The following is a 71312-nucleotide window of genomic DNA, read 5'->3' as shown; positions in this document are numbered from 1 at the left end:
AACAACCCTGGTGAAACCTTTGGATTGATGATCTCTTCAAGCCACAACAAATCTTGATACTTTAGCTCAAACTGTTGCATAATAACAATGCAAGGTTAGTTTTCAGAAGACCAATTTATCTGAGGATCATAAACACAAAGAAACCACATCAAATAAATCAAAAAGTACCCACAAATGAGTGTAACGAGTCTTGAGCTGCAAATTATCACAACTTGAAATTTGTTGGAAAAACTTGCAAGATCAATAAATAAAAGATATCTTGAGAGTTTTCACTTACCTCTGCGATGGCATCTGAGCTACGGCATGACCCATTGTCCTTAACAGAGACCATGTTTTCCTGGGTTTCATCATCAAAAGCAAGATTATTTTGACTGCTATACTTGTAACAAAAGCAGTCATCTGGGTTATAAGGAGTCAAATCCCAGGACTCGGAGATATTGGGAGCTGACTCATTCGTGCCAGATTGGTGATGCACCCCCCAATGACCGCTGTTTAAGTCATTGGTGAAAGGGTAAGAGATGCAAGAAGAACCTAAATCTGCTTGCATATGCGAGTGTAATGGGCATAACATGTTGCAACCTAGTGGCTGTGGTGTGACAGGGAACATATTCAAGCCTGCCTCCACCTGCAAATCACCCTGATGTTAGAAACATAAATGAATAAGATAGGTACTTAACTAGATAATTACCCTTGGAAGAGAGATGCAATTGTTTTATGCTTGAATTTAATCCTTTCTCACCTCATCAGATGTTATTTCTGCCACTTCTTTTGAAACATTAGTGTTATAGCCATTGTACTTAATAGGTGGTATAGTGCTAGATGTTATTGCATCAGAATTTTCTGCAGGACAACATCTGGGATAATTGTCTGCTTCACTGCCTAATTCTGGAGACACTGAAGCTGGTACTAGCATAGACTGTGCTTCTTCAAGAGAAGCTTTAACGGAGGTAGTAAATGAAACAGCAGGTGTAACAAAGGTTGAAGTTGATGGGGAGGAAAAGTTGCAATCTAATGGCTCTGGTGGATGCGGATAGAACATTTTGAGCGCTTCCTCCATTTCCAGCTCAAACTGATAGAAGAAATATGAATAACCAAGATAAGTGTATAATCAGTTATCTGCACTTCCAATTCCCACAATTTTATAATAATAACAACTGTTCTAACCCTTGTAGCTCAACTAGTTGGCATCTCCAAATGTTCAAATACCCCTCCCCAATGTAGCTATCAAATTATTATTAAAAAAAAAAAAAAAACTGTTTAAAGCTGAAAGTAAAATCTTTTCTCACTTCTGTAGCTTCTACTTCTGCCACTTGATTTTCCGCAGTGTACGCATTATAACCATTGTTACATGCAAGGGGTGGAACAATGTAAAATCTTGTTCTGCCATTAGTAGGATGCTTTTCAGCTTGCTCCAGCAATGCTTGAGATGCTGGAGCCAATGTTGGTTCAGACTGTGTTTCTTCATAAGAAGATTTATTACTAATAAAAGTTGAAACATCAGGAGTGATGGAGAGTAAACTTGATGGAGAGTCATCTGGAGGCGTGAAACAGAACTCATTCAAATTTTCCTCCACATTGAAATCAACCTGATGGAAGAAATATGAGTGCACAAGACAAGTACTTAATTAATTTACTATACTTTTAATTCCAACCCCCCCCCCCCCCACAAAAAAAATTTAAAAAAAAAAAAAAAACCATAGATAGTGTTTAATGCTGAAACTAAGTCCTATCACCTCAGAGTTGAAGTCGTCATTTTTGAATTGAACAGGTGCGGTATCATCAAACATCATTTCATCAGCATTAAAATCAAATGCAGATGGAGAGAACATATTCAAATATTTCTTCACATTGCAATCATCCTGATCGAAGAAACATGAGTGCACAAGATAAGTACTTGATTAATTTAATTTACTATACTTCTAAATTCGAAAAAAAAAAAAAAAAAAAAGTGTCTATTGCTGAAACTAGGTCCTATCACCTCAGAAGATGTCATTTCTGCCCTCTGTTTTTCTGCAACATAAGCATTTTGGTAGTTGTAGTTGTCATTTTTAAATTGAACAGGTTCTGTCGCATCAGATATCATTTCGTCCACATTAAAACCATCCTGATAGAAGAAACATTAGTGCACAAGACAAGTACTTGATTAATTTAATTTACTATACTTCTCAATTCGCCAAAAAGAAGAAGAAGAAGAAGAAGCAGTGTCTAATGCTGAAACTAGGTCCTATCACCTCAGAAGATGTCATTTCTGCCTCCTGTTTTTCTGCAACATAAGCATTATGGTAGTTGTAGTTGTCAGTTTTACATTTAACAGGTGCTGTAGCATCAGACAACATGTCATCAGAAATTTTAACATAACAAGATTGATTACTTGTTTGATGAGTTTCAGCTTGCACTTCCAATGCTGGAGATACAGGAGCCAGCGATGACTTAGACTTTGTTTCTTCAATACAAAATGTGGTATCAAGTGAAACAGCAGGTCCGCCTTTGGTATTCTTTTCTCGATCAACGAATAAACGAATAAGGACCCAGGCCTTCTGCATAATGTTAAGCACCCAAGTGAATCGAACATCATTGCCTAATATAAACTACAAATTGAATTACCACAAAAATACAAATAACAGTGTGTAAAAATCTATCAAAATGTTATAACTAACAACAATGAAATAGAGGAGGTTGTCCTACAAAGCCATTTGATGTATAATAGTTATCAGTTTAAGGAAGCACCATTAGTAAAGCAAACTCACAATGAAGGCATCTACATAAATTTTGTTGTGAGTCAAGGGAGAAAATAGCTTAAAATTTTCTTCATTGATTCTAGAATCCTACAGTGATTAAAAATGTTATTGTAATTTGAGGCTGGTGGAAGTGCTTTCACACAAACAATTAAAAAAAAATATCTATATACAATAACAAATTTAAATGGTTCGGTCAACTCCATGCCCAAAGGTCACATCCCCAAGCAACAATGCCAATCAATATCAGCAATATGAATTAGAACCACATTCAACCAAACCTCACAAATTGATTAGCACACTTTCACAAGCATCAAACACAAACACAGATGTCACAAACTTCAATTACACCCAATACAAACTCTTAATTCCAACTAACAAACTCATAAACAAGATACTCACAATCTCAAAACCTTAATACACCCAATGTTGCTCTTACATTAAGAAGACAAACAAATTTTCAATTCATAGATGTATCTTCCAACTCAAAAGAAACCATCAAAATAGTTTTAAAAAAAAAAAAAAAAAAAAAAAAAAGAGTAAAAAACCCATTCCATGTTCTGCTAAGAGCCTCCTCCTCTCCTCAATGAGGGTAACTCTTGAGCTAAAACCACCAATCCCTAGCAACATTGTCTATATATAAGATTTCAGTATCTATCCCTTGATGGATTAAGAAATATCAAATTACTTATTAAATAAAAAATGGATTTTCATTCCACCGAGAAAATTCAAACCTAGTCAAAATAGGAATTTGAGACAATGGTTAACAAGAATAATGAATTATACCAATTCCTAAGTAAAAAGAGACAAATCCTACATTAGTACAAAGAGAAATCAGGAGACATGATAGTCCTATATATAGAGTAGTAATGTAACTTTTGGGTTGTGTGTGATGATTCTAAAGAGATGTAACAAGATTCGATAATCCTATAAATAGAGTGGTCATATTACTTTTGTGTTGTGTGTGAGAATCATAACATAATGCTTTGCCAGTGCATTAATGGTGAGAACAGCTTTACTGTATTAAGGATTTGGGTAGTTTATGTTTATGTTTATGGTTGTAATTGATATTATTAATAATAGATTTTGGTAGGCATTTTCTATCACAATAAATTTATAAATTACTTATCTTACGGTCCTTGCTATTTTATTATCTTATGTGTTGTTCACAATAAATTTGAATTAAAAGAATCATCCAAAAAAAAATTTAGATAAAAACAAAAAGCCAAAATAGATGCAGATTGCTTGGTAACACATTATCATACTTTTTTAAAGTACAATTTAAACGTTAATTTTTTCTAGGTATAGTTTTTTCAAAAGATCCATTTTCAAAAGGCTTAAAAATGAGCTGTACCAAACAGAGCACTTAGTCATCTTTCTTTTAGCAAAGCACGCAAAGTGTGCATTTAGCCTTTAATGCTAATAGTGCCTTTGATACTATGTTAAATAAATTGCAGATGAGTGCAGAAGCGAAAGCATAAAAGGGAACACGAGAATTATGTGGTTCAGCCACCACAGAGGAAACCCTTAAAGGCTCAGAAAACTGACTCAGGGTTTTGAGGAATTGGCCCTTAGATTTATTCCAATCAGCAGAAGTTTGGCAAGTTATCAAAGTTACACAACCATCTTTGTATTCTGAAGTTATAAGAGAATCATATAAACCAACAACCTAACCTTTTCAAGTAAGGATAACTCGATTTATTCACCAATTAAACATATCAAGTGATCATTATTCAGCAAGAATGTCAACCCTCACTAAAAATTAACAAAATTTAACAGCTTCCACAATCTTTGCTGATTGAATCAATCCTCTTTTAATGAAGGTAAAAATGATTTTGGAGGCAAAACAATCTTTATTCAACAGAAAAAAAAAATAAATAAATAAATGAAAAAATCACTGGAGCAATCAAGAAAAAAATCTCAGGCTAATTTCACATCAATAAACAAACTAAATAGCAAAAGCCAACCTGACCGGGGTGTTTTCCATCAAACTCTTTCTGGGTGGTTCGGTACTCATACATTTTCCACTCAGTCCTTTCTCCGTTAGGGGAGCGCCCTATATGGTAGCCCAGTGACTTTTTCATTGCAATCACTTCCCCTCCAGACTTGATTTTCCGATCCTTACCAGTTGATTTCCAGTACCCTTTCTCGGTTGACCTGTTCATCCCATTCCCATTCTTATGCTTCAGGCTCTGTGGAGTGATGAAGTACCACACTTTGTCCTTTGTAGGTATCCTAGCAAAACCTACAATCCAAGTAACCAGACTAAGCACAAAATTTTGACACCCAAAAAATGAAAAAAAATTCAACCGAGCACCTATTTAACACGGGCATATTATGCTACTAGTAAGTAAACTACTAACAAAATAAAAGTTACAAAGACCAAGAAGTCACATAATGAAGAAGATTTAACAAAAAAATTTACAAAGAGTGATGCAGAATTATGTTATCAAAGTCAGCAAAAAGGGGAAAAAAATAAATAAATAAGTACTACTAAATTCAACATAACAAATTAATATGGTAGTTCAACACAACTTCATTTCCAGATCTAAAATGAGAAAATCAAATGATCTATCATATTGAGTAAGTGCTAAATCATTCTCTGAATTCGAAAAAAGAAATGAAAGTACTAATTTAAATTCAATCAACTACTTCTTTTTTTTTTTTGGTTAAGGTAATGTTTTAAAGAAGAAAAACAACTATACAAGAGCAGAGGAACATACCCCCCAAGAATTCATCAGTCTTTATACAAAAGAAACTGCAAGCTAGATACAACATGAAACCAGACAACACCAAGACCAGAAAACAGCACACACACAAAGGTTAGAACTTAGGAATTGTATAAAATCTATAACAAACTAAAGTAACAAACTTGTCCAGCAAAAATCTATAACAAACTAATAATACAAGAAACAAAAAAAAAAAAAAAGTTCCTACCTTTAACAACAAAAGCAATAAATTTTCCAAGAATATGAAGGTGGGTGTGTGATAATAAGAATTAAGAAAATTACTTGGCAAATCCCAGGGCTCATATTTATAAATATCAATTTCGGGTATACGCCAAGTATTTTTGTTATCTTTCCCAGTTATCTTCAGCTTCAGGTAGTCTTCAATGAGCTCATCGTCTGTGGGACTAAATCTGTACCCAGGTAGTGAGTACAAATCTGGGTCATCCATAATTCACTCACTCTCTCTCTCTCTCTCACTCTCTCTCTCTCTCTCTCTCTCTAGCTTTACTGAGAAACTAGCTAAAGAAAGAAAATGAGAGCAGTTGGTCTTGGTCTTCTTGTCTTTATACTACTTCAGCAGTAAAGCTTTTCCCCCCCAAACTATACAGTTAACCAAGTGGGTCTTTTTAACAGTGTCTTAAGGAGAATTTAAAAATGATTTTATCCTTCTTCTTTCTTTTTTTTCTTTTTTTTTTTCTAAATTAAAAAAAAAAAAAATTAGGACTAGAATATTTTTTCCACAACTCTGTGCTGTATGCGCCATAACCTTTCCCTTTGAAATTGGCTTTAAGATCTCATGATATATAGATACATACTTGAATAAATCTGAACACTCCCGTTTGTAAAAAAAAAAAAAAATAATAATAATAAATAAAGTTAATTATAACTCACTTTTTAATAAGTCTATTTTAACTAAAGTGTTTATAATATATAACATATTTTATTTTTAAGAAATATTACGTTTATAAAAAATAAAAATATCTAGTAATGAGCACTCTGTTCTGATGACTTGAACCTTAGTTCTTAACTCCCACCCCAATAAGAACTTTGTACTTGTAAAAAAAGAACTAACTTAGTGGTTTTTACAAGCTCATGATATATAGTCAAATATTTGAATAAATTTAGACACCCTTACTTTTAAAAATAAAAAAATAAATTAAGTTACCAGTAACTCACTTTTTAACAAGTTTATTTTAACAAAAGTGTTTATAATATGTATTATATTCTATTTTTTGAAAAATATTACGTTAAAAAAAAAAAAAAGATATTTACTAGTGAGCACTTTATCCTAAAGGCTTAAATTTCAGCTCTTACATTTTTCATCCCATAAAAACTTTGTATTGATAGGTTACAATAGCTACTAAATTACGCCGTACTGTGAGATTTATTCTTACTGTTATTTACTATCACTGTACAAAGGACACGTGTCTTTGTTATAGTGGAATAACAAGACGTCAGCACCATATGTGTTACAACCTGCCAGTACCGCGCGCTTTTTCGTATTTGTATTTGTCTTTCTTGTTTCGTCGTTTTGGTACTATTTAAAAATGAAATTAGACCGTATGAATAACTTTTTCATTAGTGTCAAAAACATAATCTTCTTATTTTCATGAGTGCATAATATTCAATTAAATGATTTTGTTATTGTACAAAAGTATGATTCTAAATTTCTAATCAAGTAGGCAATTACAATAGCCAAATCCTATATTAAACAAGCCTCCAATGGTATGAGTGCACAAATTAGCTAACAATGTTTTATACGACATCATGTGAGTTTTAACTTTTAAGTTCTAACAATCATTGGAGGGTTTTTGGTCAACACCACATTGATGTTCCTTCTAATGAGTGTTTGATCCTTTATTTATTATTATTATTATTTCTTTTTTTTTTGGTGCAAGTTTTTCAAGCTCTTGAGTGAATGTGAATCAAGTAGTCCATTGAGATCATGAGCACCATCATTAATCCAAACTTACTTTAACTGGATAAAATTTGACATTTTTTTTATAAATAGTTTCAACTTATGATATCCACTCTTAATAATAATTTTTTATCATCAAACCAAGATACTAATCAGTTTTTTGTGTAGGTGGGGATGAAACCGCAGATTTCTTATTCAATCATAAGAGACTTTATCAATTGAGCTAACTGAAACCTGCAAATTTGACTTATTTTTACTTGACCAAAATATGTTGTACTAAATTGACACTAAAAATGGAGAAAAAAAAATTGAAAAGATAACTATATATATAATACATCCAATAATAACTAAGAATATGTTCAGTAAAATAGATTGGCTATCCTATAAAAACAACTTATTGCTAAAATAATTAAAACACCCTTCAAAATAATCTTTGACCATTGATGAAAGTTAGTACAATAAAGATTTTCATATCATTTTCAGGAACTAGTAGGATATTTGTTTTGCTCGAATAATATTATAAACACAAACTATTTTATAACATTTTTGTGAAAATTAGAACTAGTAAGAATTTGCTACTTCAATAGTTTCTAAAAATATTGTAAAATAGTTTGTGACTATAACATTACTAGTTTTGCTTTGGTTTGCTGTGCAATTTTCATAATTTGAGGATATTCATTAGTCTAATTAATGTCTTAAGGGCTTGTTTGGATTGAGGGAGGAAAGAGGGGGAGTAGAGTAGAATTAGATTTTTAAAAAAAACTAATTTTGAGTAAAATTTACTCTACTTCCCTTCCTTTCCCTCAATTCAAATAGACCATAAATGTATATTTGAAACCATAATTAGTAATTCCCTTAATTCATTCTCTAGTTGAATATTTTGTTACAGCAAACCCCTTCCTTTCTCTCAATTCAAATGGACCATAAATGTATATTTGAAACCATAATCAGTAATTCCCTTAATCCATCCTCTTGTTGAATATTTTGTTACAGCAAAAAAAGGAAAAAGAGAAAAAGAAAAAAGGAAAAAAGAGTTGAATAGTTTGTCATCATTGCTACTCTGTTCCCCTCATCGGTGAACATCATAGTGTGAACCCAACAAAGTGGTGCATATAGGGTTCGAGTAGATGTAGAATCTTTTGAACTAAATAGAACACGTAATAATAAAAGAATCTAGTCATAAATTATTCAATACAGGTACGAGAGAATATCTTAAGGTGCAAGGAAGGAGTTCAACCATGTGGAATGGAATTGGACGAACTATTTGATGAGAAGTGAGAACATTCTGGAATTCTTTTAATAATAAATTGCATCATTTTTTTTTTTTTTTTGATGAACATAAATTGCATCATATTATAGACTAGTGGGAATGAGAAATTGATGAGAAGATTTTGGATAATTGGAACTAGGGAAATCGAGTTATGAGATATTGGTGATGAGAACTTTTTGGAATTCATGACATGATTGAACTTTGTAGTGGATGACATTATGAGATTATCAATGACATTGTTCTGGAATTCCAAACTCTTTTCTTTTTTTCTTTTTCTTTTTTCCCTCAAAAAGTTCTTAACTTAATTGCATTTTACACTAAAAGTATAATATATAGATGGGAATTTAGTTTATAAAATCTCTTCTTTTTTTCTTTTCTTTTTTTAAAAAAAATTGGTTCTTTTTTATAAGGATAAACTGCAAATTACACACTTAAATTTTGGGAGTATTTGAATTTTACACTATGAAGTTTCAAAATTTAGAATTTTACTCTCTGAAGTTTGGGAGTGTTTGAATTTTATACTCTAAAATTTTAGAATTAGAATTAGAATTTTACCTCCTAAATTTTAGGGATATTTGAATTTTACTACATAAAGTTTGGGGCTATGAATTTTTACACTCTAAAGTTTCAGAAATTGGGATGTAAAATTCAAACACTCCAAAATTTTAGAGGGTAAAATTCAAATTCTGAAATGTCAAGGTGTGAAATCTAAATGCCCCCAAACTTTAAGGGGTAAATTCCAAATTTTGAAACTCAAAGGTATAAAATTCAAATACTCTCAAACTTTAGAGGTGTAATTTGCAATTTACCTTCTTTATAATTTGATAATTGTAATTTTTTTTTTGAAAATGTGATAATTGTAATTGAAGACAAAAGATTTGACTCTGAATATCTTCATAAAAAATAACAAGAAGCATTAAGTTATAAATCGATTAAATAACAAAACTATTAAGTATCCATTTGGATACTGATGAAAGTATTAGCATTTGCGTTTTAGCCTTTTTTTTGGGGGGGTGGGGGGGAGAAGAGCGTTAACTGAGTTCTAGTGGGTCCCATGCATTGTTCACGGGACCTACAACCCTATTTTTTTCAACAAAACTTTCATTAAAAATGAGTTTTACGGCACTATTTACACATTTAAAAATTATTTTGTTACAGTATTTTCAGTTTTCAATTTTCAACAAAATAAGTGGCATTCAAACAGACCTTAAGAGTTAAAAGTAAAAGGACAAAACTTCGGTATAGTACTTTAAGTATTGTTTCTTAGGTTTCTCTCTTAAAATTCAATCATATGACTACTTAACTTAAAAATACACTAGGTTCTTATGAAAAAAAATTCACATGATAAAATTAAAAAAAAAAAAGAACTTAAAAAACAAAACCTAAGTATTATATCTTAGTCTTATTCCAAGTTAAAACCTGTTAAAAAAAATTTGTTTAAAATATACTACAAATTGGGAATTTGGGATGGACCCGCTTGACTTGACTAAAAAAAAAAAAAAAAAGGAAAAAGGATTGGGTAAGGTATCTGTTTTTGGCTTTTTGCATGTACTAACAAAACGCGTTAAATGCACAGATGAACTCAACGATTGGCCGATTGGGAGAGGGGTCCCATTGGGACTTGGGACCACTAAAAGTCCAACACTTTGGTAATAAGTTAGTTGACCATCCAATTAGCCACCACTTTTTTTTATAAAAATACAATCATTTTGATGTTTTTTCCTACTCATCACTTTGCACTACATGGCTTTATTTGGATGAGCCTTGAAATTTGTGTATTATTTTGTTTTGAAAATAAATTTTGTGAAGCAGTGAATAATTGTGTGGATATAAATCATAGGATTAGAGGGGGTTTGATGAAAATAGTGTTTTATGATCATAGTGTATGATAATTTTAGAAGATTGGTATCAGACTCTCCATGTTTTATGGTGTCAGTGTTAGGTCGTTAAAAAGTAATATATTTATTAAATATTTAGCTGAAGTAAAAATGTTAAGATAGATAAATAAAATTTACCTAGAAGTAGCCTTTATTGATAAAAAAAATTATCATGTTCATAAAAGTGTGATTAATGCACTAACGAGAAAAAATATTGAATTAATTCAAACTAAGGGACCCAAAAAAAAGGGAGATAAGATATATTAATAGAGAGAGTAATTCTTTAACTTCAATTCATAACATGTTAATGTGTACGAAAGGCATTTTCAATCACATTAGGCTCGATATCTAGAATAATAAAAGGTAGAAAAATACCAAAAATAATATTAGTATAAGGGACATGATAATTAAAGAAGTATCATGAAGTATGAATTCAAAGAAAATTAAATGGTAGTAAAACATGTGACTGCCTCTAACTAGTGTCTATATAGGATATATATAACTAAACCCAAATTTTCAAGGCTAATTTGGTTGTTTGAAGTTTTTTTTATTTTATTTTAAGTCATGAATTTTGTTACATTGTTTTTTTAATTTAGCTTCGTAACTTTTTTTTTTCCAGATATCTTTTTAATTTCTTAAGTAAAAGTATTAACCCTTTTTAGGTTGGTAATTTAATAATTTTAACATAATTACGCCAAATGCCTTAATTTTTGCACTTTCAGGCTCAATTTTGTCCCCAACCCCCCCACGCATGTGGCCCATTTAATGCTAATTCAGCTTTCACTTTGATCTATATTCACAAGTCCTAGAGGTCAATTCACACACCCCCATCCAGAAACACCATTGTCATATCCACAAACCATCCAACAAACTGCAACATGAACAAAAAACCATTTCTAGAACTATAAAACTACCAGTTTACTTAGCCAGACAGTATGTACACATTTTTTCAAAGTACGACTTCATAAAGAAAAACAAACAAGTCTGTGTAATCATATGCAGCAAAACTTAATTATAAAGAATACAAAACTGTAAATGAAAGCATTTATACATAAACAGATAGACATAGTCTGGGCTTTTTTTTTTTTTTTGATAGCTGGGTACATATAATTACATAATATAGTCATTAGCAACGACAAACCTAAGAAATCTATCCTATCAAGTCTAACCCCACTCCCCAAAAAAAGACAAAAATTTTGGTGTCAACTACATGCCCAAAAAGTTCTCAAAATAGCTAAGTAGGATCCTCACTGTTTCATGATGAAGACTAAAAATTTCACAAATCTAAAGGTGTACATGGTGATAAGTCACTAAATTTTTTTTAATAATCTCAATAAGAAATGATTATTAAATTTAAATGATGTAGCACCATGTACACCTCTAAATTTTAAATGAGGTAGGTCAGTTAAAAATGCTAAATCTTCACCATGAAAGAGCTCTCTCAGTTTCAAAAATAAATGTACAATATCCTAATATCCAACTGAAATCATAATTTAACACATCTCCATATGCTAGCAAAGCTTATGAACAAGACTGCAACCAGCACTACCCTGAGCAGAATAGCAAGTGACCAGTTTGAGTGGCGAACAGGAGAAGCCTTTGGAAACAAAGAAGCTGCGAGAAAGCCTGTCAAATTTCTACGGCTGTTGAACCTCAGGATTGGCCTCGGACTGGTAGTTAGCTCTTGAGAGGTTTTATAGTTTTCGATGGAATTAGAAAGGATATTTTGGGGTTCACTAAAAGCACTAGTAGTAGCAGAAGCACTGTGATCACCAGCAACAGCATGCTTTTCTGAAGTATTTTCCTCCTGTACATCAGCATTTTAATAAACTTCATAATCTGTGCATATATGTCATCAGAATATCACATTAGGTTCACAAAACAAACTTCTTACATCTGTATCAACTAGTTTTAATTCATGGTCTCCTGTCGTGTATCTCCAATCTTCTGGCACCAAGTTTGAGGTAAGTGGCTGCACTTGAAGTTTACACTGCAAACGTGTTCTTCTTGGAGCACTGCCCTGTGCCATAAGAGTTTCCAATGCCTGGTTGGATTTTCTGTGAGCAATGCCTTATCGTGATTCCAGTTCTAACCTCACCACTTGAGGCTGCAGTCAAATGATTGCTCGATTCCTTGAGACTATAATCATACATTTGTTCAAAAGCACCACTAGATGAGATGGGGTTCTGCAAAGGAGCCTTTCTATCAATGATGTCTTCAGACTTCAGAGAACCTTGAAAATGCCGTACACCATTACAATGCAATGTTAGCTATATAAAGACCAATTTAGATAAAGATCAGAGAAAAATAAACCATGTCAAATAAATTCAAACGTATCCAAAGAAGGCCATAGCAACTCACAAACTGACACTACACAAATTATATTAGCAAAACTTCCTAGTCCAATTAATAAAAAGTATCTTGAGTGCTGTATTGACCGCCTCAGCATCTGACACACTGCATGATCCTTTGTCCTTAACAGATACCACATTCAAGGCCTGACTTTCATAAGCCAGATTCTTTTGATTTCCAAATCCAACATATGAGTACTCATCTGGATCGCGTATAACCCAATCCAGGAACGCAGCTATATCATCTTGTTCATTCGAGCCATATTGGGATGTCACCCCACCTTTACCACTGTTGAGGTCATTGGGGACATACAAATGTCCTAGCTCCTGTATTTGCGCGTGTGATGGGGAGAAAAGTATCCAATCTTGTGGTTCGAATTGTGGGTCAAAGAACATGCCCAAGTCATCCCCCAGCGTTGGATCATTCTGATGTAAGAAACATGAACAAACAACAGAAAACTTAATTAGTTAACTATATCTCATTTCCACAAAAACATTCAAGTTTTTCAAGCTGCAACTTGATATCAATTTCTTTCTCACCTCAGGTAACTCTCCCCCTTGATTTTCAGTAACAACGCTGTTGCCTTTGTTACAGTTGACTGGAGCTACAGTGTCAGACGTTGATGCATCAGAATTTTCAGAAGGAAAGCATTCAACCCTTGTGGGATCATTTCCAGCTTGCCCTCCCAATGATGGAGACACTGGATCCAGTTCTAACTGTGTATCTTTAGGTGAAACAGCCGCTTCATCATGGTTTGAAACTTCAATGCTCAGATCTTGTTTCTTGAATAAGCAGCAGATGACAAAGGCACGCTGCATGAATTTAATCAATCTAGTGAGTTTGGGGAATGCCACATCAATGTCTGAGCAGAAGTAAAAAGTTAGGTAAACCACAAATTTGCATAAATAATATGTGAATGTGTGGCAGAAAACTTTAAAATAATTACGATAATAGAATGTAGTAGGTTGTTCTATAGAGCCAAAAGGTGTATCTAGGTGTTTAAGGAAGCCCCTTTAGTAAAGCTCACAGACAATGAAGGCATCTATTTACTATTGAATCCAAGAAATCATTCATGAAATTAAGGATAAAGAGATAAACACACACAAAGAATAGAAATGGATAAAGAAAAGAAACCAGTCCATGCTTCTGATTTGTCATTTGTTTGGCCATATACATGAAGCCTGAGATAACTAGTCATGTGTTGCCTTTCAATACCTGTTTTTCATATTTAAGGTCTGGTGATTTATCCAAGTTACACGAGTAATTATTCTTCTGAAATCATATGAAGAACAATGCACTCAAATCAATTTTTATTTGACATACAGACCAACAGCCTTCCTCTTAAAAAGTACAAACAACTTGCTCAAATCACCCATCATATTTACCCCATCTGTAAATTAACAAATTTAACTGTTTCCACAATCCTAGCTAATCAAGTAGTCCTTGTTTAAATTATACATAAAGTGATGTTAGCCATCCATAGTTCACAAATTTAAATGATTTTAGCCGCAAATTGGTCTTAAATCAAAAGAAAAAGTGACTTCAACAAAATTCAGTTAAGCCTTTCCTCGTAAGGAATTCTCAAATCAATAACCAACTCATTTGGCAAACTAAACAGCAAAATCACCATTGTGAATGAGTTAATTAAAACAAAAACAGTTTCAAAACATACTCCATCGTTACATATATGAACATTAGGTATTTTGTAATTAATTATGAGCTTTTCTCTATTAGCCTGAGTTAATCTTTCAAATGATTTTTCATAATACTTTAAAGGTATTAGTCCTTCTTGTATACAATTCATGTTAGCACCTTCGTCTATTCAAGCAATTTCTGTCAAAGAAAGCTCTTTATCAATCACTAAAGTAATTTCTGTATGTCATTTTTGAGAAATTACTTTGTCAAATAAACTCAAGAAATTCTATCTATTGTGAGCATCTTTTTCTAATGAAGGGGGGTCTATCATAGGTTAAGACAATTCTTTCAAATTTATTATTTCTATAATATTTTGTTCATCTATGTCTGTCAAATTATCTTTTTTAATTTCTTGTTTTACTATTTTTGCTTTTGTCATTAAGTCTTGTAAAGTTAACTATTTTATATCTACTCCGTCTTGTTTTACTTTTGTCTTTTCTTTCTTAACTTTTTCTCTTTTTTCACATTCTGTAAGATGGTGTCCATATTTCTTACACTTAAAACAAGCAATAGGTATATCTATAGAATCTTTCAATTTTAGTAAATAGTCTTTTTTGTCTTTTAGATGATTAGGTAGGTTGTCTATCAATTTCATTATTATGTCTTTTTGTTTTCCTTTTTCTTTTATTGGTTTTGAGTGGGTTGTTTGATTTTAGTTCTTCGTTTTTTTGTTACTTGGTCTATCTCTTTCTGTTTAACGTCAAACATTTCCATTAATTCATTTATTACATCTTTCTCAAACTCTAATTTTCTAATTTGTTTAACAATTTTATTATGTCTATCACATTGTTTCTTAGTATGTCTATTACATTTATGACAAATAGTATTTATAATATGTCTGTCAATTTTCTCATTATCTGAAGTCTCAGTAATATCTAAAACTGCTACATCTCTTTCTGTCTCTTTTTTCTCTAAGGGTGAATTTAAAATTTCTATCTTTTTGGTTAGTTCTGCTAAACCATTATCTTGGGTGTATGTCATATATCTTTCAATTGATTTTAGTCTTTCATCAATTTCTTCCTTTAAACTATTAATTTTCTTGGAACTATCATTTTTCCATCCTTTGTTGACTAAGCCATCATTCTCTCTCTTTCCTTATCATGTCTCTTTCTTTTTCTTTGTCTCTTTCTATATCTAACTTCTTACGTAGAGTTTCTTTTGAGTTGGTTAGCTTAAGAGTACTATTGCTTTGTTTTTCCATTCTTTCCATCATTTTTTTTTACTATTTCTTTCTTTAACATTCATTTTTCTCTGTCTTCATCAATTATGTATAGCTTCTTCTTTTGTTTTGTTTCTATAGCACTAAGATTCTTTTCTTTAGCTTCTATACGTGTTGTTCTTTCCATAACATCTTCTTCTTGCATTATTTCTATAGAACTTTTTTCTTTCTCTACTTCTATCATTTCTGCCTTCTTTTGCATTACGTGACTATAGTATTTTCTTTCATCAAAGTCTTTCTTGTTGTCTTTATATGCTATAGCTTTAGGTCTTTTAGTTCTCTATCATCTTTTCTACTATCATCTTTTCTACTATTATTTATACTAGTCGCTAACCCGTACGATGCACTGAATAGTTAAATAAAAGGATAATTAACCAACCTTATGTTAAAAGAAAAAACTAAAAGAAATCAGGGAGAGACTGATTTGCCCACCAAGAAAACGAAAAAGGAAGAGAAGAGATTGAGAAAGAAAAAAAAAATTGTTATGTTACGTTAAAAATTAAAAGAAAAAGCTAAAATAATAAGTGAGAGACTGATTTGCCCACCAAAAAAAAGAAAAACAAAGGTGAAATATTTGAAACTAAAGCAACATTAAAGACAATGGGGAAACTATTTGCAAAGAGGATTGCAACCTTTGTAAGTGATATGATTTTGGCATCATTAGTATGTTTACTTGGCTCAAAGCCAAAATTCAAATTCAATTTTGCAAAAAAAAAAAAAAAAAAAAAAAAAAAAAAAAAAAAAAAAAAAAAAAACAACAACACAACAACAACAACAACACTACTACTACTACTACTACTAACTCCACAATCCACTTTTTGCTCTAATTTATTTTGCAAATCAATCAAACACTATCAAGAATTTCAATAAACACTATGCCTCATCTATCTCTATTTTAGGCATTTAATTTACACATAAGCAATAGCAATAACTATCACAGTTGCCAGTGCTATGACAATCTTGATTCAAGCATTCTCCTTCTAGAATCTTATATATTTTCTTTAAACCTCACGTCAACAATTTTAAGTAAGAAAGTTGTCAAAAGTGATTTCAAGTAAAAATCACATTTACACATAATCTAAGCAACCTATCTCAATTTAGGTCTTATAATTAAGCTGAAAACATCTTATAATTTCATCTTAAGCTATAGCATCTTGCTCATTAAAAGGTCGTATCCAATGCACAAAGCTACTGCTCATTAAAATGCATAATGTGTGTAGGTTTTGTCTTTCTTATTTATGTGCTCTTACTATGTAAAAACCCAAAATAAAAAAGATCTTAGACTTGCTTGGATTTTGATATCTTATAATATTGCACGTCATCAAACAACATCAACATAAGATGATGTTAATTCAATAAAGTGAACAAATCTGAAACAAAATGAATGCGTAAAACTCTAAGCATGCAAAAGAAATAAAAGCTTCAAAAGCGGAACTGAAAGCTTTTTGTCATATAAGGAAAATTGAAAATTCTCTTTTTAAATAGCCTACATTCCATACATTTTATAATAATTGAAAGAATAAAAAGAAAAAGGCTATATTAGGCTGATTTAGCTGCATGTTAGAAGGATATTCTTTGTAGTAATATAAGGCTTTACAATTCTGTCAACAGAATTCACATATATATATATATATATCACTTACCAATCAAAATATTTTGAGAGTGACTTTCTTTGAGAAAATGATGTGATATACAGGGAGAAAACTTTAGAACCCAAATGGCACTGGTTTGAAATAGGGAAAAAAAAATGTTCCCAAAGTCAAAGCTAATCTACAAAATCTGTAAAACCCAATCAAACACATTTGATTCAAGCATCTCTTCTAAAACTTTGAAAGGAATTAAGAAACAAAGGGGAAAAAACCAAAGTTCATAGTACTGATAAACTAAAGAAAATAATAATTTGCCATTAAAAAAAAGGGGGTTGGGGGAAACAAAGTTCATAGTTAAAGAAAATAATAATTTGCCATTGAAAAAAAAAACAATTTCATAAGAAGATTTAAATAGCCACAATTTTCATGAATCAAATATTGTCAAAATCATAAATGGATAACAAACCAAATCCAGCTTATCAAATTGTTTGAAGCTTTAGGCGATAAGATTGCAGCCCTGTAATTGATAAATTTTGGTGAGAATCAATTCCTGGATAGCAAATGTTTTGTCATTTGATGGTAGACTTCAACAAATCCAAACATCCAATAAGTGCTATATTTTTGTTTGGTGTTCAAGTCTATTGGACCAACATGTTTGTTCTAGAACAAAGATAATCAAGCAGATTGAGAGCAAGTTCAACAGGTTTTTGGGAAAAGGCATTGATTTCTCAGCTTTTGGTGCTAAGTTTTTTGGGAAGTGTCTAATTAGTTTAATCAATAATTTGACCAGGGTACATAAAAATAGATGATGTATCGACAACATATGTTGAAAGAGACAAATATATTGAGGAATGGAACATTGATCTAAATGTAGAAAGAGGCATTATCAATAGTAGTACCTTCTCCACCAATTCCTCCCACTTGAATCACCTTTGACTAACTTGAAATCCCATCCTTCAAGACTTGAAGTTTCCCATCTTCTGAACCTTGGTTGCTTCAAGAGGATTTTTTTTTTTTTTTTTTTTTTGAAATAGAGCAGTGTGAACGTTATTGACAACTATAATCAAACACATTGTAGGCAGTCCATTAATGAACAATCAAAATTAACAACTATAATTAAACACATTGTAGGCAATCCATTAATCAACAATTGAAACAACGATGTTAGAAGACTACCAGAGGCTTTCTGTGGGTATTTATACTGGGATTTTGGGGCTGTCAAACCCTGTTGGACGACTACCAAAGGTAGTCTGTGGTATTTACATTGGGATTTTGGGGCTGTCAAATATCTGATATTTCCGGCATATTTTTTTCCTGGAGCCTAAGCCACTGTGTTGGAATATTCACAATAGACAGATAACACTATTAAAATAATTTCACCCAAAAAAAAAAAAAAATCTTTTCAAATCAATTTTCAATAACCATGGAGACCCATCAACGCATCCTCAACTGAAAATTATTTTACGATATCCATTTCATTTGATTTACAATTGAGATTCAGAGATACCTGAAGAAGAGATGAAGGAGGGAAGGGAGAGACGTTGGCGTTAGAAAGTTGAAAGTCTGAATTTTTGAAACTATATTTTGAAGAGAAAGAAGTTGGCGGTAGAAAGCTGAAAGTCAGAAGTTTTGAAACCGTCTTTGGAAGAGATAGAGGTTAGCATTAGAAAGCTAAAGGTCTGAAGTTTTGAAACTGTGAAAGACAGGTAGAGCAAAAGGAGGGGAGACAGAAAGATGTTGGCGTTAAAGAGTAAAAACTATTCGACTTGGGTTGAACGTAAGATACATGTAGTTTGGGCTTTATGGTGGACAACACAAACATAAGTTATATATAATTAAAGTGATAAAGATTGGGCTTTATGGTGGAGATAATGCTAGAAATTATTTTCTTTTAAGTAGTATTTTAAAATTAAGGGAAAAGTTTAGAAAAAAAATATTTTGAAATTATAGAAGAAATTTAGGAAATAGAAGGGTAAAGACATAGCGGCTGATGTGGCTCAATATGAGCGAATCAACATTAAATGCTACGCTTCAGCTTTTAGTATTATATAGATGTCAGTTTTCTATTACACTATTTCTTTTATTATACAAATTATTTGTCATGGTTTTTGCTAAAGGTGATCTATATCGAGGTTCAAATTCTCTTTCTGAATTTAAAGCATTCATTCTTTCAAGTAGGTCCAAAAAACTATATTTTTTCTTTCTACTTTAGTATATAGAGTGGATCTTTTAATAGTTTCTAAAGATTCTAATTTTTTATTAATCATGTCTAACAAACAATTATTATGTCTATCAGTCTGTCGGTTGGTTTTATCTCCTGTTAATGTACTCCAATTATTTGTGCTATTATTATAGTTATAATCATCTATATTACTGTTAGAATTAGAATCTGTTTCATCATAATCCATATTACTATTTAACCAATTATTGTCTATATCTCTTATACTATAACCTTCATCATAATCTATATCATCATAGTCCATGTTTCTAATTAGTGTGTGCCTAGCCTAAGTGTGAACAAGCAAACAGATGATAAGCTGATAAACGTATTTATTCTATTTCCAAGCAATTAATAATTACTGGTGGAACTATTACTAACCAATGGTATCCTTGCTATCGAGACCACCTCCTCGGGAAACTCCATTGCGGGACCACCCAAACGCCTATCCATTGGCTAACAAAAAATGGGCTAACAACTCGAAACTATGGTTTGCCAACGAGTCTTGAGGCTGACCAACGTTATCAAGGGGCAAGTAGTGGCTATGTAGTAATAAAAGCTGGTATCCTTGCTATCGGGACCACCTTCTCGGGAAACTCCATTGCGGGACCACCCAAACGCCTATCCATTGGCTAACAAAAAATGGGCTAACCAACTCGAAACTATGGTTTGCCAACGAGTCTTAAGGCTGACCAACGTTATCAATGGGCAAGTAGTAGCTATGTAGTAATAAAAGCTCCTAGTAACTTCTTAATTGCAAAGAAATAAAACTCATACATCTACCATCCATGGCTCTAATACCATTAACTACCCAGGAGAGAGCATAGCAGTAATATGAAACCTAAACAATGATAAAATAGATGATAAAGAAGAAAATAGCAAAATAGATAAATTCAAAATAAGTTAAAACGGAATATAGAATATGAAACAGAAACAGTAAAATATTACTTGAATAAAAACTTCTGTCTTTGATAAAATTTGAAAACAAACTTTTGTCTTTGATACAAGCTTTGAAAATAAAACTGTTTGAAAAGTTACAAGATTACAAAATAAAATATGTCTTTAAAACTAAAAGGTTACAAGATTCTGTTTGAAGGGAAAGGATATAGGATTACAAGAGAGGAAGGATTACAAAAGTCTTTCTAAGGGAGAGAGGGCTATCTTCTTTCTGGGAATTGGAACCTTAAACTTGAGAACTAGAACCTTTGAGAATTTGGACCTCAATTTTTGAACCTGTCTTTTGTCTTCGAAGTCTGTCCTTTTATAGATGAAATAAACCATGGTAAGTCTTCAAAAGTAACCTGAGTTAGTTAACTCAAATTAATCTGTCGGTAGCTTCTGATAAATCTGTCTAGGAATCTGTCAGAGTACTATTCACACGTGCAGGTGAATAGTGTCTTGTTAGGAATGTCTTTCTGATTTTCCTGGATCTGTCTAGATTGTCTATCTGGGGCTATTCACGCATGTTGTTAGATAGTAATCTGCCATAATTACCTTTGAAGGGTCTATCTAAGCGAGCTGTCATTCTGTTTTGTCTGTCATGTCATAGGGATCCTGAGAATCTTGAAATGCTTCTGGGTGAGTCTTATAATTTGGAGAGGAGGATTCCATTATTGTGTCATCTTCATCGTTCGAAATTTGTGATGCAGCTTCAAGTAGCTGTTTCTTAAGCTGTTTTCTGTCTGAGACGGAGGCAAGCTGGCACTGAACTTGACTTTTTTCTAGAAGGAAATTAGAACTTTCTGTCTAGGAAGAAAAGGTCTTTTTCTGTGATTCTTAGCAAATATGATTAAAATTAAACTTATTCCACCATTTTAGTTTAAATTTTCTGGTAAGCATGAGGAAAGGATACTGGGGATGTCTTTCTATCTTGTATTCTCATCTAATGACCCATGGGAGATCTGGAAACCTATAAAAGAACTGCAAAAGATGTGGGAAATTCTTAAGATGTAGTATGTCTGGTTCTTTCTTGAAAGTCTCATAGGCTTTTAAGAGATCAGGAGGGATAATCATAGCTTCAGGACTGTAGGAATTCCACCAGTTAGTGAACTATCTTGGTATCATTATGTCTTTCTTTCTATACATATCAAAACTAAAAAATCAAGTATGTCTGTAAATATTATTTTGTGAGGATTTGTTTTATTACTACTTTAGAGTAGCCAATTCTGTTTGGGTCTTGAGAGCAAGACATATGTGTTATCAAGATTGAGCCTGTATCAACTAAAATAAACTCATAAAATTTCTGGGTCTTTAAAGTTTCTGTCTTAGGGTGTTCCCATCCTGGGGGTATAAGCTGTCTGACTAGGGAAAGGGTATTTGTTATATGCTGATGTTCTAGTTCAATCCATAGAATAACATTCCCGGAATCTTTTGGTAGTTCAATACTGTGGTCTTCTTTAGGGGCTTGGGCTTCTTGAGAGGTAGAGGATCTGTATTTTGGTTGGTTAGAGGGAGAGGCTAAAGGGGGAAAAAAGGATGCAACAATGTTAAATGGTGTTTTAAAGGGAGGAGTTGAGGGCGAGACATAAGTCTGTTTGGTTGTTGGAGTGGGTTTTGGGGAGAGTGGTTCAAAGGGGTTTGGGCTACATGTTAATGGGGATCTCTCTTGGGGTCTGTTCGAAGAGAAAGTAGGTGAAGTGAAAGAGGGACAAGGGAGAAATTTGCTAGGGGGGATCGGAGGAGCAGCATAAAACTGTCTGGTTCTGGGTTTTGGGGAGGGTCTTTTATTCATAGTAGTCTGCAATTGGGTTTTGGGAAAAGGATTATGTCTTGAAATATTATTTTGAAAATAAATATTTTCTTGCAAAGCTTTTTTCAAATTCATTTTTAAAACTCTTTTGCCACTATCTTTCTATGATCCATTGTCCTTAACAGAGACCATGTTTTCTTGGGTTTCATCATCAAAAGCAAGATTATTTTGACTGTTAGAATTGTAACGAAAGCACTCATCTGGGTTATAAGGCATCAAATCCCCGGACTTGGAGATATTGGGAGTGGACTCATTTGTGCCAGATTGGTGATGCACCCCCCAATGACCACTGTTTAAGTCATTGGTGAAAGGGTAAGAGATGCAAGAAGAACCTAAACCTGCTTGCATATGTGAGTGTAATGGGGATAAAATGTTCCAACCTAGTGGCTGTGGTGTGACAGGGAACATATTCAAGCCTGCCTCCACCTGCAAATCAGCCTGATGTTAGAAACATAAATGAATAAGATAGGTACTTAACTAGATAATTACCCTTGGAAGAGAGATGTTATTGTTTTATGCTTTAATTTAATTCCTTTCTCACCTCATCAGATGCTATTTCTGCAACTTCTTCTTTTGAAACGTAAGTGTAATAACCATTGTACTCAATAGGTGGTATAGTGCTAGGCGTTATTCCATCAGAACTTTCTGCAGGACAACATCTGGGATAATTGTCTGCTTCATTGCCTAATTCTGGAGACACTGAAGCTGGTACTAGCATAGACTCTGCTGAAACATAAGGAGTGATGGGGGGTAAACTTGATGGAGAGTCATCTGGAGGCGTAAAACAGAACTTATTCAAATTTTCCTCCACATTGAAATCAACCTGATGGAAGAAATATGAGTGCACAAGATAAGTACTAAATTAATTTACTATACTTTCAATTAACCATAGATAGTGTTTAATGCTGACACTAAGTCCTATCACCTCAGAGTTGAAGTTGTCATTTTTAAATTGAACGGGTGCTGTAGCATCAAACATCATTTTGTCAGCATTAAAATCAAATGCGGATGGAGAGAACATATTCAAATATTTCTCCACATTGCAATCATCCTGATAGAAGAAACATGAGTGCACAAGATAAGTACTTGATTAATTTAATTTACTATACTTCTCAATTTGACAAAAAAAAAAAAGAGAAGAAGTGTCTAACGCTGAAACTAGGTCCTATCACCTCAGAAGATGTCATTTCTGCCTTCAGTTTTTCTGCAACATAAGCATCATGGTAGTTGTAGTTGTCATTTTTAAATTGAACAGGTTCTGTAGCATCAGACATCATTTCGCCCACATTAAAACCATCCTGATAGAAGAAACATTAGTGCACAAGATAAGTACTTGATTAATTTAATTTACCATATTTCTCAATTCGCAAAAAAGAAGAAGAAGAAGTGTCTAATGCTGAAACTAGGTCCTATCACCTCAGAAGATGTCATTTGTGCCTCCTGTTTTTCTGCAACATAAGCATTATGGTAGTTGTAGTTGTCAGTTTTACATTGAACAGGTGCTGTAGCATCAGACAACATTTCTTCAGAAATATTAACATAATAAGATTGATCACTTGTTTCAGCTTGCACTTCCAATGCTAGAGATACAGGTGCCAGCGATGACTTAGACTTTGTTTCTTCAATGCAAAATTTTGTATCAAGTGAAACAGCAGGTCCACCTTTGGTACTCTTTTCTCGATTATCAAATAAACGAACAAGGACCAAGTCCTTCTGCATAATGTTTAGCACCCAAGTGAATCAAACATTGTTGCCTAATATATAATACAAATTGAATTACCACAAAAATGCAAATAACAGTATGTAAATATGTACCAGAAATGTTATAACTAACAACAATGAAATTGAGGAGGTTGTCCTACAAAGCCATTTGATGTATAATAGTTATCAGTTTAAGGAAGCACCATTAGTAAAGCAAACTCATCATGAAGGCATCTACATAAATTTTGTTTTGAGTCAAGGGAGAAAATAGTTTAAAATTTTCTTCATTGATTTTAGAATTTTACAGTGATTAAAAAAGTTGTTGTAATTTGAGGCTGGTGGAAGCTCTTTCACACAAACAATTAAAAAAATATCTATATACAATAACAAATTTAAATGGTTCGGTCAACTCCATGCCCACAGGCCACATCCCCAAGCAACAACGCCAATCAATATCAGCAATATGGATTAGAACCACATTCAACCAAACCTCACAAATTGATTAGCACACTTTCACAAGCATCAAACACAAACACAAATGTCACAAACTCCAATTACACCCAATACAAACTCTTAATTCCAACTAACAAACTCATAAACGAGATACTCACAATCTCAAAACCTTAATACACCCAATGTTGCTCTCACATTAACAAGACAAACAAATTTTCAAATCATAGATGTATCTTTCAACTCAAAAGAAACAACCAAACTAGTTTCCAAAAAAAAAAAGAGAAAAAAACCCACTCTATGTTCTGCTAAGAGCCTCCTCCTCTCCTCAATGAGGGTAACTCTTGAGCTAAGACCACCAATCCCTAGCAACACTATCTATATATAAGATTTCAGTATCTATCCCTTGATTGATGAAGAAATATCAAATTACTTATTAAATAAAAAATAGATTTTCGTTCCACCGAGAAAATTCAAACCTAGTCAAAATAGGAATTTGAGACAATGGTTAACAAGAATAATGAATTACACTAATTCCTAAGTAAAAGGAGACAAATCCCACATTAGTACAAAGAGAAGTCAGGAGACATGATAGTCCAATACATAGAGTAGTAATGTAACTTTTGGGTTGTGTGGGAAAATTATTGAATACTCCGAGAATACCATAAATGTGCAATTCCCCTTCTTACATGAATTGTGGGTCTCATCATAAATTTATTTAGTGTGACCCACAATTATGTGAGAGAGGGGAAGTACGCATTTATGGTATTCCGAGAATACCCAATAATTACCCGCTTGTGTGTGATGATTTTAAAGAAAAGTAACAAGATGCGATAATCCTATAAATAGAGTGGTAATATTACTTGTGTCGTGTGTGAGAATCATAACATAATGCTTTGCTAGTGCATTAATGGTGAGAACACCTTTACTGTATTAAGGATTTGGGTTGTTTATGTTTACGGTTGTGGTTGTAATTCATATTATTAATAATAGATTTTGGTTGGCATTGTCTACCAAAATAAATTTATAATTTATATATATCGTATGGTCCTTGCTATTTTATTATCTTGTGTGTTGTACACAACAAATTTGAATTAAAAGAATCATCCAAAATTGATGCAGATTGTTTGGTTACGCATTATCGCACTTTATTAAAGTACAATTTAAACTTTAATTTTTTTCTAGGTATAGGTTTTCAAAAGCTCCATTTTCAAAAAGCTGAAAAATGAGCTGTACCAGCACTTAGTCATCTTTCTTTTAGCCAAGCACGCAAAGTATGCATTTAGTCTTTAATGTTAAAGATGCTTTTTGAATTTTTTTTTTTTTTTTTTTTTTTTTGAAACAGAGCAGTGTGAACGTTATTGACAACTATAATCAAACACATTGTAGGCAGTCCATTAATGAACAATCAAAATTAACAACTATAATCAAACACATTGTAGGCAATCCATTAATCAACAATTGAAACAACGATGTTAGAAGACTACCAGAGGCTTTCTGTGGGTATTTATATTGGGATTTTGGGGCTGTCAAACCCTGTTGGATGACTACCAAAGGTAGTCTGTGGTATTTACATTGGGATTTTGGGGCTGTCAAATATCTGATATTTCCTGCATATTTTTTTCCTGGAGCCTAAGCCACTGCGTTGGAATATTCACAATAGACAGATAACACTATTAAAATAATTTCACCAAAAAAAAAAAATCTTTTCAAATCAATTTTCAATAACCATGAAGACTCATCAGCGCATCCTCAACTGAAAATTATTTAACAATATCCATTTCATTTGATTTACAATTGAGATTCAGAGATACCTGAAGAAGAGATGAAGGAGGGAAGAGAGAGACGTTGGCGTTAGAAAGTTGAAAGTCTGAATTTTTGAAACTATATTTTGAAGAGAAAGAAGTTGGCAGTAGAAAGCTGAAAGTCAGAAGTTTTGAAACCGTCTTTGGAAGAGATAGAGGTTAGCATTAGAAAGCTAAAGGCCTGAAGTTTTGAAACTGTGAAAGACAGGTAGAGCAAAAGGAGGGGAGACAGAAAGATGTTGGCGTTAAAGAGTAAAAACTATTCGACTTGGGTTGAACGTAAGATACATGTAGTTTGGGCTTTATGGTGGACAACACAAACATAAGTTATATATAATTAAAGTGATAAAGATTGGGCTTTATGATAGAGATAATGCTAGAAATTATTTTCTTTTAAGTAGTATTTTAAAATTAAGGGAAAAATTTAGAAAAAAATATTTTGAAATTATAGAAGAAATTTAGGAAATAGAAGGGTAAAGACATAGCGGCTGATGTGGCTCAATAGGAGCGAATCAACATTAAATGCTACGTTTAACTTTTAGTATTATATAGATGTCAGTTTTCTATTACACTATTTCTTTTATTATTCCAATTATTTGTCATGGTTTTTACTAAAGGTGATCTATATCGAGGTTCAAATTCTCTTTTTGAATTTAAAGCATTCATTCTTTCAAGTAGGTCCAAAAAACTATATTTTTTCTTTCTACTTTAGTATATAGAGTGGATCTTTCAATAGTTTCTAAAGATTCTAATTTTTTATTAATCATGTCTAACAAACAATTATTATGTCTATCAGTCTGTCGGTTGGTTTTATCTCCTGTTAACGTACTCCAATTATTTGTGCTATTATTATAGTTATAATCATCTATATTACTGTCAGAATTAGAATCTGTTTCATCATAATCCATATTACTATTTAACCAATTATTATCTATATCTCTTATACTATAACCTTCATCATAATCTATATCATCATAGTCCATGTTTCTAATTAGTGTGTGCCTAGCCTAAGTGTGAACAAGCAAACAGATGATAAGCTGATAAACGTATTTATTCTATTTCCAAGCAATTAATAATTACTGGTGGAACTATTACTAACCAATGGTATCCTTGCTATCGGGACCACCTCCTCGATAAACTCCATTGTGGGACCACCCAAACGCCTATCCATTGGCTAACAAAAAATGGGCTAACAACTCAAAACTATGGTTTGCCAACGAGTCTTGAGGCTGACCAACGTTATCAAGGGGCAAGTAGTGGCTATGTAGTAATAAAAGCTGGTATCCTTGCTATCGGGACCACCTCCTCGGGAAACTCCATTGCGGGACCACCCAAACGCCTATCCATTGGCTAACAAAAAATGGGCTAACCAACTCGAAACTATGGTTTGCCAACGAGTCTTAAGGCTGACCAACGTTATCAATGGGCAAGTATTGGCTATGTAGTAATAAAAGCTCCTAGTAACTTCTTAACTGCAAAGAAATAAAACTCATACATCTACCATCCATGGCTCTAATACCATTAACTACCCAGGAGAGAGCATAGCAGTAATATGAAACCTAAACAATGATAAAATAGATGATAAAGAAGAAAATAGCAAAATAGATAAATTCAAAATAAGTTAAATATAAAGAATATGAAAACAGAAACAGTAAAATATTACTTGAATAAAAACTTCTGTCTTTGATAAAATTTGAAAACAAACTTCTGTCTTTGATACAAGCTTTGAAAATAAAACTGTTTGAAAAGTTACAAGATTACAAAATAAAATCTGTCTTTGAAACTGAAAGGTTACAAGATTCTATCTGAAGGGAAAGGTTATAGAATTACAAGATTACAAGAGAGGAAGGATTACAAAAGTCTTTCTAAGGGAGAGAGGGCTATCTTCTTTCTGGGAATTGGAACCTTAAACTTGAGAACTGGAACCTTAAAGAATTTGGACCTCAGTTTTTGAACCTGTCTTTTGTCTTCGAAGTCTGTCCTTTTATAGATGAAATAAACCATGGTAAGTCTTCAAAATAACCTGAGTTAGTTAACTCAAATTAATCTGTCGGTAGCTTCTGATAAATCTGTCTAGGAATCTGTCAGAGTACTATTCACACGTGCAGGTGAATAGTGTCTTGATAGGAATGTCTTTCTGATTTTCCTGGATCTGTCTGGATTGTCTATCTGGGGCTATTCACGCATGTTGTTAAATAGTAATCTGCCATAATTATCTTTGAAGGGTCTATCTAAGCGAGCTGTCATTTTGTTTTGTCTGTCATGTCATAGGGATCCTGAGAATCTTGAAATACTTCTAGGTGAGTCTTATAATTTGGAGAGGAGGATTCCATTATTGTGTCATCTTCATCGTTCGAAATTTGTGATGCAACTTCAAGTAGCTGTTTCTTAAGCTGTTTTCTGTCTGAGACGGAGGCAAGCTGGCACTGAACTTGACTTTTTTCTAAAAGGAAATTAGAACTTTCTGTCTAGGAGGAAAAGGTCTTTTTCTGTGATTCTTAGCAAATATGATCAAAATTAAACTTATTCCACCATTTTAGTTTAAATTTTCTGGTAAGCATGAGGAAAGGATACTGGGGATGTCTTTCTATCTTGTATTCCCATCTAATGAACCATGGGAGATCTAGAAACCTGTAAAAGAACTGCAAAAGATGTGGGAAATTCTTAAGATGCAGTATGTCTGGTTCTTTCTTGAAAGGCTCATAGGCTTTTAAGAGATCAGGAGGGATAATCATAGCTTCAGGACTGTAGGAATTCCACCAGTTAGTGAACTATCTTGGTATCATTATGTCTTTCTTTCTATACATATCAAAACTAAAAAATCAGGTATGTCTGTAAATATTATTTTGGAGTAGAAGGAACCTATCCTAGGCCTTTATATAATCATAATAATTATAAAACTGAGGGTCAAAGAGTTAGGAAAAGTTCTTAGTAATCTAGGGTTGTGCTCTCCATTGGGAGGGTGTGAGGATTTGTTTTATTACTACTTTAGAGTAGTCAATTCTGTTTGGGTCTTGAGAGCAAGGCATATGTGTTATCAGGATTGAGCCTGTATCAACTAAAATAAACTCATAAAATTTCTGGGTCTTTAAAGTTTCTGTCTTAGGGTGTTCCCATCCTGGAGGTATAAGCTGTCTAACTAGGGAAAGGGTATTTGTCGTATGCTGATATTCTAGTTCAATCCATAGAATAACATTCCCAGAATCTTTTGGTAGTTCAATACTATGGTCTTCTTTTGGGGCTTGGGCTTCTTGAGAGGTAGAGGATCTGTATTTTGGCTGCTTAGAGGGAGAGGCTAAAGGGGGAAAAAAAGATGCAACTATGTTAAATGGTGTTTTAAAGGGAGGAGTTGAGGGCGAGGCATAAGTCTGTTTGGTTGTTGGAGTGGGTTTTGGGGAGAGTGGTTCAAAGGGGTTTGGGCTACATGTTAATGGGGATCTCTCTTGGGGTCTGTTCGAAGAGAAAGTAGATGAAGTGAAAGAGGGACAAGGGAGAAATTTGCTAGGGGGGATCGGAGGAGCAGTATAAAACTGTCTGGTTCTGGGTTTTGGGGAGGGTCTTTTATTCACAGTAGTCTGCAATTGGGTTTTGGGAAAAGGATTATGTCTTGAAATATTATTTTGAAAATAAATATTTTCTTGCAAAGCTTTTTTCAAATTCATTTTTAAAACTCTCTCGCCACTATCTTTCTATGATCCATTGTCCTTAACAGAGACCATGTTTTCTTGGGTTTCATCATCAAAAGCAAGATTATTTTGACTGTTAGAATTGTAACGAAAGCACTCATCTGGGTTATAAGGCATAAAATCCCCGGACTTGGAGATATTGGGAGTGGACTCATTTGTGCCAGATTGGTGATGCACCCCCCAATGACCACTGTTTAAGTCATTGGTGAAAGGGTAAGAGATGCAAGAAGAACCTAAACCTGCTTGCATATGTGAGTGTAATGGGGAAAAAATGTTCCAACCTAGTGGCTGTGGTGTGACAGGGAACATATTCAAGCCTGCCTCCACCTGCAAATCAGCCTGATGTTAGAAACATAAATGAATAAGATAGGTACTTAACTAGATAATTACCCTTGGAAGAGAGATGTTATTGTTTTATGCTTGAATTTAATTCCTTTCTCACCTCATCAGATGCTATTTCTGCAACTTCTTCTTTTGAAACGTAAGTGTAATAACCATTGTACTCAATAGGTGGTATAGTGCTAGGCGTTATTCCATCAGAACTTTCTGCAGGACAACATCTGGGATAATTGTCTGCTTCACTGCCTAATTCTGGAGACACTGAAGCTGGTACTAGCATAGACTCTGCTGAAACATAAGGAGTGATGGGGGGTAAACTTGATGGAGAGTCATCTGGAGGCGTAAAACAGAACTTATTCAAATTTTCCTCCACATTGAAATCAACCTGATGGAAGAAATATGAGTGCACAAGATAAGTACTAAATTAATTTACTATACTTTCAATTAACCATAGATAGTGTTTAATGCTGACACTAAGTCCTATCACCTCAGAGTTGAAGTTGTCATTTTTAAATTGAACGGGTGCTGTAGCATCAAACACCATTTTGTCAGCATTAAAATCAAATGCGGATGGAGAGAACATATTCAAATATTTCTCCACATTGCAATCATCCTGATAGAAGAAACATGAGTGCACAAGATAAGTACTTGATTAATTTAATTTACTATACTTCTCAATTTGACAAAAAAAAAAAAGAGAAGAAGTGTCTAACGCTGAAACTAGGTCCTATCACCTCAGAAGATGTCATTTCTGCCTTCAGTTTTTCTGCAACATAAGCATCATGGTAGTTGTAGTTGTCATTTTTAAATTGAACAGGTTCTGTAGCATCAAACATCATTTTGCCCACATTAAAACCATCCTGATAGAAGAAACATTAGTGCACAAGATAAGTACTTGATTAATTTAATTTACTATATTTCTCAATTCGCAAAAAAGAGGAAGAAGAAGTGTCTAATGCTGAAACTAGGTCCTATCACCTCAGAAGATGTCATTTGTGCCTCCTGTTTTTCTGCAACATAAGCATTATGGTAGTTGTAGTTGTCAGTTTTACATTGAACAGGTGTTGTAGCATCAGACAACATTTCATCAGAAATATTAACATAATAAGATTGATCACTTGTTTCAGCTTGCACTTCCAATGCTGGAGATACAGGCACCAGCGATGACTTAGACTTTGTTTCCTCAATGCAAAATTTTGTATCAAGTGAAACAGCAGGTCCACCTTTGGTACTCTTTTCTCGATTATCAAATAAACGAACAAGGACCAAGTCCTTCTGCATAATGTTTAGCACCCAAGTGAATCAAACATTGTTGCCTAATATATAATACAAATTGAATTACCACAAAAATGCAAATAACAGTATCTAAATATGTACCAGAAATGTTATAACTAACAACAATGAAATTGAGGACGTTGTCCTACAAATCCATTTGATGTATAATAGTTATCAGTTTAAGGAAGCACCATTAGTAAAGCAAACTCACCATGAAGGCATCTACATAAATTTTGTTTTGAGTCAAGGGAGAAAATAGTTTAAAATTTTCTTCATTGATTTTAGAATTTTACAGTGATTAAAAAAGTTGTTGTAATTTAAGGCTGGTGGAAGCGCTTTCACACAAACAATTAAAAAAATATCTATATACAATAACAAATTTAAATGGTTCGGTCAACTCCATACCCACAGGCCACATCCCCAAGCAACAACGCCAATCAATATCAGCAATATGGATTAGAACCACATTCAACCAAACCTCACAAATTGATTAGCACACTTTCACAAGCATCAAACACAAACACAAATGTCACAAACTCCAATTACACCCAATACAAACTCTTAATTCCAACTAACAAACTCATAAACGAGATACTCACAATCTCAAAATCTTAATACACCCAATGTTGCTCTCACATTAACAAGACAAACAAATTTTCAAATCATAGATGTATCTTTCAACTCAAAAGAAACCACCAAACTAGTTTCCAAAAAAAAAAAAAAAGAGAGAAAAAAACCCACTCCATGTTCTGCTAAGAGCCTCCTCCTCTCCTCAATGAGGGTAACTCTTGAGCTAAGACCACCAATCCCTAGCAACACTGTCTATATATAAGATTTCAGTATCTATCCCTTGATTGATGAAGAAATATCAAATTACTTATTAAATAAAAAATGGATTTTCGTTCCACTGAGAAAATTCAAACCTAGTCAAAATAGGAATTTGAGACAATGGTTAACAAGAATAATGAATTACACTAATTCCTAAGTAAAAGGAGACAAATCCCACATTAGTACAAAGAGAAGTCAGGAGACATGATAGTCCAATATATAGAGTAGTAATGTAACTTTTGGGTTGTGTGGGAAAATTATTGAATACTCCGAGAATACCATAAATGTGCAATTCCCCTTCTTACATGAACTGTGGGTCTCATCATAAATTTATTTAGTGTGACTCACAATTATGTGAGAAAAGGGAAGTATGCATTTATGGTATTCCAAGAGTACCCAATAATTACCCGCTTGTGTGTGATGATTTTAAAGAAAAGTAACAAGATGCGATAATCCTATAAATAGAGTGGTAATATTACTTGTGTCGTGTGTGAGAATCATAACATAATGCTTTGCTAGTGCATTAAAGGTGAGAACACCTTTACTGTATTAAGGATTTGGGTTGTTTATGTTTATGGTTGTGGTTGTAATTCATATTATTAATAATAGATTTTGGTTGGCATTGTCTACCAAAATAAATTTATAATTTATATATATCGTATGGTCCTTGCTATTTTATTATCTTGTGTGTTGTACACAACAAATTTGAATTAAAAGAATCATCCAAAATTGATGCAGATTGTTTGGTTACGCATTATCGCACTTTATTAAAGTACAATTTAAACTTTAATTTTTTTCTAGGTATAGGTTTTCAAAAGCTCCATTTTCAAAAAGCTGAAAAATGAGCTGTACCAGCACTTAGTCATCTTTCTTTTAGCCAAGCACGCAAAGTATGCATTTAGTCTTTAATGTTAAAGATGCTTTTTGATACTAATGTTAAAGAAATTGCAGATGAGTGCAGAAGCAAAAGCATAAAAGAGAACATAAGAATTATGTGGTTCAGCCACCACAGAAGAAACCCTTAATGGCTCAGAAAACTGACTCAGGGTTTAGACGAATTGGCCCTTAGATTTATAACAATCAGCAGAAGTTTGCAAATTATCAAAGTTACACAAGTATCTTCATATCCTGAAGTTATAATAGAATCATATAAGCCAATAGCCTAACCTTTTCAAGCAAGGATAACTCAATTTATTCACCAATTAAACATATCAAGAGATCATTATGCAGCAAAAATGTTATCCCTCACTAAAAATTAACAAAATAATTTAACAGCTTCCATAATCCTTGCTAATTGAATCAATCCTCTTTTAATAAAGGTAAAAATGATTTTGGAGGCAAAACAATCTTCAATCAACAGAAAAAATAAAAGAAAAATTCACTTGAGCAATCAAGAAAATATCTCAGGCCAATTTCACATCAATAAACAAACTAAATATCAAAAGCCAACCTGACCGGGGTGTTTTCCATCAAACTCCTTGGTTGTTCGGTACTCATGAATTACATACTTAGTCCCTTCTCCCTTAGGGGAGCGCCCTAAATGGTAGACCAATGTCTTTTTCATTCCAATCACTTTCCCTCCAGACATGATTTTCCGATCAGTACCGGTTGGTTTCCAGAACCCTTTCTCGGTTGACCTGTTCTTCGAATTCCCTTTCTTATGCCTCAGGCTCTGTTCAGTGAAGTAGTACCACTCTTTATCCTTTGTAGGTATCCTAGCAAAACCTACAATCCAAGAAACCAGACTAAGCGCAAAATTTTGACACCCAAAAAATGAAAAAAAATCAAATGAACCCTATTTAATATGGGCATATTATGCAAATATTATGTTACTGGTAAGTAAACTAGTAACAAAATTTAAGTTACAAAGACCAAGAAGTCACATAATGAAGAAGATTCAACAATTTTTTTTTTTACAAAGAGTGATTCAGAATTTTGTAAACAAAGTGCACAAAATTACAAAATGGGAAAACGATGGTACTACCAAATTCAACATAACAAATTAAAAACTGAGAATGAAGTTACAAATTCCAGGTCTAAAATGAGAAAATCAAATGGTCATATCATATTGAGTAAGTGCCAAATCACTCTAAATTCAATCAACTACTTTTTTTTTTGGTAAGGTAATGTTTTAAAGAAGAAAATCAACTATACAAGAGCAGAGGAACATACACCCAAGAAATCATCAGTCTTTATACAAAAGAAACTGCTAACTAGAGACAACATGAAACCAGACAACACCAAGACCAGAAAACAACACACACACACACACAAAGGTTAGAACCTAGGAATTGAAATATAGATTCAAGTAGCAGACATGATCTATGTAACTATTTATTTTGATCAAAGTAATGTAACAAACTTGTCCAGCAAAAATCTATAACAAGCAACAATCTGTAACAATTAACAAACTAATAATACATGAAACAAAAAAAAAAAAGTTCCTACCTTTGACAACAAAAAAAAGCAATAAATTTTCCAAGAATATGAAGGTGGGTGTGTGATATTAAGAATTAAGAAAATTACTTGGCAAATCCCATGGCTCATATTTACAAATATCAATTACGGGTAGACGCCTAGTATTTTTATTATCATTCCCAGTTATCTTGGGCTTCAGGTAGTCATCAATGAGCTCTTCGTCTGTGGGACTAAATCTGAACCCAGGTAGTGAATGCAAATCTGGGTCATCCATAATTCACACACACACTCTCTCTCTCTTAAGCTTTACTGAGAAACTAGCTAAGAAAGAAAATGAGAGCAGTTGGTCTTGGTCTTCTTGTCTTTATACTACTTCAGCAGTAAAGCTTTTCCCACCCAAACTATACAGTAAACCAAGTTTTTTGAGAGTAAACGGCAGATACAGTTAACCAAGTTGGTCCTTTTAACAGTGTCTTGAGGAGAATTTAAAAATGATTTTATCCTTTTTTTTTTTCTAAATTAAAAAAAAAAAATTAGGACTGGAATATTTTTTCCACAACTCTATGTGACATAATGTGGTGAAGAAAATGCTTGATTCATACGCAATCTACAACTCGATGCGCCAAAACCTTTCCCTTTGATCACTTGAATAAATCTGAACACTCTTGTTTGTAAAAAAAAAAAAAAAAAAAATAAGTTAATTGTAACTCACTTTTTAACAAGTTTATTTTAACTAAAGTGTTTATAACACGCATCATATTCTATTTTTTTAAGAAATATTACGTTCACAAAAAAAAAAGTTTAGTAGTGAACATTTTATCTTGAAGACTTGAATTTCAATTTTTTCCTTTCACCTCTATAAAAATTTTGTACTTGTAAAAGAGAATTGACTTAGTGGTTTTTAAGATCTCGTGATACATAGTCAATACTCGAATAAATCTGGACACTCTCGTTTGTTAAGAAAAAAACTAACTATAACTCACTTTTTAACAAGTTTATTTTAACAAAAGTGTAAAAAATCACTCTATCATGGAGATTTGAACATTAGCTCTTACCCTTCACCTTGACTTTGTACTGGTAGAGCGACTACTCCTTCAAGAGGACACGCTAATGTGAGATTTATTCTTACTATTATTTACTATCACTGTACAAAGGACACGTGTCTTTGTTATAGTGGAATAACAAGACGCTAGCACCATGCGTGTTACAATCTGCCAGTTCTGCGCGCTTTTTCGTATTTGTATTATCTCTCCTGTTTCGTCGTTTTGGTACTATTTAAAAATGAAATTAAACCTCGTATTTAAAAAAAATAAAAAAGAATTGAAATTAAACTAATTTAGACCGTAGGTATAACTTTTTCATTAGTGTCAAAAACATAATCTCATTATTTTCATGAGTGCATAATATTCAATTAAATGATTTTGTTATTGTACAAAACTAAAGTACGATTCTAATTAAGGAGGCAATTACAATAGCCAAATCCTATATTAAACGAAGCCTCCCACTCCCTTCAATTGTATGAGTGCACAAATTAGCTAACACAATGTTCTATACGATATCTTATGAGTTCTAAGTTCTAACTATTATTAGAGGGGTTTTAGTCAACACCACATCGATGTTCCTTTTGATGAGTGTTTGTTCCTTTTTTTTATTTTTTTATTTTTTGTGCCGGTCTTCCAAGCTCCTGTGTGAATGTGAATCAAGTAGTCCATTGAGATCATGAGCACCATCATTAATCCAAACTTACTTTAACTAGATAAATTTTGATTTTTTTTTTTTTAAAGATAGTTTCAACCTATGGCGTCTACTCTCTTTTTATTATCAGACCAAAATACCAATCGATTTTTGGTGTAAATGGAGATGAAACTTTAGATTTCTTATTCAACTATAAGAGACTTTATCAATTGAATTAACTAAAATCCACAAATTTAACTTATTTTCACTCCACCAAAATATGTTGTACTAAATTGATACTAAAAATAAAGATAAAAATTGAAGAGATAACTACATATATATATATATATAATATACATCCAATAATAATTAAGAATATGTTCAGTAAAATAGATTGGCTATCCCATAAAAATAACTTATTGCTAAAATATTTAAAACACCCTTCGGAATAATCTTTGACCATTGATGAAAATTAGTACAATAAACATTTTCATATCATTTTCAGAAATTAGTAGGATATTTGTTTTGCTTGAATAATGTTATAGACACAAATTATTTTTTAATATTTTTACAAATTATTAAATTTTTTTTTTAAAATAATTATTAATAAGTAAAAAAAGAATAGAATATTTTGTCATCGTTACTACTTTGTTCCTTCGTGGGGTGAACATCATAGTGTGAAGTGCGAACCCAACAAAGTGGTGCATATAGGGTTTGCGTAGACGTGGAATCTTTTGTACTAAATAGAACACGTAATAGTAAAAGAATCTAGTCATAAATTATTCAATACAGGTACGAGAGAATATATATAAGTGGGACCCATGCTGTCTATCTTAAGGTGCAAGGAAGGAGTTCAACCGTGTGGAATGGAATTGGATGAACTATTTGATGAGAAGTGAGACATTCTGGAATTCTTTTAATAATAAATTGCATCATATTATAGACTAGTGGGAATGAGAAATTGATGAGAAGATTTTGAATAATTGGAGCTAGTGAAATCGAGTTATGAGATGTTGATTATGAGAACTTTTTGGAATTCATGACATGATTGAACTTTGTAGTGGATGACATTATGAGATTATTAATATAAATGTTCCGGAATTCCAAATTTTTTGGGCGATTTTAAGCTATACTTTTTAGTTTTTAAATAATATTATACGTATTTTCACACACTTTTTTATCCATACATATTTTCAAAATATACAAACAACGTTACTAGAACAACGTTATCAAACGACCCCTTTTTTTTTCCTCAAAAACTTCTTAACTTAATTGCATTTTATACTAAAAGTATAATATATAGATGGGAATTTAGTTTATAAAATCTCTTCTTCTTCTTCTTTTTTTCTAAAAAAAAAATTGGTTGTTTTTTATAAGGATAAATTACAAATTACATCTCTAAATTTTGAGAGTATTTGAATTTTACAATATAAAATTTCAAAATTTAGATTTTTACTCTTTGAAATTTGGGGGTGTTTGGATTTTACACTTTAAACTTTTAGAATTAGAATTTACCTCCTAAGTTTTAGGAGTATTTGGATTTTACTACATAAAGTTTGGGGTTGTGGATTTTACACCCTAAAATTTCAGAATTTGTGATATAAAATTCAAACACTCAAAAATTTTAAAGGGTAAAATTCAAATTCTGAATGTCAAGGTGTGAAATCTAAATACCTCCAAAATTTAAGAGGTAATTTCCAAATTCTGAAACTTTAAAGTGTAAAATTCAAATAACTTTCAAACTTTAGATGTGTAATTTGTAATTTACTTTCTTTATAATTTGATAATTGTATTTGAAGATAAAAGATTTAACTCTGAATATCTTCTTAAAAAATAACAAGAAGCATTAAGTTATAAATTGATTAAATAACAAAACTATTAAGAGTTAAAGGTTAAAACCTGCTATTAAAAAAAAATGTTTAAAATATACCATAAATTGGGAATTTGGGGTGGACCCGCTTGACTTGACTTAAAAAATAAAAAGAAAAAGAAAAAGGATTGGGTTAAAAAAAGTACCTGTTTTTGGCTTTTGCATGTACTAACAAAACGCGTTGAATGCACAAATGAACTCAACGATTGGCCGCTTGGGAGAGGGGTCCCATTGGGACTTGGGACCACTAAAAGTCCAAAACTTTGGTATTAAGTTTGTTGACCATCCAAATATCCACAACTTTTTTATAAAAGTACAATCATTTTAATGTTTTTTCCTACTCATCACTTTGCACTATATGGCTTTATTTGGATGAGCTTAGAAATTTGTGTATTATTTTGTTTTGAAAATAAAATTTGTGAAGCAATGAATAATTGTATGGATATTATTCATAGGATGAGAGGGGGTTTGATGAAAGTAGTATCGTATGATCAGTGTATGATAATTTTAGAAGATTGGTATCAGACTGACCATGTTTTATGGTGTTAGTGTTGGGTTGTTAAGAAGTAATATATTTATTAAATGGTTAGCCGAAGTAAAAATGTTAAGATAGATAAATAAAATTTACTTAGAAGTGGCCTTTATTGATAATAAAAAATTATTATGTTCATTAAATGGTGATTAATGCACTAATGAGAAAAAAGATTGAATTAATTCGAACTAAGGGATCCAAGAAAAAGGTAGATAGGATATATTAATAGAGAGACTAATTCCTTAACTTGAATCCATGACATGTTAATGTGGATGAAAGGCACTTTCAATGACATTAGGCTTGACCTCTAGAATAATAAAAGGCAGAAAAATACCAAAAATAATAAGGGACATGATAATTAAAGAAGTATCATGAAGTATGAATTCAAAGAAAATTAAATGGTAGGAAAACATGTCACTGCCTCTAACTAGTGTCCATTGGGGATCTATAACTAAATCAAAATTTTCAAGGCTAATTTGGTTGTTTGTAATTTTTTTTTTTAATTTTATTTTAAGTCATGAATTTTGTTACATTGTTTTTTAATTTAGCTTCTTAATTTTTTTTTTCCAGATACATTTTTAACTTCTTAAGTAAAAGTATTAACCCTTTTTAGGTTGGTAATTTAATAATTTTAACATAATTACGCCAATTGCCTTAATTTTTGCACTTTCAGGTTCAATTTTGTCCCCAACCCCCCCACGCATATGGCCCATATAATGCTAATTCAGCTTTCTCACTTTGATCTATATTCACAAGTCCTAAAGGTCAATTCACACACCCCCATCCAGAAACACGTTGTCATATCCATAAACCATCCAATGAACAATAACCCATTTCTGGAACTATAAACTACCAGTTTACTTAGCCAGACAGTATCTACACATTTTTTCAAAGTACGACTTCATAAAGAAAGACAAACAAGTCTCTGTAATCATATGCAGCAAAACTTAATTATAACGAATACAAAACTGTAAGTGAAAGCATTTATACATAAACAGATGGACATAGTCTGGGCATATATTCTTTTTTTTTTTTTTTTTTTTTTCGATAGCTGTGTACAAATAATTACATAAATGGACATAGTCTGGGCATATATTTTTTTTTTTTTTTTTTTTTTTTTCGATAGCTGTGTACAAATAATTACATAATATAGTCATTCGCAACGACAAACCTAAGAAATCTATCCTATCAAGTCTAACCCCACTCCCCAAAAAAGACAAAAATTTTGGTGTCAACTACATGCCCAAAAAGTTCTCTAAATAGCTAAGTAGGATCCTCACTGTTTCATGATGAAGACTAAAAATTTCACAAATCTAAAGGTGTACATGGTGATAAGTCACTATAAAAGTATTAATAATCTCAATAAGGAATGATTCTTAAATTTAAATGATGCAGCACCATGTACCCCTCTAAATTTTAAATGACGTAGGTCGGTTAAAAATGCTAAATCTTCACCATGGAAGAGCTCTCTCAGTTTCAAAAACAAATGTACAATATCCTAATATCCAACTGAAATCATAATTTAACACATCTCCATATGCTAGCAAAGCTTATGAACAAGACTGCAACCAGCACTACCCTGAACAGAATAGCAAGTGACCAGTTTGAGTGGCGAACAAGAGAAGCCTTTGGAAACAAAGAAGCTGCGAGAAAGCCTGTCAAATTGCTACGGCTGTTGAACCTCAGGGTTGGCCTCAGACTGGTACTTAGCTCTTGAGAGGTTTTATAGTTTTCGATGGAATTAGAAAGGATATTTTGGGGTTCACTAAAAGCACTAGTAGTAGCAGAAGCACTGTGATCACCAGCAACAGCATGCTTTTCTGAAGTATTTTCGTCCTGTACATCAGCATTTTAATAAACTTCATAATCTGTGCATATATGTCATCAGAATATCACATTAGGTTCACAAAACAAACTTCTTACATCTGTATCAACTGGTTTCAATTCATGGTCCCCAGTTGTGTATCTCCAATCTTCTGGCACCAAGTTTGAGGTAAGTGGCTGCACTTGAAGTTTACACTGCAAACGTATTCTTCTTGGAGCACTGCCCTGTGCCATAGAGTTTCCAATGCCTGGTTGGTTTTTCTGTGAGCGTTGCCTTATTGTGATTCCAGTCAAATGATTGCTCGATTCCTTGAGACTATAATCATACATTTGTTCAGCACCACTAGATGAGATGGGGTTCTGCAAAGGAGCCTTCCTGTCAATGATGTCTTCAGACTTCAGAGAACCTTGAAAATGCTGTACACCATTACAATGCAATGTTAGCTATATAAAGACCAATTTAGATAAAGATCAGACAAAAATAAACCATGTCAAATAAATTCAAACACATCCAAAGAAGGCAATAGCAACTCACAAACTGACACTACACAAGTCCAATTAATAAAAAGTATCTTGAGTGCTTCCACTTACCGGTGCATTGACCACCTCAGCATCTGACACACTGCATGATCCATTGTCCTTAACAGATACCACATTCAAGGCCTGACTTTCATATGAGTACTCATCTGGATCGCATATAACTGAATCCAGGAATGCAGCTATATCATCTTGTTCATTCGAGCCATATTGGGATGTCACCCCACCTTTACCACTGTTGAGGTCATTGGGGGCAAACAAATGTCCTGGCTCCTGTATTTGCGTGTGTGATGGAGGGAAAAGTATCCAATCTTGTAGTTGTGGTTCAAATTGTGGGTCAAAGAACATGCCCAAGTCATCCTCCAGCCTTGGATCATTCTGATGTAAGAAACATGAACAAACAACACAAAACTTAATTAGTTACCTAATATCTCATTTCCACAAAAAATTCAAGTTTTTCAAGCTGCAACTTGATATCAATTTCTTTCTCACCTCAGGTGACTCTCCCCCTTGATTTTCAGCAACAACGCTGTTGCCTTTGTTACAGTTGACTGGAGCTACAGTGTCAGATGTTGATGCATCAGAATTTTCAGCAGGAAAGCAATCAACACTTGTGGGATCATTTAGAGCTTGCCCTCCCAATGATGGAGACACTGGATCCAGTTCTAACTGTGTATCTTCAGGTGAAACAGCCGCTTCATCATGGTTCGAAGCTTCAATGCTCAGATCTTGTTTCTTGAATAAGCGGCAGATGACAAAGGCACGCTGCATGAATTTAATCAACATAGTGAGCTTGGGGAATGCCACATCAATGTCTGAGCAGAAGTAAAAAGTTAGGTAAACCACAAATTTGCATAAATAATATGTGAATGTGTGGCAGAAAACTTTAAAATAATTACGATAATAGAATGTAGTAGGTAGTTCTATAGAGCCAAAAGGTGTATCTAGGTGTTTAAGGAACCCCCTTTAGTAAAGCTGACGGACAATGAAGGCATCTATTTACTATAGAATACAAGAAATCATACATGAAATTAAGGATAAAGAGATAAACACACACAAAGAATAGAAATGGATAAAGAAAAGAAACCAGTCCATGCTTCTGATTTGTCATTTGCTTGGCCATATACATGAAGCCTGAGATAACTAGTCACGTGTTGCCTTTCAATACCTGTTTTTCATATTTAAGGTCTGGTGAGTTATCCAAGTTACACGAGTAATTATTCTTTTGAAATCATATGAAGAACAATGCACTCAATCAATTTTTATTTGACATACGGACCAACAGCCTTCCTCTTAAAAAGTACAAACAACACGCTCAAATCACCAATCATATACTTCACTGGTAATGTGAAGTACCCTATCTGTAAATTAACAAATTTAACTGTTTCCACAATCCTCGCTAATCAGGTAGTCCTTGTTTAAATTATACATAAAGCGATGTTAGCCATCCTTAATTCACAAATTTAAATGATTTTAGCAGCAAATTGGTCTTAAATCAAAAGAAAAATTGACTTCAACAAAATTCAGTTAAGCCTTTCCTCAAAAGGAATTCTCAAATCAATATCAATAACCAACTCATTTCGTAAACTAAACAGCAAAATCAACAAAGTGAATGAGTAGAGAGAGAAAACCAACCTGGCCAGGGTTAGTGCCATTAAGCTCCTCCAGGGTTGGGCGGTACTCGTGCATTACCCAATTAGTCCTTTCACCCCTAGGAGCACGCCCCCTATAGAAGACCAGAGTCTTCTTCATTCCAATCAAGCCTATTTTGGACTTGATTTCCCGATCCTTCCCAGTCGCCTTCCAGTACCCAGCACGCGTTGCCCTATTCAATCTAGATCCATTTGGGTACTTCCGATCCTGTGGACAGAAATAGAACCACTCCGGATCCTTTGTCTCTATCGCTGAGAAATCTACAGCCAAACAGATTGATCACCAAATTCAAAAATGAGAAAGTTAAATGGGAATATTAAACAGCTTCTAAAAGATGAATTGATAACATCATTTCTGTTATGTAGCACTTTAATCTACCAAAAAATTTACGAATTAAATCTCATAAACAAATTTACTGAAAAGGGAAAAATACTAGTGATACCAAATTCAGCTTACAAATTGACCTAGTTAAGAAAAACACAAAATTCAACTAGGCAGATGAAGTAATTGCCAAATGATATACTAATTTCGATTTCCTCACCAATTTAATGCACAAAAACAAAACGAAATTCAATCACAAACTATCACACAGTAAAATAACAATCTTCTCCAACCAAAATCAATAAAGAAAATTTGCAACATATCTAAAATTGAACCAAACAAAACACAAAATTCCCAATTCCAATAACAACCCAATTCATAAAAGTGCAAAACTTAGCATAAAGATTAATAAAAACATGAACTTTTTGGTTTATGATCAACAGTACTATAAGAAAAAAAAGAGAAAACTTACGAGGCAACTCCCAAGGCTCGCATTTACAGACATCAATTTCACGAATAACAGAGACATCTTTTTCATTCCCATTGATCTTCAGCCTCAAGTAGTAGTCGATCAACTCCTTGTCAGTTGGACTGAATCTGAACCCCAGTGGCAGAGAATTCATCGAAATCACAGCCTTAGCCATCGCAAAAACTCACACACACAAACAGAGGGAGAGACAGAGACAGAGTCTAGAAGAGAAAGAAAGAGGGAGACCCTTTTGGAGAGAGAGAGAGAGAGAGAGAAAGAGAGACCCTTTTGGATAAAAGAAACAAAGCAAAAGAGAGAAAGAAAAGTAAGTGAAGGAATAGGGAATCAGAGAGAGAGATTCTTGTAGTTGATATTCAGTTTGGAGATTTTGAGGGTTGGCCCATTTGAGAGTTGTGAGCATAAATAAGAATGTGAAACAGAGGATTTCAAGGGTGGAGTTGGTAAGCTTAGGTCATGTATTTATACGATTTGAATCCTCGTGTGTACCGCGTTGGACTGCTTTACCCTCGGTTTTGTAGCCTCGAGTACCGTATTTTTGCAAAGCTGTGATTAGTGAAGTGGTGGGCTGGGCAAATGGTAATTTTGTGGAAGTATGGGGGTAGAGTATGTAGTACTGGACACTGAGTTACCAATTTTAAGGTAGCGTTGTGGGCAAGTTTTAAACTAGGATGGTGTCATGGTGTGTTGGCAAGCCGATGTGGTGATGACACGTAATCGATTGCAAACGTGTGGGGCCCACTCAACCCACCATGAAGGTTGAAGATACATGGAACCTGCCTTCCAATTAGCGCGGGCTTTTTCTTTGTGCTTTCTTTTTCTTTTTCTTTTTTCTCTTTTTTCTCTATTTATCTACCTATATTATTAATAATAGGATTTTCGATTTGTATTTCAATATTTTACGTATTAAAATATTCTTACATAAATTTTTAAACTCTCTAAAATATTTCTATATTTTAGTTAAATAGTTTCAAATTAAAAAACATAAACTGGTTAAAAAAGTAATTTATTATTTCTAAGTTTTCGACTTTTTCCTTTATCTTCTTCTTTCAGCCTAAAACTTAAGATACTATCTCCATCTTAATTTTAATGTTACCTTAGCCTTTTCTTTTAAAAAGGAATATTCTCAGTTATTTACATATCAGTATATCATTTTTAAACATTATAACACTAAAAATAAAACATAAAACATAAAAATAAAAAAGAGCATTATTAATCAATGTACCCTTAGGACATTTTTTAATAGGTCATTTAAAAAAAATTATATAATTTTTTATGAAAAATATGAAAAGATATTAAAAATTTTAATTACTTTTTTATTTTCCTATAAATTTTTTTTAAAAAAATACTTTTTAAGTTAATGTTCTTAAGGCATTTGTTAACATTTCTAATTCTTGGTTTCTTCCATCTTTTTGTTGGTAGCAATATATATTGTATTCTATTATTAGATTTCATGGTTACACTACACTTTTTTACAATGTGGGAATTTTAAAAATTATTGATACGAGGAACTTATCTTTCTTTCTTTCTTTTATTTTTTTATTTTTTTATCTTTTTGTTTTTTCACTTTTCATTTCTTTTATCTTTTTGTAGCACTATTATCTATTATTTCTTTTATCTTTTTATCTTCTTGTTTCAACTTTCTTTTTATCTTTCTTTAATCTTTTTGTTGTTACCACTATTATTCTATTATTGCTACGTTTCATGGTTACGTTTCTTTTCAGTATGATGTGGGGAGGGTTTAAAGTTAGAATGCAAAAGGTGGGCTTGGATTCTATAGTCATGTAAGAATCATACTGTGACCATTTCAAGTCAAGATATGACTATTATTGTAAAATGCGAAATTCAAGAATCTCAAACTCTTCTATGTATTCTCTTTCTTTGGGGGATAAAACTTGCATATAAAAAACGAGAAGTTGAAGAGAATTTTTCTATGTTTAAGATGATGCTAAAGGTATCATTCTTTGCAACAAATAAAGAAACAAAATTTAAATATTAAAACAGCAAAAGATTTTAGTGCCTTTATGTTCTTTTAGTGGAGTCAAATTAAATATAGTAAAAAGGGGTTGGAAACATAGAAAGAATCATTTTTGATTTACAGAAACATTGGAGGTCTTTAAATTATGATAGTCATCAAAGTGGTGGTGACAATAATAGATGTAAAATTAATTACCTTGAAAGGGTATTGAAAACAACGTGACAAAGTTCATGTTAAAAAAAAAAAATGGTATTAATATCCAACATTTAAAATCACCCTTCAGATTTCAGCAACGATTAATGACAATTTTTACATTTTTTTTTACTACTTCATTTCTCAACTTTCAAAGGATATGTCAAACCTTTTCATTTTCTCTTCCCAACTTTGTTGGTATTATTATTACCATGCTCCTCCATTGCTAAACATCCTTTTCATCCTTTATCGTAGTATGTAGTATGAACACGAATTTATTGGAAAATAATAATTATAAATAGTATAAGAAGTGTGAACACAGGAAAAGTGGCTTTTAATAGAGATCAATTGGCATCGAATCTTTTATTTATTTATTTTTTATTAATGTACACTTGTTTCCTGAAGGTGAGGACAAAGAAGTGGGACCTTGTTGTCTAATCTTCTAGCTTCGATGAGAAGCTTAAAATCGAGAGAGACAGAGAGAGAGAGAGAGAGAGTAAAATTATGTGTGCATTATTAGGCTCATTGGTTTGAACTTGGGACATATAACACAATATATCATCTTCAAACCACAATATTATAGATTTATATAATTATTTAGGCATTTTATAGATAGGAAATAATATAGTATGATAAAAAATTGAGATATCACTTTTATATGCATATAAAAATATATAGTGCGTTTGTTAATAATTCTTATAAATATATAAAATAAAAAATGTTTGTGTTTGTCAACCGTTTTTTATTATTATTTTTTATCTTTCAAAATTCTAGTTTATTTGGTCATATATATATATATTATAACAATTTGAAATTTTATTAATTTTTTTAAAAAAAATACAATTATACTTTAAAAAATTATTAACAAAGAACTTTCCACAAAAAGATGCATCCCAATTCCCATAATCTTATGTATATATATATATATATATATATATATATTAGTAGAGGAATCTGCCAAAAGAACAAGAAATATGGTTCCGTTACATCTTTGACCTAGAACAAGATAAGATCTATCACAAAAAATATATATATATATATATATATATATTTTTTTTTGGAGTAAATTGCTTTTCTCATTCAAAATGTTGAGGTCAGATATAATGTCCTATACAAACTCGCAATTTGACTAATCAAGCTTCTAAATTGTGGAGTCACTTGCAATATGACCCCTACAAATTAAAGTTTTTCCAATTTATATTATATATTTAACCTTACAATTCAATTATTTATCTCATGATGATAACATAAAAAATAAAAAGGAAAGATATTATAATAGCCCTATAATAATAATCTAGTAATAGAGATTGATTACTTATAGTAGTTATCTTCTTCTATAATTTACTCGAAACAAAAAGGTGAACTTGTTAAGATTAGGTGGTGGCAAAATGAACATTAGCTATTTGTTAATAAAGGGAAGACCCACCCACCTCAACTTTATGGCAATGCATTGCAAAATGTTCAATTTGCTTCCTTATTCAGGACTAAATGGTTTCCATATCATGACGCCAATGAGTAATGCATCAATTCTTTTAGTGGGCTTTGAATCATCATGTCCTTTTAAAAAAGGAAAAAAAGAAAAAGAACATGAAAGAAGAATAGAAGGATGGAAATTTGTCGTCACTAACTCACTTTGTAACTTGTAAATTAAAGCAAGTCAAAAGAAGCAAATTTTACTTCAATCATACCTTTCAAATTTCATTTGAAGCATAAAATTTTCAACTTAGTTTCCCCTTTGTAACTTTGAAAGTATAAAAAGGAAGATTGCCCTATAGTTCAATTACATTTAAACCTCATGATTTTTTTTTTTGGGTGAATTTGTTAGAATCTTGCCCTTGTATAGCGAGAGTTAGGACCTTTGGAATTTTGGAATGAATGATCATTTTGTGTGGTGTAATTCCTTCTTGAATATGTAGTTTCAAGTGATCAGCACATGAATATCTATTAGGTGAGAATGGTTGGAATTGATATTCTTTGTTTATTACAATAGTTATATGATAAATCATTTTTAAAAATTTGTTCTTGTAATTGAATTAACAAATGCTTATTCGGTTAAATTTATTCTTCTTCTTGGATTTCAATTTGTTTTTGTGATGATTCTCCTGTTTCTACTAATTTTGATCTTGGAGTTGATATCTTACAGGTTTTGCTAAGGAATTTCGATGAGAAAATAGTTATTACTTATTAAATGTGTGAGAGAGAGAGAGAGAGAGAAAAAGAGAGAGAATATAGAAGAAGATTTAGAGAGAGAGAGAGTCTAAAAGAAAATTTTATATTTTCTTAAAGAGAGAAAAAACAATAATATAAGATCATCGTACCTAAGAGAGAGAGAGTAAAATTGTGTGTGCCCTTGTCACCTTTTTTTTCTTTTCTTTTCTTTTTGGGAAGGGGCCCTTGTCAGCTTTTTTTTGTTTGTTTGGCTTTTTAGTTAACCGGACCCTATTTGTTTATATATCATGAATTCTTTGATATTTCTTTTTTCTTTTGTTACATTTGTACTTTAACAAATATTCAGCAAATAAGCTTTTAAAATATGCATCTGGAGTCTTATGTTCACACACACCCTCTCTCTCCCTCTCCCTCTTTACATGCAGTAATATTTTAAGGCCAAAATGTACTTTTGGTCCCTATATTTTGGGCTTATTCTCGATTTAGTCTCTAAAATGATTTAGCTCATAGGCCAGTCCTTGATTTTTAAAAATCGCTTTTAAAATAGTCTCCGTCGTCCACCTAGTGACAGAAAATACTGAAGTGGCAAACGGAATGTACTATTTACTGACATGGCTAATAAAATATTTTATTTGATATTTTTTAAATGCCATGTCAGCATTTAAATTAATAAAAAATGCCAGCTCTAAGAAAATTTTAAAAAAAATGTAAATTAATTTTTTTTAAAGAAACCTTAAATCTAATTTAAACTAAAATCATTTCTTAAAAAATAAAAATTCATAATCGTTTTAATTCTTTTTTTTTTTTTGGTTAACCTCATCAGTTTAAAAAAAAAAAAAAAAATCTTCTACACTCTCTACCACTAATCTCAAACTCCCTCTCTCTACCCTCTCAACCACTAAGCTCACAAGCTTAGCCTTCTTATCCCTCTCTATTTCTCTATTCTTTTTTCCTCATCTCGGTCTTCCTCTCTTTGAATCGGTGATTTCTGGTTGAGTGGTGGCGTTTTGGTGGTTGTGGCTCACCGTGGGTGGGTCCAAATCGGCAAAGTGGGATTCAGATCGCTGTGGTTTGGTGTGGGGCCATTGGTGCTTGTGGGTGGCCATGGTTTTGCTCGCCATGGGCTGTCGCGAGTCTTGGGTTTGGTGGTTGTGGTAGAAAATGGATTTGAATTAGTTTTTCTTTTTTTTTTTTAATTTTATTTTATTTGGGTTTGTGGGTATGGATTTGGCAGTGGTGGATGTTGATGGTGCTAGTGGTGGTGATAGTGGCAGCGGATGGTTTGAGTTTTGGATTTTGGAATTTGGATTTTGTTTGGGTATTTTGAGTTTTAGTATGGGTCTTGGGTTTTGTTTGAGTTTGGGTTTGACTCTCGGCGGTGGGTGGTGCTAGGTTGATCGACGGTGGGTTTTTAGTGGTGATTTTGTGGTTGTTGTGGTTGGTGGTGTGGGTGATTGTGGTGGTTGGAGGTTTTTGGATTCGACATTTTTCTGTGTTGGAGGTTTGATATTTTTCTAGGTTGGTTTTCTCATGTGGGTTTGGGTTTGATGATTTTTTTCATGTTCTGGAGGTTTTAGTGGAGGATAGGGATTTTGTATAAAATTTTGCATTGTTCTGGGTTTGATTGTTCTTGGATTCGGGAAGAACACGAAGAACAAGTTCTTGTGTTCTTACCTCCTAAAAAATAATGAAAGCAATAATAATTAATATAATAATAATAAGTTTTTTTTTTTAATTTAGTTTGAATTAAATTGAAATTGAAAAATATAAATTATTTTTATTTTTTTAATTAAACTGACATAGCTTTTTTTAATTTAGAAAATGATGACGTGGCATTTAAAAAATATCAAATAAAATTTTATTAGCCACGTCAGCAAACAGTACTTTCTGTTTGCCACCTCAGCATTTTCTGTCATTGGGTTGACGGCAGAGACTATTTTAAAAATGATTTTTAAAAATCAAGGACTGACCTAAGAGGTAAATCAATTTAGGGACAAAATCGAGAATAGGCCCAAAATGTAAGGACCAAAAGTACATTTTCGCCATATTTTTATATAGCTTTTTTAAAAAAAATAAAATAAATCAATAAAAATAAATTAATCTAAATACATTCTTCTATCACTTTTCTTTTTTTGTCTTATAGAAAGCAATATATACTATATTTTAAGAAGTTAGCATGTTTTCAAGTAGAGGAATATGCCAAAAGAATAAGAAGTATGGTTTCATTACATTTTTGTCCAAGAACAAGATCTATCACAAACTAATGTTTTTGAGCAAATTGCATTTTCTCATTCTAAGTCTAAGCGTTGAGGACAGTCATGGTGTCCTTTATAAACTTCAAATTTGAGTAATCAATCTTCTCAAGCTTTTTGAGTCACTTGCAATGTCCCCTAAAATTAAAGATTTTTTTCCAATTTATATTATACTTAACCTTACAATTCAATTATTTATCTCGTGATAACATTAAAAAAAAAAAGTAAAAAAATGAAAAAGGAAAAAAGAAAAGAAAAAGAAATGAGAGGAACTCTTCACTTTCATATTCTCATCAACTAAATGAATAGACAAACTCATAGACTAGGTTTGGATTCCACTGAAAATGCGCGACTGTGTTTTTTCTATGGGTCCCGTGCACTGTTCATAGGACCCACAAGTACGGATTTCAGCAATTATTAATAGTGGAAGAACATTGCAACTAATCCTATAATCTTGAGGTTGATTCCTTTTATTATTATTTTTTTGATTGATAGAGGTTGAAAAAGAAAAAAAAGTTTGATTACTTAAAGGCGTTGTCTACCACAATTTTCTTTTGCTTTTATCCACTTTGCCACTTTGCCACTTTGGGCCTCTTCTACAATTTACTCATATAGAATAATAGAAACAAAAGAGATGAACTTGTTAACTTGTTGGTGCCTTGGTGGTCGGCAAAATAAATATCATATATTTTTTGGAGTAAACCCCACCTCAGCATTATAATTATGCATCACAAAGATGCTTAATTTGATTCCTTATTCAGGAATAAACCTTCACGTATTCATCAATCCTTTAGTGAGAGTTGGATCGTCATGTCCTTTTACAAAGACAATAGTTGTGTTAGCCGCACCATCTAAAGATCAGCATGAATAGTAAGGATGAGTTTTTCATGACTCATCACTCACTCCATTTAATTTCTTGCAACAGTACTGCATTGTTATTTGCCAGTTGTAATAAGCAGGTCAAAAGGGCAAACTTTACCTCAATCATAACTTTGAAAGGGTAATTATTCTTTTGATTCTTATCAAGTTGACTGTTCTTTCTTTCCCACCTTATAGAAACGAAAGGAAAGCTAGTAAAGTTATTGTACCTTCCCCCTTTTGTTTGTTTGTGTAAAATCAATTGGCTAAAGTTAAAGTATACTTGTGTGAAGTTGTACTGTCTTTTTTTTTTTTTTAATGAATAAATATTAGAAAATTTATTAAAGGAAAAAAAAAGACCAAAAAAGGAAGTAGCCCACCAGTAAAATTAATAAATAGTATCCGCCACAAATGTGAGAAACGTGAGCAACATATCACCGTGTTCAAGTAACATCTAATAATTACTCACTTACAAACCAAAGATAAAAGATGGGTTAGGGTCCTTTGGGGATTGGGCAGAAACATTAGCAATGAAGTTGTATTGTCATGAGTTTTGGATTCATGTTTCTTTTTTAGCATTCAATTCATAAAAAAAGAAGTTTGCTTACTATAGTTCGAAAACATTTAAACCTCATGATTTTTTTTTTTGGTGAATTTGTTAGGATCTTGCCCCTGTATGGCAAGAGGAATTTGGAATGATAATCATTTTTGAGTAGTATAATTTCTTCTTGAATTAATGCAGTTTTAAAACTCTATACCACACAAATTCTACCGATAATGTCATAAAACTCTACTTCCTCCATTAATGTCAAATTAGCACTTTGTAGTTTGTGGTAGAGCTTTTGTGATATGCACTAACAAAGAGAATTAACTAAAAAAACTTGATAGTGTTTTAAAATTCTAAAATGTTCATAAATTAGGAACAATAAATTGTAGCACTTTTTCTATGAAACTCCAAAACTTAACTTCATTCTTTTCTTTTTCTTTTTTAATTTTTTTTATACAAGATAAAAATAATACTCTATTTTAATCTAAGTGTATATGTGCGTGGAGTTTTTTCCTGGAGACTTGAATCTTGGCTTTTACTTATGAAGTAACTACCACACCAAGAGTGTGTGGTAGTTAATTTCACTCTAAAAGACAACAAAAATATTTTATGTGAATTAAAAGCTTTCAATTTTAGTTAATGCTACCGCACACACTTTTTAAAAGATCTAAAGACTCTTTTCTGGCTTTGCTTTCTCTTTTAAGGAAAGTCTAATTCCATTGATTTTTTTTGTTTCATGTAGCAATCAATTTAATTTGGAAAAAGTTACATTTTGTAGCGCACTAAGGACTTTTTCTGCTTTTGTTTGTTCCACCATTAATTAGAGATGAGCATAAGAGCATGGATGAGAATTTTCGTTATCACTTGCTCTTGAATCTCTTTTGCGTCCCTTTCTTCCAAAGAAAAAGAGAATTTTAATTCTATGATGCCCTTGAAAATGGTGATATTAAAGCATAACTCATTAAATTATTAAAGTATATATATGTCATTGATTAGACTTTTCTCCCAGATTCTGTAGGGAGCTAGTGAACCATTACAAGTTACAACTTTGTTATTAAATTCACAAAAAGGAACTTTGCCAATATTTGGTTTATGTTAAAAATAAAATTTCTTTAATTTAATTATTATAAGTTGTTATTGTTTCTTTCTTCTGAAAAGTGATGGTTTCCTTCAACTCAGCATCAGGCTTGGAATCTTAGAGGTTTTTATGAATTTTCAAAACATGTTTTTATGAATGAAAAAAAAAAAAAAAAAAAATCAAAACATGTTTTTATGAAAAAAAAAAAAAAAAAAAAAAACATTTTTTTTGGTGGTTTCAAGATCATAATTCCTTAACAAAAAGATGAACTTGTTAGTGGTTAGAAAAATGAACATTAAATGGTTTTTTTTTTCCTAGTGAAAACCAACTTAGCTTTATAAATTACAAAGATATTTAATTTGCTTCCTTATTCAGGAACAAATAAATGGTTCTCAACTTTCCATATCATTACAATAGTGGAGCATGAAGAGTAAGGATGGATGAGAGTCCATTTATGACTCATCACTCACTCCTCCATATATTTCTTGCAACACACTGCAATATTGCGGTCAAAAAAGCAAATTTTAATTCAATCATACCTTTGAAATGGGTGATTAAATCATTAAACTATGTCATTACATTCCAAATAGTGTTCTCATAAAAAGGAAAAAGGTTCCAAAAAATTTTCTCAAAAAAAGGAAAAAGAATAGTTAAAGGTATACATGAAGTTGTATATAACATCTCCTTAAGCAGCATAAAATTATCTGAGTTGATTATTCTTTGAAAGTTTACCTTAAATAAGCAGCATAAAATTATCTAGTTATAAAGCTAGTGAAAACTCAGTGAAAAGTTCTACTTTCTTTCGTTTTTTTTTTTTGCTCAATAAAATATTACTCCTGAAGAAAATTTATGAGCATTCCCACCTTATATAAAGGAAGTTTGCATAAATGTATTGCTTGCTTTATCATTTTCAAAAAGACACACCTAAGTTTATCTTGTTCCTTAATTGCTTTATCATAGTGGGCCAAACAGGAAATTTGTTTTTCTCCTTTTATTATAGCATGCATGACTGCACGATGGACCATGATTTGGGGGACAAGGATATAGTGTTTGACAAAAGCTATATGCTGATGGATTAGGAATTGGAATTTTCGTCACCTTGCAAAAAGTTGATATCATCATCAAAGAATCTAAAGTAATTCAAATGCTTTTGAGTACTTTGAAATCAGTATAGTCAGTTTTAAATCAAATGCACCGTGTATAGCACTCAACCTATAGCCTGAAAACCAAATTTGACCTATATAATGAAAGGTTCATACTTCATACTTGCATTAAAAAACACACACACACACAAAAAAAAAAAATGGCATTTCAATTTTAAGAGAGACAATACTCGTCCTCATACTAGTCAATGATGTTTATAATTCACAAACATCAAAACCACAATTTGATCCCTATAAGTTGATATTGCTTTAGTAGGTTGATGAGTTAATTTAAGAGTGTACGATGGCTCATTGTGCTACTATTAACTTTGTCATTAACAATAAACTTCTCAACTTCAAATTCAATAATCAAGTGATTGTAACTAGTTCTCATCTGAAAAAAAAAAGTTATGAATTGTTCAACATGCTCTCATTATATTCCCTTACTGACATGATTTATAATGAGACATCATTTTTAATATTGAAAATCATACCTTTAAAGTGTCAAGACATTTTTTAATAACATTGTGAAGAGATGAATGTTCGTAATATCTTTAACCCTTTAAACAACTCCCACCTTGAAATTAGGGCTGTCCATGCAAACTGGAGACCTGACAAAATTGACCAACCCAACCGAAATCGACTCGTCACGGCCAAATCTGACACCTCCGGCAGTCGATGATGGGTCTTAGCCCTCAAAAACCGACTTTGGCTGGTCGAGTGGCAAGTTTCATCCTCAAAAACCCGAGCCACCCAACAAACACTCAAAGAATGCCAAAAATTACCTAGATCTGGTGATGATTTGGCACTCCTTAGCTTTGATTTGGCCACATTTGGCCTCCCTTTACTCAAATCCGCTCAAATGTGGCCAAGATCTACTATCTTCCTCGCTCAGGTTTGCTTAAATCCAGTGATATTTGGTTGGATCTAGCCCAAATCTTCTCAAATCCGGCCACCTTCACTCCTCATCGAACTTGCCTAAACCGACTGATGGCTTCTTGAGCCCGATCTAACTTGACCTGTGTTGGTTTGTGGTTGGTTGTGGATGCTTTCTCCTTCCACCTAACCTGAGCGGGTCGAGTCCAAGTTGAGGTCAAAATTGACCTGTTGACAGTCCTACTTGAAAGTATGAATATGCATGTTATCTCTCTATATTATCTCTCTATATACAATATGGAGGTCAAAATTCCATAGTGCATAGATAACTAAATCCACTAAATATAGCCACCTAACAAAAAGAAACAAAGAAAGAAAGAGACATGACAGGTATGAACTTTATATTAAAATCACATGCGCATATCACATTTTGGTCTATCATGGCCTAGAGAATTAGAAAGCTGTTTTTAAGAAAAAAAAAAAACAACTGAGAAGAAAACAATTACCAAACTTACTTTCAGATCGCAAGCTGTTCTTTTCATTATAGTTGTCTGTTTACTTTTTTTTGGCACTAAAAGCCATACAAACATAATCTAAACTGTAAGTTATGCAGTTTTGATTATTATAACCGTTTCAAATAGATTTTGTTTTCTCTAACAGACCAACTGATCAGATACCCTTTTAGGCATAATTCTTTGTACCCAAATAAGCATAATCCTAAATCCTAAAGACCATAGATCTTTTAAAAAAATCACAATATAAGAGTAAAATGATCAACTGACTCCTCATTCTTCTTGCACATACAACACCAATCAATCCACAGCAAGAATGTTTCATGTTCGTAAGTAATTTATTATGAGAATTTTCCCAAGTCAACAGTCCAAAAAACAAAAACCAAAAAAGCTACTTTTATAAGAACTTCTACCTTTCAAGTGCTTTTCCAAGAAAAATGACAAGATTAGGATGCTTCTTTTTATTTTGAATTTAGAGAGAGAAGCATGGTAGTATACTAACCATGAACTTGTACTAACACTATCTGGTTTTAGTGGCTCTTCTCATACTTTGCAAAATATATCATTCCCCAAACTAAAAAAGAAAGGTTCAGGCATCTGTCATGTAGAAATATAGGTATAAAGTGGACATGACACAATGTACAAGTACAATCTGTAACTGTAAACTCTTCTATTTGGTATATCAAATCTGTTGTTGGACCAGAATCTATTACAAGATAACTGTGTATACTTTTCTTGAATGCAGTCCAAATACAAGAGGATGCTAAATGTATGGTGCATCTCACCATGCTACAAAAAGGTGATTGCCCCCAAACTATATTTATACGTATATATATATCCTCAAGTCTCAATGTTCTTTCTCTGATTTGTTTCTTTCCTATTTCTTTTTCCCAATTAAGGGGAAACAGAGTAAAAGGCAGAACAGAATGGGACAGTGTTGAACGCTAGCCCCATTTTATCAACTGCGAGGCACAGGGATCTTGATGTACCTGAATGAAAAAGTAGGTCAGCAAGTCTCACCCTAGTGACTTCACTGATGCTCCTTGAAGATTATAAAAAACTCGATGTTTCCGTCCAACAATGGCACATGAATCATCTAACATGGCCCTGTCACATAAAAAAGCAAAAGATGTTTCTGCCCAAGAAATCTGATGGTTGGCTTTACTCCAGGAATCCATCAATCTGTAGCCCCAAGCTTTCCCCTTCCTTTTTTGGGATCCTTCTGTACAAGTTTTACATCTAAGTTCTTTTACACCTGAGGTTTGTCAGGATAACGACTGAGAGCATGGCATCCTTATTGGTGAGAACACTACAGTCAGTCGTGCATGATCAGAAAGCGAGTAGTCTTCAGGCCACGTTCCTTTCTCCACTTCAGGAGGGAAGAGAACTGCATTTTTTATACTGAAGCCAATGGTTTGCTCCTGAATTCCCCTTGCCTCATGGCTAATTTCCTCTCTTTGCTCTGACCCTGAAGAATTCCAAATTCGCTGCTGCAATGCCATAGTTCACAACATGAACAGATAAATTTGACATCAACTAAAATAATTTCCAATGGGGTTATGATCTATACATGAGACCATACTATAACAGGAGACATGATCTGATAACAATCTATATATATATATATATTGCTGCCACAAGTTTTGAGCCATCCAATCCCATGACATGAACAGCATAGATACAAGCAAGCAAAATTGTCTTGCTCAAATGTAAAGCTTGAAACCCCAGAGTGCGACTGGTGCTAAAGCCTATAAATGTTTTACTACCAAAAGAATTGGTTGTGTTGTTTGAATGCCCTGAAGCTACATATAGATGAGAGCTAAATCAATGACTTCAACTGAACATAATTTACCTGAAATTCTATTAAATCAACAACACCGTTTCCATCTTTGTCCGCTTGATCCCACAATTCCTTTGACTCTTCAACACTAAGTCCATTGCAATGGCCAATTAAATTAAGCTGCAACGAAATGACAATACAGTATTAGAGAACTCGAGCTCTGAAACAAATGTTAGTTTTTCTTAGAAACCAATATATATGTGAAAAGTTAATCATGTCCACCAATCCTCCTCCAATAATTATACTGTACCTGTCTAAGTGCTTCACAGAAACCTGAGTAGTTAATGTAATCACCATGGTTGTCAGCCTTCAGAAAGGCAAATGCATCATTTTCTGTCAGTGATGCTCTCCGTAGTAGATACTGAAAATTGGAAAGATCAACCATCAGAATGCAGAAGGAAACATCTGCAAAGTATCACAACAATGTCTAAACAAAGTTAAGGCTGAAAAATGAAGTAACTGACCTTGAACATGGCAAATACTGCTTCACTCCAACTTGTTTTTAGTAGTTTCCGATATCTGTTTGGATTAAGAAGCCATATGAAATCAACTCCACATATGTTCCCCCGATGATTTCGATGGCTAACCCACTGCATTCAGAATAAGAAAGAGATCAGGAATGTGAAAAGCAAATACAAGCACTAAACAGATCTGCTGGCACAAGGGAATGAAATTTTTGAAGTGAAGTAAAGATTGACCTTTTGTGCATCTGCATCAGCATATTGATGAGCAGTATCATATGATGACACAAATCCCTGGGATCGAAGGAACTTGTAAACATGTCCACGTTTGCTTCCATTCCAGTCGCTGCAGTGAGTACAAATCACAAGAAGCATATGAGTATAATAGAACAGTGAAAACAACAGAGCAATATAAGCCTCTCAAAACAGAAGGTGCATGTAAACTCACCCACAGAGTATGATTGGCATGGGATTAAGATCATTCTCTTTCTGATAAGATTCCACGTATTGCAGTATTTTGTAGACCTACAATGAGAGATGTATAAGATACGATCAAGGCAAGGCATCATGGAAAATGACCAAAGTGAAATATTTACGGTATACATACACAGAGGAATATAAAATTGAAAATGAATTACCTGGTGCAATCGTACAATACACAGACTTGAATCATGAGGAAATAACAAGTGGGTATTCACAATGAGAATTTCTTGCCGGATATCATTGGTTCGACATTGTGAGAATGGGGCAGCTATTTCAACATGTAATAACTGAGCCACACGGTCTCCAAAATCATTGAAAAGAAACTCGCGATAGTTAAGAACTTTAAAATGATCCTTACGCACCGCAGTCAGCAGACCTATAGAATCCAACAGAAACACCATAAATTGGTATGAACTATGAATGCATTGACTCAGGTTAAAAGGGTGGAAAAATCAGCAGCATATACTCGTTCATAAATGAGGTGGTTTATTTACCACTAATATATATATATAACAAAGACTCAACTTTACCCTCTCTCTCTCTTCAGAAATTTTAATGTATAGCTGAAATTAGACAGATACTTCTATTGGGTGCCAAATACAATCACATATAAGAAAGATCAGAAAAGACCAACAATACTGATGAGTCTGTTAAAAAGGCCCATCCCACTCTCTTCAACATGAAAACTGTATAGTAGGCAGAACTCATCTGTTAAAAAGGATTACCCCACACTCTCCAACAAGGCAACTGTATGGTCAGGTGGAGCTCATCCTCTCTTCCATTTACAAAGTCTTTATTTTTAACCCGGTTTCTTCACTTATGTTGACTAATTACCAAAATTTCTACAAAGAAAGGAGCAAAAAATAGTGTCAACATCGAAAAAAAGGAAGCACAGTTTCCTTTCTAACAGATCTCTAGAATAAAATGGCTTTTCCCTTAAATTCACAATGTTCATTCCCTTTTTAACCACACTATTGTAAGGTTGCATGTTTCTTTCCATCTTTCCGAATCCAACAAACCAGACCATTAGGCAACTGATGATGGGACACATTATATACACAACAAAAATTTCCAAATAATCAGTATGCATATCTGATCGGAAACTTTTACATCCAAAACAAGCCTAATTAAGTTCAATTTCTATTAGTTTTATGCAGTCTAAATATGTACAGTGCCAAAACAAGGAATCTTTCAAATTCTATTAGTTTTATGAAGTCTAAATATGTACTGCGTCAAAACAAGGAATCTTTCAATAATTTGTTTGTGGGAAAACAACTTATGTCAGGACCCAATGGCAACTTGATAAATCTAAAATGGGGTTTAAAGAGAATACCATCACCGCGGTTGTTCGTCCGTCCAAGCTTGAAATTAACATATCCGGCATCACCAAGTCTCTTCTCATACAAATTAACAAGCTCCTCATTTCCAACCCAGAATTCCTGTGCCACCAACACACCAAATCCACCATATTAGCCTATACCCATTAAGAAACTAGTTCATTCTTTCATCCAAATCCATTGAAATCCATCAAAGAAAGATATTAATTTTCCCAAAAAAAGTGGGTGTTAAGCAAAAACAAACCTGAAGACAAATGATAGAAGATCTCTCATATATCAATGAATCTAATATGCTACGATTCCTGGCCAACCAATACGCTCTGTAATCGCTTTCACGGCAACTAGGATCCTGCTTCAAACATTGAAAGTGAATGAATACCGAATCATATAAAACGCAGAAACAAACATTGAAAGTAGAAACTACCATTACCCACAAAAGCAATTGAACATACTATGCTCAAGAAAATGTAAATACCAAATCAAATAAAACATAGAAACAAGCATCTAAAAGTCATTGAAACACGAGCAAATTCAAACTACATATGAAAAAAATTAACAAAAGGGTACCTCATGGTTGAGGCGCTTGTAGATTGGAGCAAGGATGTTGAAAGTGGTGCAAGTAATACAAGGCTGTTGGTGTTGCTGTTGGTCTCTAATAGAAGAAGAAATTGCATAGCTCCCTATCTTTGAAATCCTTCCCTTCATTTTACTGACCCTCCTACAATCCTTCCTCATTTCTCGTCCCACACCAATATACACGCACATATAGATAGGGAAATTAAAAACAGTTTCTTTCAATCACCCACCAAAGAAAAATACAAACTTTGCAGATGGGTTTTGTTCCTTTTCTCAAACAAAACAATGGGCCAGCTTTGATTCTGAAAGACAATGATGGGGTTTGGTGGGTTTTTGGATGTAACAGAAACATGGAACCCTCTGTTTTTTCTTTCTTCAAGGTTGCTTTGCTGTTTGATTATGTATTGTTTATGAAGAGGAAGAAGGGGAATGGGAAGTAGCCGGTGGGAGAAGGATGTTTAGGGGAGGGAGATCGAAGCGGAAATGACCGGTTGCGGCGGTGTTAAGTTTTGGGGAGAGAGAGAGAGAGAGATTAAAAGAACAACCTCATGGTTGTCGTTGTCCTCTTATAATTCTACGTATTTTACGTTGTCTCTCTGCTAATTGCCTATGATGCGTGCGCTCTACATGTTTGTGTTTGTTGCGTATTTATAGAATACAGGGGTAGTTGGGGTTTCTAGCTGCTCAAAGAGGAAAATGGGAGGGACAAAAAAAAAAAAGTTACAACTTTTACCGTAACTTACCACGTGATAAGTTATGAATGGTAAGGTCAAAATAATAAGTTCATACTCTACTACTTATAATTGTAGACCTTTTTTTAATGTCCCGAGCATTGCTCCCTCAAAAATATATGATGACATGGCACATGTGCGCATTATTCGGTTTAAATTTATTGGAAAGAGGCTCTTAGGCTAATTTTTGACTCTATCACTCTTTTCTTTTCTACGCTTTTGCTTGGAACGAACGCATGGGTTTACTCTCTCTTTATCTATACCTTTGAATTAGGTTATAAATTTTGCACAAAAATTCTCATAATATCCATTATTTTATTGTATGTATGTTGTCATCATACATTGGATCGGCTTCGATTCCCATCTATATCATAGACTACTTGTTACTACTTGTTGGTTTGATGTAATTCAAATCTAAAACCTTTATTCGTCGATGAAAAAAAAGTTGTTAGTTGAGTCAATTGAAACCCACTATAATCACATAATATCTGTTTATTTTTTATTTTTTAAATTGTATCTTGTCTTCATACAATGGATTGAGTTCGAATCCCATCCATATCATAGAGACACAGACTACTTATTGTTTTGATGTAATTCAATTCTAAATCTCTAATTTGACCACACACAAAAAGTTCGATTTGAGTTAATTGGAACTCATTATTAGGACTTACACTTCGTTTGTGAGTTCATAAAGAAATAGAATTAAATGAGTAAATCATAAATGAATAAAATGTAATGAATGGTAAGTAAACTTGTTTTGGAGTAACATAAAGGAAAAAGAATGAAATGATTTAATCACAACAGTATTATTAGACTCTTATTTTAAAATAAAATAATGAATATATATGAGTATTTTGGAAGTTTTAGTGAAAATTTCATAAAACTCTATCCTATTTCCTCTTATTTCTCCCAATTTTGAGGTGGATAAAAATTTGAGGTTTTGAGAAAATATAGAGAAATGAGTGTTCTATCTTCTATTCTATCAATTTCATTATTTCTTACTTAAACTTCTAAACAATGGATAATTCTCTCCATTAAAAATCTTAAATAAGAAAAATGAAAAAAAAAAAATTCTAAAATTAATCTTTCCGTTCCATTTTTTTCTCTTCTTCCAAACAAGGCTTAGAATCCGTCTCCAATGGTACAATGAGAGCAACGTGTCGTGTCAATAGGGTTAACCAAATTGGGGGGTGGCAATACTTGAGGACCCACAAAATTTAGATCTCTGTTTTCTCCGCCGAAAGTGAAAACGAGTCGATGGGGTGCCTACAACGTCATGATGATTATAAAGCATTGGAAATCCATGATCCACTCATGTCTACTTGTACATTTTTTTTGATAGTTTATACAACGTGCGGTGCTTGGTTGCTGAGGCCTGAGAGAATCAGATTCTCAATTCTCAATCCATGCAATGTTAGCAAAGTTCTTTTTATTTTGTTTGTTAATGATATCAATTTTTGATCCTTAGAATAAACTTTTATTATACAAAATGGGCTTGTGTAAGCTTTCAGTATCTCTGTACTTTTAAGTTTTAACTATTTATAAAAAAATCATGAAAAAAAACTTAATTATTAGATTAAGATACCAATTACTTTTTGGTAAGCGGAGATTGAATTCCAAATATTTTATTTAACCGTCAGAAATTTTACTAGGTAAGCGAACTAGAATCCACTAACAAATGAAAAATACTAGAAATCCAATATTAATGTATTAAAAAAAAACCTACAATATACCTGCTCAACAAAAATTACCACACGATATCTCTTATTAAAAATTAGAATAAAAATAATCATAAGTGGCGTTAAAATTAGGCAAAAATTTTAACATACATCTAATTATGTTTATTTTTTCTAATAATTTGATTAGTTATGTTTTATTTTTATGGTAAAAAATGTGTTTATTTTTAAATGTATTTATGTGTGTGCATGAGTTTCAAGCCAGTTCTATTAATGTTAGGAACACCTGTTACTTAAGGTCTTATGGGCAAAGCGCTGGCATTATTAACATTTTAAGTAGCACATTTAGTTGAGATTTGCAAACTGACTTGGGCAATTAACAGTACTAAATGTTCGTACTTTGATTCGGTATCTATGTTTCCTTGTTTTTCTAAGTAATTGAGTTGGAAATTAGGTAGTAATTTCATTATGGAAAGTGATGACTTTGCCGTGCTAAGAACTCAAAGTAAACAATTTCTCCTTTTTTTTTTTTTTTTTTTGACTTTTTTTTTTTTTTCGAAATATACATATTCTTGAACACAGTTTAGTTACAAAATTGACTAAAGCTATAACCTTACTTAATAAAATAAATATTATTATATATTTTGAAAATTTAACTGTTGATTAATTGCATGCTCTTTATGCTCTTAATATACATGTCAAATTTAGTATCAGTCAGATATTATTTATACTATATGATCTATATTTTTATATTTTATACATAATTTTAAACTACAAAAATTTCAATTTAAACAATTTATTGATAACATAGTTATTGATCTTTATAATTTTCTAGAAATTTTGCAAATATGGAGACATAAGAAGAAGATGTAATCCAATGGTGAATTTGTTCAAAATTCATTTTTAATAAAAAGATATTAAGTAAGATTGTACCTACAACCAATTTTTCAACTAAACTTTATACCCTATTCTTCTTCTTTCTTTTCAATATATATATATATATATATTTATTTATTTATTGTATACACTTTTGCAGGTTGATAGGTTCTTGTCAAGCATGGGGACCAAAAGCGAGTAGCTAAGACTTAAGAGTCACCCAATGGTATTTTAGTTCATATAATTTTATGAAATTTTAATCAAGAACAAAAACTTTGAGAGTTGACGACCAGAGTGAGGACTAGACTAATAAACTGCCTATCAACTCCAATAGATGGAAGCAAAAGTCCAAAAATCCTATCTATTAGAAGAAGAAAAAAAAGGATCAAAACATGATTAGTGTAAAAGTTAATAAAAGGAAGTACCACATTAGAAATTTGCTATCCACTTTCGGCCGGCTTTTGATGTGAGAGGTCATCACTCATGGTTTTGCACTATTCAAACGTGAACCATTTTTTTCTTAAAAAAATAATAATAATAATAATTTTGAGCCATTTTTTTTAATAAGAAAAATGTGAGTTGCAACTAGAAGTTTCAATTTTGGGCCACACCCACACATGAACCAAATTGTGATGTAGAAATTAGAATAAATTCTATATTATCAAATGGAGCCTCAATGAGCAATCAATGTCATCAAATTGCCTACTTTGGTTTTTATGGATAGAGCTATGGTAGGCTTGTAGGAGATATGAGTCATGAGTATGTCATCCATGGAGCTTTTATTTTTATTTTTTTGTGGTAAATTTCGTCCATGGAGTTATTGAATGGACTATATTGACTTGCTTTAAATCAGAAAAATAAGTTATTGATAGATTACTTATTTAGAAGTTAGACAAATTGTCAATCAAATTGTTAAAAATAATCTAAAAATCTTATCGCTCAACTTGTTAATATCTTTAGATGTTTCTAATTCAGACATTTGAGATTTGAATTCACTTTTTTCCAATTATCGACTCAAATACATGTGAGGAATGCATGTGACATGAGGGGTTAATAAGACGTGTGGGGTTGCTTTCACAAACCAAACCAAATTGCAAATACAAGTGGAAATTAGAGCTTTTTTTTTTGGCAATCGAATTGAATGGCACAGTGCGTTTGACCAGTTGTTTGTCGCAAAATGGTTTTGTTTGGTGTAGAATTTAAGCAAAATCCTCGATCATATCAGCTGTTAATATTAATAACAAATGTAATACTTCAGAAATGTTCAAATATTTCCTTACCCTGTCTTATACTCTTATATAAAAAATGAATGGGTATTGCCAATTTGTTGAGGTGGAAATGTCTTTATATATGACTTTTTGTAAGTATCATCGATGTGGCTAATGACGAAACTACTTTTAGATCATGGGGCCATGCATCCCCCCCCCCCACCAACAAAAAACACAAAATATAATAATAATAATAATAATAATAATAATAATAATAGTAATTATTATTTATTTATTAATTGACTTGCTTTAAATCAGAAAAATAAGTTATTGATAGGTTACTTATTTAGAAGTTAGACAAATTGTCAATCAAATTGTTAAAAATAATCTAAAAATCTTATCGCTCAACTTGTTAATATCTTTAGATGTTTCTAATTCAGACGTTTGAGATTTAAATTCACTTTTTTCCAATTATCGACTCAAATACATGTGAGGAATGCATGTGACATGAGGGGTTAATAAGACGTGTGGTGTTGCTTTCACAAACCAAACCAAATTGCAAATACAAGTGGAAATTAGAGCTTTTTTTTTTTTTTTTTGGCAATCGAATTGAATGGCACAGTGCATTTGACCAGTTGTTTGTCGCAAAATGGTTTTGTTTGGTGTAGAATTTAAGCAAAATCCTCGATCATATCAGCTGTTAATATTAATAACAAATGTAATACTTCAGAAATGTTCAAATATTTCCTTACCCTGTCTTATACTCTTATATAAAAAATGAATGGGTATTGCCAATTTGTTGAGGTGGAAATGTCTTTATATATGACTTTTTGTAAGTATCATCGATGTGGCTAACGACGAAACTACTTTTAGATCATGAGGCCACGCCCCCCGCCCCCCCACACACACACACACAAAAAAAATAGTAATTATTATTATTATTATTTATTTATTTAAATATAAAATTGAAACTTAGACCTTGTAAATTTTCATATAGAATAGAATAATTAACTAGCCTACACTAATGGGTTCTAGTAGCTCAACTGGTAAAATCTCTCATGATCGAATAAGAGATCTGAAGTTTAATCCTTATTTATACCAAAAATTAATTAGTATCTCGCTCTGCACATAAAAATGAAGGGACACCTTCCAGCTAATTTGAGTGTTGCTTGGTTGCCCATCTTCACTATAGATTGAACCCTGCCTGCAATTTCCTGAATTGTCTGACTCACTAAGTTTAGCTATACGAATAAAAATGAAAAAAAAAAAATGAAAAAAGAAAGAAAGTGGATATTAATTGTCTGTGTTTGGGTATTGATATGGTTAAGAGAACATAAAACAAAAGATGTTCTGAAAAAATAGTTTTTGTTTTGTTTTGGGTGTTGTTTTCGTAACCTATGTCATTTAGTTTTGATAGAATAATTTTTTTTTGATGTGAACGACTTCAATTAATTAAGAAGAAGAAGAAAACAGTACATCATGATTAATATGATAGAATCATATTGAAAGTGTTATTTCATGTCAAATTGATTTATTTTTAAATTTTCTCAAAATTAGATTTTTTCTCTCATATTGTCGTCATCATCAATCATCTTTTTTTTTTTTTTCTTTTTTTGAGGCAAATATATCTTTTTGGTCCTTATATATTGGGAGTATTTTCATTTTGGTCCATATGTTTTATAACAATTCAATTTGATTCAATTTGGACCAAATTGAACACTTTTAAAACATAGGGATGAAAATTAAAACACCCCAAAATATAAAGGACCAAAAATGTATTTTTGCCTTTTTTTTTTTGGGTACTCAAAGCTTCATTTATTTATTTTTAATTTGGAATGAAGTGTTAGACTGTGACAGCATAATTTTATTTTAGAAAACTAGGCTAGCCTTCAAGTATAGAGATAATATATATATATATATATATAAAATTAATCATAGATGATTTTCAAATTTAATAGAATTTCAAATTAGATGATTTTTCAAATTTAATAGAATTTCAAATTCCATCTTGATAGGTGTGATTTAGAATAGAATAAGAAACAATCACTGTATATTTTTTTATGTTTATATTTTGTTAACATTGAACATGTCAGTTAATTTTTCATATATTAATTTAGTGTTGAATTCTAATCTCTATTTATATATTATTAAAAGTTGAAGCGTAGCATTTAATATTGCTGCTCTCACGTTGCGCCACATCAGCTGCCATATCATTCTTTTTCTTTTTCTTTTAAATATAATTTGTCATACAATTTTAAAATGGTTTTTACAATTTTCAACCTTATAAATGTAGCCCACTACTTATTTATTTACTTTTATTATCACTCTATAATAAATCCAATTCACTACTTATTTATTTACTTCCACTATCACCCTATAGTAAATCTATATAATTAATTCAGCCCACCTCTTATTTATTTAGTTCTACTATCAAGCCCAACCAAGCCTTTTCAGTTCAGTTTTAAGATTTTGTGTGAACCTTTTCAGCTTAAAGGAAAAAAAAAAAAAAAAAAAAAACAAAAAATGTTGAAGCCTTTCAAGCTTTAGGTTTTTTTTTTTTTTTTTTTCAATTTTTCTATAATTGTTTTTAACATTTATTTTTTTAATATTTATACTTCTCCAACCTTTCTCTCTCCTTACTATTTCATCTCCCCACTACTTTTTCGATTTTTCTCCCTTTTTACCTTTCATCTCCCACTACCCTCTACATTAATATTATTCTTCCTATTTCCCTTCATCTTTTTTTTTTTTGTCTCTTTTTATTCACATATTCTTACTATAAATTTGTACTATCTCTTCTATTCTATACATAGTTTTCCTCACAAAAAATAGTTTTCTCTCTCTCTCTCTCTCTCTAAATTTTTTGGTGGATTTTTTTTATTTTTTTACATCTCTACTTTAGGTTGATAATTTTTATATTCTTTAAAACTCTATTTTGGGTTAATGCGATTTAGTTTTGTTTTTTAAATTGTTGTTGTGTTATGGTTTAGAGGAGGCTAACAGATTAAAGTGATGGGTGTAATTTCAACAAAATTGGGCAATGCTATTTAGGCTGAAAGCAATAATAGAGGAGATGAGATTTGCCATCATATTAATTTAATTTGACTATGCAGATCTGCCAAAAGCTGTGGGGTCTCTGGGCCAAGAGACAAAGAAGCATCTGGGGCTCTTAATGCTGGTTTTTCTCTAGGCAAAAAGGAGGAGGGGTTGTTGAAGACACGTCCATTTCCAATATTTTATTCAAATGGATTGTTTTTTTCTTTGTCAAATACTATAATATGAACTAATTGATAGTTGATATAATACTATTTCTTCAACANTCAATTTTTCTCCATCCTTTACCTTTTTTTCTCTCCACTACCCTCTACATTAATATTATTCTTCCTATTTCCCTTCATCTTTTTTTTTTTTGTCTCTTTTTATTCACACATTCTTACTATAAATTTGTCACTATCTCTTCTATTCTATACATAGTTTTCCTCACAAAAAATAGTTTTCTCTCTCTCTCTCTCTCTCTAAATTTTTTGGTGGATTTTTTTTATTTTTTTTACATCTCTACTTTAGGTTGATAATTTTTATATTCTTTAAAACTCTATTTTGGGTTAATGCGATTTAGTTTTGTTTTTTAAATTGTTGTTGTCGTTATGGTTTAGAGGAGGCTAACAGATTAAAGTGATGGGTGTAATTTCAACAAAATTGGGCAATGCTATTTAGGCTGAAAGCAATAATAGAGGAGATGAGATTTGCCATCATATTAATTTAATTTGACTATGCAGATCTGCCAAAAGCTGTGGGGTCTCTGGGCCAAGAGACAAAGAAGCATCTGGGGCTCTTAATGCTGGTTTTTCTCTAGGCAAAAAGGAGGAGGGGTTGTTGAAGACACGTCCATTTCCAATATTTTATTCAAATGGATTGTTTTTTTCTTTGTCAAATACTATAATATGAACTAATTGATAGTTGATATAATACTATTCTTGCAACTTGGAACTAATTGCAAGTGACTCTCCAACAATATAAATTTCCTGATTTTTTTCACTTTTCGTTTTTAATATCAAGTCCCTGAATATTTTAAGGTAGTTTTGTTTCAAGTTAAGTACATGCATCATTGATTTAATACTAGAATTAACAAAAAAAAAAAAAAAAAAAAAAACCCAAGAGCCACCATAACCTTACTCTTACCTAACAAACACCCAAAAGGCCCAAAACTACCAAAAGAGGGTGTCGGCTGCGCCTTTTTTCCACAACTGTCGGCCTGAGATTGTTTTTGTTTTTGCTTTTTTCTTTTCTTCTTTTATATAATTGGCTGAGGAGGAATTTGAATATGGACAAGTTACACCAAAAAGTGTCAATTGACTTATAAGACTCTTGATGGTCATTCGGAGTTAGCTAACTTAAGGGGAACCAAAAACTTTAGCTTTTAATTATGCACTTAATGCCATTGCTAATTGATCATTTAACTATACCTCTTTCTATGCTTGTATTGCATGATTGAATACTATATAAAATATTTACAATGTTGTTATCTTACCGAGTTGATTTTTTAAGGGAGCTAGTGATCTATAAATGAAGCATTTGAGTCCTTTTAACACCTCTCACATGAAATTTCATATGGCACCCACGTACGTACACCCTCACAGAGTCACAGGAAGCAGAGGTGCATTCATGGCTTATTGGCTTGGCATTATTACTATTCAACGCTCCAGCTAGCAATTGCTTTCCTAGCCACATTTTCACACTTGTAGACCCACTGTCCTGTCTGTCCAAATGCTTACAAATTCATACACCCTTATTTCCTTAACTCACCTAACTAGTAACTACTACAGAAACTAGCACACACAAACACATTTATGGATCACATACAAATATACAATGATGGTTGTGTTTATTGGTGCATAAACAATATTGTTTTGGTGCTTTTGCAGGAGCTGGACATGGATGTCGCGGAGGAACTCAACAAGAAGCAAAAGAAGAGAATTTCGCGGAAACGGAACAGAATTAGCTTTTCAGCTAGCTTGCCTGATGATGTCTGTGGTGTTTTTGCAGGTAGTCTCTGTGCAGTTAAGTACTCTACAAATCCATTTTTGGATATGAGGGAATCGATTTTAGAGATGATTCAGTATGTGGGAGTCACAAACTGGAAAGATATAGAGGAGTTAGTGTACTGTTACATTGCTCTCAACTCATCAGAGATTCATGAGAGTATTAGAGATGCATTTCTCAGTCTTGCTTCTACAAGAATGAGCTAAATTGACTCTCTACCCTTAGAGGAATCAAAGAAATTGTTTCTTTATATGTTTGATGAACTGCCATATGATTAGTTCATAAAGTGAAGAACTTTCTTGGCCTTCTTGTTCTCAGTTCTGTTATCAATTTTCTTGAAGGAAGAAAAGGCAATGATATGGTTTCCTTTTTATTTTTCTTTCTCCCCCCACCTGATCATACATTTGCTAATTGCAGTATAGTTTGTTTTGTTGTTCACTTTGAGCATCAATTTGAATTTAGAACTCAAATGTTAGTAACTGAGAGGAGCTTTTGCAATGTATGATAATAAGGCAATCCCTCTTCAAGAAACACTTAAATAAGCAAGCAGTTGTTAGATGAGATAATGTATGAAATTCACATCCTAACACGTACCTGTGGATTGAATCAAGTCACAATTTCTCTTCTATTAGCAGCTCAGGTGTCATTTATGGATAATGTACAGTTGTACACCATAAAAATTTTGCTGGCAAAAGGCAAAGATAGGCAGATGATTAATCCTAGTCTATGAATATCAACTGATAATATGTCACTTGAAATTATCTTACCCAAAAAAATGTTACTTGACGAGTTGAAGTTATACTTACTTACCAAAACAAATGTTTCTTGAAATTATAGTTAATTAGCTGACTGAAACTCATATAGTTGCGGTTCATGCATAGTTTGGTTCAATAAGCTGATGCAGATATATCATGCCATCCAACTTCTCTAAGTTGTTTAGGCATGCTCATCTAACAACTTCTTAAACCAAATTGCTTTCCTTATCACTAATCAGATATGAGCAGTAAATTTCAAGTTGAAATTGGGGGAAAACCTAAGTTCTTATATATTGGTATATAGTATTTTACATCTGAGTGCACCATGCCCCCATGCAAACCTAATCCCAAAAATTAAGAATGTGTGTAGGGTATAGACCTCACAAAGCCAACCTATATGATATTTATATTAAATAAAAGTCAGGTTCAGTTATAGACTTCACCCATAGACCATGCTGTAAACGTAGATGATAATTCTGCCTGCATTGGCAGCATACCATTATCATCATTATTAGAAAAATGTGTAATATAGTACACTACATTCAAATCACCCTCCACATTGCATCATATGTCCACCTATTCTTAACAACATTAAGTACGTCACAGTTGTATTAACCTTAAAACCACGAAACTTCACCACGAACCTTGTAACTCAAATTGTTCAATGGCTTGATCTCCTTTATGAGGAGAACCAAAGTTCGAATGCCCCCTTCTCCATTTGTAATAACAAAATTTAAAAAAAAAAAAAAAAAAACTTTCTTACAGCTTACTAACAATAATTATTGCATATTTGCTCTTTTTATTATTATTATTATTATTTATATAACTAGGCTGCATCCTCCATTTTCCACCCAACCAAATTGTGGTAAGTCAAGAAATTCCTATATAAACCTAATTTTTGCTTAAAACTTAATTGTACAACATCAGTGTCACAACTCACAACATAAGCAGAGAAAAAAAATGTTATGACTTCA

The 71312-nt window shown here is 32.5% G+C and overlaps 5 protein-coding genes and 1 pseudogene across 12 annotated transcripts in view; all 6 read right to left on the bottom strand.

Annotated features, from left to right (window-relative positions):
• LOC112024675 (NAC domain containing protein 50) overlaps positions 1-5992 on the bottom strand; it is a 7253-nt gene extending 1261 nt beyond the window's left edge. The window contains exons 1-11 of one of the 2 annotated variants that reach the window (XM_065771100.1): positions 5747-5992; positions 5459-5500; positions 4703-4980; positions 2372-2537; positions 2232-2263; positions 1979-2104; positions 1734-1859; positions 1287-1586; positions 740-1069; positions 278-625; positions 1-71 (exon numbers count right to left, since the gene is read on the bottom strand). The exon at positions 1-71 is cut by the window's left edge and continues 1261 nt beyond it. In XM_065771100.1, coding sequence (XP_065627172.1) covers positions 1-71; positions 278-625; positions 740-1069; positions 1287-1586; positions 1734-1859; positions 1979-2104; positions 2232-2263; positions 2372-2537; positions 4703-4980; positions 5459-5500; positions 5747-5912 — 1985 coding nt within the window. In that variant the 5' untranslated portion in view covers positions 5913-5992. The remainder of the gene's footprint in view (positions 72-277; positions 626-739; positions 1070-1286; positions 1587-1733; positions 1860-1978; positions 2105-2231; positions 2264-2371; positions 2538-4702; positions 4981-5458; positions 5501-5746) is intronic. The other variant, XM_024057288.2, reaches the window with a different exon arrangement.
• Positions 5993-11934: 5942 nt separating this feature from the next.
• Positions 11935-20439, bottom strand: LOC112024682 (uncharacterized). Its single transcript, XM_065771105.1, has 6 exons — positions 18561-20439; positions 18284-18441; positions 13421-13693; positions 12891-13306; positions 12424-12762; positions 11935-12336 (listed from the first exon to the last, which is right to left on the bottom strand). The coding sequence occupies exons 5-6, from the start codon at positions 12556-12558 to the stop codon at positions 12016-12018; spliced, it is 456 nt and encodes a 151-aa protein (XP_065627177.1). The 5' UTR covers positions 12559-12762; positions 12891-13306; positions 13421-13693; positions 18284-18441; positions 18561-20439; the 3' UTR covers positions 11935-12015.
• Positions 20440-20550: 111 nt separating this feature from the next.
• LOC112023322 (uncharacterized) lies at positions 20551-24324 on the bottom strand. Of its 2 annotated transcripts, none has more exons than XM_065771104.1 (5): positions 23768-24324; positions 23503-23649; positions 23277-23402; positions 22893-23174; positions 20551-22777 (listed from the first exon to the last, which is right to left on the bottom strand). In XM_065771104.1, the coding sequence occupies exons 1-5, from the start codon at positions 24068-24070 to the stop codon at positions 22454-22456; spliced, it is 1182 nt and encodes a 393-aa protein (XP_065627176.1). In that variant the 5' UTR covers positions 24071-24324; the 3' UTR covers positions 20551-22453. The 2 variants fall into 2 exon arrangements, with proteins under 2 accessions (XP_065627176.1, XP_023911709.1); XM_024055941.2 differs by having other exon boundaries at positions 23524-23649; positions 23768-24309.
• A 3695-nt stretch (positions 24325-28019) lies between these two features.
• LOC112024683 (NAC domain-containing protein 62) lies at positions 28020-35252 on the bottom strand. 3 transcript variants are annotated; one of them, XM_065771103.1, is made up of 8 exons: positions 34962-35252; positions 33886-34160; positions 31451-31607; positions 31311-31342; positions 31046-31192; positions 30820-30945; positions 30436-30717; positions 28020-30320 (listed from the first exon to the last, which is right to left on the bottom strand). In XM_065771103.1, the coding sequence occupies exons 1-8, from the start codon at positions 35125-35127 to the stop codon at positions 29997-29999; spliced, it is 1509 nt and encodes a 502-aa protein (XP_065627175.1). In that variant the 5' UTR covers positions 35128-35252; the 3' UTR covers positions 28020-29996. The 3 variants fall into 3 exon arrangements, with proteins under 3 accessions (XP_065627175.1, XP_065627173.1, XP_065627174.1); XM_065771101.1 differs by having other exon boundaries at positions 31311-31607; XM_065771102.1 differs by having other exon boundaries at positions 31067-31192; positions 31311-31607; positions 34962-35251.
• Positions 35253-40283: 5031 nt separating this feature from the next.
• On the bottom strand, positions 40284-44191 carry LOC112024696 (NAC domain-containing protein 62-like; annotated as a pseudogene).
• Positions 44192-54499: 10308 nt separating this feature from the next.
• LOC112024685 (uncharacterized calcium-binding protein At1g02270) lies at positions 54500-60691 on the bottom strand. 4 transcript variants are annotated; one of them, XR_010628074.1, is made up of 11 exons: positions 60044-60689; positions 59721-59825; positions 59473-59578; positions 58295-58515; positions 58105-58181; positions 57894-58002; positions 57660-57785; positions 57446-57556; positions 57208-57315; positions 56345-56845; positions 54500-55086 (listed from the first exon to the last, which is right to left on the bottom strand). XR_010628074.1 is itself a non-coding variant. In XM_024057306.2 (10 exons), the coding sequence occupies exons 1-10, from the start codon at positions 60239-60241 to the stop codon at positions 56621-56623; spliced, it is 1383 nt and encodes a 460-aa protein (XP_023913074.1). In that variant the 5' UTR covers positions 60242-60691; the 3' UTR covers positions 55931-56620. The 4 variants fall into 4 exon arrangements, 2 of the variants coding, with proteins under 2 accessions (XP_023913074.1, XP_023913073.1); XR_010628073.1 differs by having other exon boundaries at positions 54500-55083; XM_024057306.2 differs by lacking the exon at positions 54500-55086 and having other exon boundaries at positions 55931-56842; positions 60044-60691.
• Positions 60692-71312: the final 10621 nt, after the last annotated feature.

Source organism: Quercus suber, unplaced genomic scaffold (genome assembly GCF_002906115.3).
Source record: "Quercus suber isolate HL8 unplaced genomic scaffold, Cork oak 2.0 scaffold_39, whole genome shotgun sequence".
Taxonomy (NCBI): domain Eukaryota; kingdom Viridiplantae; phylum Streptophyta; class Magnoliopsida; order Fagales; family Fagaceae; genus Quercus; species Quercus suber.
Note: the sequence above shows the minus strand (reverse complement) of the source record. Positions and strands in the feature narration are given on the sequence as shown.

Excerpts from the sequence above, each read along its gene's own strand:
- LOC112023322 (XM_065771104.1), bottom strand. The coding sequence starts at position 24,070 with ATGCAGAAGGACTTGGTCCTTGTTCGTTTATTTGATAATCGAGAAAAG. Across the intron at positions 23,175-23,276 it reads ATGACAACTTCAACTCTGAG|GTTGATTTCAATGTGGAGGA; the intron begins GTGATAGGACTT and ends TTCTTCCATCAG. Across the intron at positions 22,778-22,892 it reads CAGAAATAGCATCTGATGAG|GTGGAGGCAGGCTTGAATAT; the intron begins GTGAGAAAGGAA and ends GCTGATTTGCAG.
- LOC112024682 (XM_065771105.1), bottom strand. The coding sequence starts at position 12,558 with ATGGCACAGGGCAGTGCTCCAAGAAGAACACGTTTGCAGTGTAAACTT. Across the intron at positions 12,337-12,423 it reads TAAAACTAGTTGATACAGAT|GAGGAAAATACTTCAGAAAA; the intron begins GTAAGAAGTTTG and ends GCTGATGTACAG.
- LOC112024685 (XM_024057305.2), bottom strand. The coding sequence starts at position 60,241 with ATGTGCGTGTATATTGGTGTGGGACGAGAAATGAGGAAGGATTGTAGG. Across the intron at positions 59,826-60,043 it reads ACAAGCGCCTCAACCATGAG|GATCCTAGTTGCCGTGAAAG; the intron begins GTACCCTTTTGT and ends TGTTTGAAGCAG. Across the intron at positions 56,846-57,207 it reads TTGATTTAATAGAATTTCAG|CAGCGAATTTGGAATTCTTC; the intron begins GTAAATTATGTT and ends ATGGCATTGCAG.
- LOC112024683 (XM_065771101.1), bottom strand. The coding sequence starts at position 35,127 with ATGGATGACCCAGATTTGCATTCACTACCTGGGTTCAGATTTAGTCCC. Across the intron at positions 31,193-31,310 it reads CACAAATGACATCTTCTGAG|GATGGTTTTAATGTGGGCAA; the intron begins GTGATAGGACCT and ends TTCTTCTATCAG. Across the intron at positions 30,321-30,435 it reads CAGAAATAGCATCTGATGAG|GTGGAGGCAGGCTTGAATAT; the intron begins GTGAGAAAGGAA and ends GCTGATTTGCAG.